Genomic DNA, 72089 nt, shown 5'->3' on the forward strand with positions numbered 1-72089 from the left:
AGAAAAGCTGATCACCAGCTTGGAGAGATTTACCTTGAAACTAGATCAGGTGCTCAACGGAGAAGATACATGCGGACGAGCTGAGGCCAGCCGGTGACGAGGGCGCAACTAAAGGTGGACAAGCCGTGTCTGAAAGAAGAAACTGCACTGTACTGCAGGAGAAGACGGCAAAAGAAAGCCGGCAGTAGCCTAGTATCATAACTAAATAGACAGCTTCCACAAACTATTTGCCTCGATTCCTCAGCTTGCCACGTCATCTGAGTTAACCGTAAGACTAGTCATAGTGGGGAGTAACATAGAGTAGTAACATGCACATGTTACTACTCTATGTTACTACCTTCATAGTGGAGAGTAACATATGTGTGGTGTCATGCAAACTAATATTTATTATGTTGTAGACTCATGTTGCCTTGAAAAGTGTGATGTTATGGTAACATAGCTAGTTACCACCTCACTCTCTTTCATCATTTATTATCATGCCATGTCACCAAAATGTCTTGAAATATGTGATGTTACTACCTATGTTACTCCCACTATGAGTAGTCTAATGCCTTGGCAATAGCCGGCCATGGCCTGCCATCATCGCACTGCGATGACTATAAGCTAATTGATTATTTTTAAAGATCCTAGGTTACAGTTAGACTTGGTATTAGCGGAGATTTTTAACAGGATTGACACCTAGATCACGCTAAGACCAACAACTGACTGTCTGGGGAAGATTGTAAAGGGGCTTCTCATCTTACCTCTTGGCATTTTGTTAATTAACTTTGGCTGTCCTCTGGATTAACGGCACCTATTGTTAAAAGAGGTTGCAGTGCACATTCATTTTTGCTAATAAACTCGGGTGAATCGTCCAAATCCTCGCTTACACCAATAAACAATCATCGGAAAGCCAGACAGCATCGTGCATCACCATCGTACATTGATTGAGCAGGTAGAGGGCTTCGAATCGATTCAACGCGCTGGAGCTGTTTGTCGATGCGAACCAATGACAATAATTATTATACAAAGCCCAAATGCATACTGATGGCCTTCGTGCTGAGCAGTGCTCACCTTGGCGCCGTCGCCACTCGTAGCGTCCGTGGCTGCTCAGAAACCGCCGCTGGATCTGAGATCGCCACACCAGCCGCCGATGTAGCCTCTTGAACCGCCGCCACCCGCCACCGCTCGCTGCGGGCCGCAGGTTGGGCGTTGCTCGCCGCCGCGGGAACGTCACTGACGAATTTTGCGGGTGCCATGAGAGAAAGGGGAAATTCGGGAAGGTGGAAGAGAACGAGGACGATTTCTTCGGTCATACACTGTACCACGTTTGGATTTCTGAACCCCGGGCTCTGCTCCTTTTACTTTTAAATTCAAAAAATATTTTTATGAGTTCTACAAAATTGCAACAGAATAATTTTAGATGTACCCAATGATGCGTCGAACAAACACCTAAAATCTAATTTTAAAATACTTTACATTTTAAGCTACACAAAATCAAATGTATTCATTTAAAAATAGTGAAAGGTGTTTATTTTTAAAACTCCAAATTTATCAGATTTAATATAAATGTATTGACTTAAATATAGTGAAAGGTGTATATTTTAAAAACTCCGAAATTTATCATATTTTTTTATTTTGTGTAGTTAAAAGAAATTTAAAAAATCAGCATTGCAAGTTTACATGCTGTTAGGATACACAGAAAAAAGTGATTTTTTAAGGATCTAAACATGACTTTTGAAATTTTAAAGTAAAGGGAATAGTGGAGCTCGGGACCAAAGATAATTTTTCAAATGACGTGGGAGTTTAATTTCTCAAGATATTGATACGTTTTTTGAAGATCACTCTGATTGGGAGTGTCTAAATATTATAATAGGAGTATTTATTTCCTCCATGCCGATTTATTGGGCTCCCAATAATTTTTTAAAAAAATAGGCTTAACTAGCAGTTAATTTATGATTAGTTAGGCGGCATGATGATCTTTCTTCCCTCGAAACTTGTAGATAGTTAGAGCAAGTTTAAATAATATAACCCTCGAAAAAAAAATCTACCCTAAAAAAAGTTTAAATAATATAGCTAAGTGTTATCTATAAGCATGTGTCATGCTATCTTTAGCCAATCTACAGCCAGCACCTACAATACTTACACATGTAGTACTTTATCATCTTTCACGAAAGATTTTGCGCAGCTTCTACGATACTACTTCCGTCCTGGTTCATAGGGCTTACACGTATTTCTAGATCATAAATTTCATTAACATAATATAAAATATATATCATTAGAAAGTTTAGATGTACTATACAATTGATATTATGTTGGTCAATTAGGCAACCTAGGGATACGCGCAAGCCCTGTGAACTGGAACGGAGGGAGTAGCTCCCTTGGATGCCATGATCTTATATGTTTGACGTAATTTTTGATAAAAAAAATACAGAAAAATAAGGACACTTTACTCATTCGAATGTAAGGAATATATATAGGCAGAGGGTCGCCCAATATACTAAATCTTGCGATATGCCAGCCCACAAACTATATATGCAACAAAAAAAACTATATATGTAAAATAAAGATCATAAGAGATCCATCTCCAGTGGTGTTCCTCAAATCCCGTCTGAATTGAGCACCGGATCGAGTGTTTGGGGGACGCTGTACCTTGGTGTCGCGTTTGGGGCGCGTCCGTCTCCAACCGTGTCCCTCCAAACCCGACCCCCATCCAAATTTCTATTTAAAATTAACGCTTTATTCACAATTTTGAAGATGCTTCGTCACTTTTACATGAAGAAAATATTGAAACGAACAACGAAGAACATACATAAACCTTGAAAAACACCAAGATAAGACATAAAACCTAGACTAGAGGCCGGGCGGCTCTAGTCTTGTTCGTCGTTGTCATCGTCGCTCCCGCGGATGCGCCCCCCGCTCTGCCTGCTCCACCAGTTGAAGTCCCTGCCATTTTGAACCTGCCCCAGGATCCATCACCCTTGGATCCAGGCAGAAGGCCGAAGGATCGAGTGCAAGACGACTGATAGTGGATACGGCAAGACTCTTTGTTAAATATCTTGACGCTCATCTCACCGTTGCCTTCGTAGAAGAAGTTCGCCAAGCAGCCAACCTCGATGTTGTGGTCGCGGGCAAACATCTTCTAGCCGATGTGGAGGTACAACTTGCCTTCCCCGTCGAACAAGACCTCCACCGTCCACTGGCATAAGTTGCATCCTGCTTACCGCAGGGTCCCTTGGCCGGATCCCAGCTGTCGAGAAATTCGACGAACGCGTCCGAGAGCTTCTTGCCAAAAGGGTCATCGTTGATGACGACGACTAACTTGAAAAGTAGTTGTTGCAAGAGCAGTCCTTCCTCAGGCGACGACGAGCATGCAACATGACCGCGTCCAGTTGAAGGACCTGCCATGGAGAGCATGTAGAGAAAGTAGGGTGGCGGTGGCTAGGGTTGTGGATGTGTTGTAGCGATGGTGAGCGGGGGCTGCCTTTTATAGCCAGTGGCGGCGCGGGGAGAGGTAGGGAGCAAGCGCGGGAAGAGGTGGAGAAGGCGCGTGAACACGTGCGGGAATGCGAACGGTGGCGATGCCTGGAGGTGGCGCAACACCGACGGGACATCTCGCCTATATCGCCGACGGGACGTCTCGCCTACATCGCCCTAGAAACAGTCATCACCATTAAGGCAAAGTTTCATGCCTCTATGCCGCTAATGAATTGGACCCGGCACTCCCGATGCGGGTTTTCGTTATGTCCGGCGTTCTCGAAGCGTCCCATGTGTAGCGGGGATGGGATCGGGACACCGTATTTGGCCGCGCCGAACTGAAAAGGTCTTTGGGACGCGCGGCTGGGGAGGTCAAACGTTCGGCGCGCCCCAAATTTCTATGGGAGACGGTTTGGGGAACGTGGCTAGATATGCTCTTATACCTACTACATTGGTGTAGAGTTTATTAAGATCTTTAGTACGGATCGGGCCTATTAAGGCCCCCATGGCACATGGAGAGCCGTTTCCGTCTGTGGTGAGGAATAACGCTGAATCCACAAAACATGAATCGTGTGCTTGGTCTCCATGTGGGCCGATACAAAGGCATAAAGTACATGGAAGTCATTTCTGGGCCGTTAGGAAAGTTCACAAACGGCGGAAATTCAATTCGGCTCTCGGATGCGTATGCTCCCTATACCAAAAAATTATATTTTGAGTTGTCGAAAAATTTTGACAAAAAATTCTACATCTACATCTTCATAATATATGTGCATTCATCAAGTTTAACGAAAAATCAATAATTTTTGTAGTCTATGTAAAAAAGAGAAAATTTATCTTGTAAAAAGCATTATTTTTAGAACTGAGTTTTCTCTTTTTTACACACGTCACATGACAAGTCCATTTTTTATGAAACAACTTTGTGAGCGCGTAGCACGTGAAGATGTACGTGCGAATTTTTCGTTTAAATTTTTTTGAAATTCAAAATATGTGTAAGATGAAATTCAAAATAGATGGAGCATATGCTCCCATGTTCCAAAACACCACTCCCCACAAACGGGTTGTTTAGAAATAAGGGTCAGTGTATATAGCCTTCATCGCACACGACTATGACTAACGTTATCATGTCTGGATATTTTTAAACGAGATTTTAATCTTGCTCGTCTCTTCGCCTCTAAGGCACTCAAACGGTACAATATGTAAAAGTCGTGTGTCTAACTTTTGGTCAACGCATGGCCGGCCTCTACGCCTCCTCTGGCGTGCCCCGCGCCGCCGCAATTTTTGGCACACCTCACCATTAATGTACACACGCAATTCACTTTTTCATGGTTCGCACCAAGAAGATCGCTCGCCTTTCGTGTGTTGCGCATTACTCGTAGGCGCACCGTCGATGTTTAGAGCCAGGCCCCTCCGATGGCATTGAAGCCCCCTCCGGTGACGGAGTAGGCCCCACAGATGGAGGAGGCGTCTCACGTGGCGGAGAAGGGGCCTTCGGTTGCCGAGGAGAAGCAGTCCGTCCAACTTACTAACAACCAAGACAACGAAAAAGGCGAAATTAATTCGGAGGACATGGAAAGTGGATGGAGCTGGACAACAATGGTGCGGCCAAATACGTGCACGAAAAAATATCGCAAACAGTTTGTTCAAAGAGAATCGTATGCAGGGGAAGATATCGTAAACGGTGTCAGCTATACTGTGCAAACGGTTTTTGTCTGCAAAATCGTTAGCGAATAATTTGATCGCAAGTTCACCGATTTCATTCGAAATGCGAAATCAAAATCTTCGCGCCGTTTACCTCCTCATCTATAAAATGCATCGCTCACTCTTTCCTCTAGTGGCCTACGCACCTCTGCATCATGCCTCCATGTGAATCAATGATGCATGTAAAACGCATGCATGAACTTTCTTGTTTGTTGACACATAGTCGCATATATTTACCACATATATGATGTTATATCTATGTTTTATATTTATTTTTAAGGATTTAAGAAAGATTTTTTTATTTGATTCATAACTTTGCAAGACAGGAAAACTTTATTTTGTGTTTTTTTAACTTTCAGGACCCAGATGAAATCAAATTGAGCTAGTATTTCGGAGATATCAATATTTCGTTAAGAGAAGTATCTGAAGTGCTTAGATCTCACCAGATGAGTCAAGAGGGATGTTGTCCAGGAACAGATTGAAAACGGGCAGGAAATCAGAAGAAGATGCTAGGTCAAAGAAAGTGGGGACATTGATATTTTTAAATAGGTTCGGCCTTGCTGAAACCCGCATCTCTGTATCATGTTAGTAGAGCGTCAGGTTCTAACTATGGACCCCAGGCCTAACAAGGCCTTCCCGGGGGCTAGGTCGAGATCTCTCACGACGTCAGTCCAAATTAACCAAAGCTCCTTAGGGACCAACAAAAATTGAAGGCATTGGACTAGTGAAACCAACAACCTCATCGGGCGTTCGTGTATTTGATAACCAATAGGCAATGGATCTGGTGTTTATCTACAAAAAAATTGTAAAGAAGATCATAAAAACTTGAAAGGGAGTCTATAAATATACAAAGCAAAAAAACAGTCGAGGAGTAGTGGATTCAGCTACGGTGGGGACTAAATCTTGCCTAGACAAAACGATCCAAGTGCAAGCTGCAAAGACCAATATTTTGCGCGATTTTATCTAGTTTCCATAGTGACGTTCATGTCTCTGTGTGGGGGTCGTAGACTCGAAGTTCACATCCTTGTTTGTTCGTGCAATAGAAAAAACAATTTACCACCATCAAGTGTACCACTACGGGAAAGCCACAAGGTGCCAACGGCTAGTTCTGTGCCGTTAGCTTTTTATCGGAGCCGTCGGCATAAGTACCGAGCCTAGCAGCCCAGAAGCTTGGTCGTCGGAATAGGATTGTCGTCGGCATAGGGGCCGTCTGTGCCGACGGTTGACCAAACCCGTTGGTACAACCAATACCAACCGTCGGCATAGGTGGGGCTGTCGGCGTTGGAAGGGACGCGTGGCCTCAGAGGATTTCGCCGTGACGGTGGCGGCATTAGCCCTATGCCGACGGTTTTTCCATCGGCACTAGTTCTTTTTTCTTTTTTTTTCTCTCCAGCCCAAAGCACTCGGTACATCTTTTTTTAAATTTTTTTGCTACACGCACTCCCTAGCAAATCACCTTTTTAGTTTTTTCTAAAAAAGAAAATGTTAGAAATTTAAAAAAATAAAATTCTTTGAGATTACCATGTATTATGTGTTCTAGTTGCTAGGAAAGTTAACAAACATGAATTTCAATATATTATGCAAAAATGACGTCATGTTTCGGTAAAACGGCTTTTCTGCTTACATATGACCTCCGATGAAAACATTTTTTATATGAAAATATATCTACATGAATTTATGTATCTACATGAATTTTTACATCAAATTTCAACCTTCTATGGCCGTTTACCGATTTTTTTACTCTCCTCAAAATCATAAAGGAAACATGAGTTTTTTTAGCTTTTAGATTTCTTATTGTTATTTGAATTTAAGATTATTATTATTACTTATTCATTGTTGTTTAGTCAAATAGTTTATGTGAAATTCAAAGTGGGATGTCATGGCTCAAGGGTTAATAGGATTGATAGGATACTATTGTTAGCAAAGTATATTTTCTCTGCAGGAAGCTCATATGGAAGGAATAAATAATTTAATTGTGCTGGGATGGTAGCAGTTTGAGGATGGGTGACTGAGTGGGAAGTTTTACTATTAATAAGTAATTAAAATTGATATTACTCGTGCTTAGAGATTAAACTGTTAAACATTTAGAAAAATGATATTCTTTTAAAAAACTTTTTTTTGGAAAACTGACAAACTACCGCTAACCTCTGATGGCTGTCGTGGGCACAACCTACGCCAACGACCATGGCATGTGCCGACTGCTAAAATAGCCTGTGTTGAGAGCTTGTAGTGCCGACGGTAAGATTCCGATGGTGGCCGTCGACACAGCCTATGTCGACGGCCAAAATAGCCTATGCTGATGGTTTCTGGCCGTAGGCACCTTGACTACTTCGTGTAGTGTAGCCTTAAAGGCCAATAATTATAGGTGTACGCGGCCACCGGAATAGCATACCCCTTGATCACCGGAATAGCATACCCCTTGATCGCTTGATCCTAGCTAAATCTCTTGAGAGCCATATGTTGAAATGTTCATTTTTTTTCCTACGAGTGGCAGTAGTCTATCGCCGATTGGACAATGCACAAGGCGCCTTTTGTTCTCTTTGACGCATTGTGGGTTATCTCTGGGCCTTTTATTGTCTTCTTCCACTCTTTGCTCTCAAGGTCGAAGCGATGTAAGGTGTAATTGTGCACATCTGGCATCTCTGAGAAGTACGTGATGTTATATTGTGATCCAAATTCATATACTAAAGGGAGGCTAACTTCTGACGAGCGGAGCGAGGCCCGTCGCCGTACAGGGACGCCTGCGGGGGATGCGGGGGGCGGCAACCCCCCGCGGTACGGATCGTTGCCACCGTCTATATATATTCCCTGTAAGCCGCCGCTAGGGTTTCATCGCATCATTGTACACCCACGGCGTTTGTAAACACCACCGAAATAGTGAAGTTTTGCTGGCTGGCGCCCGTGGTTTTTCCCTTGTGTGTTGCAAGGGTTTTCCACGTTAAAATCTCGTGTCCCCTGCAGTGTTTTACTTTTCGTTCTTCGTTTATTGTGCATCTCGATTGTAACAAGTGGTATCAGAGCCCGTGTTCTTTGGATCTAGGGTTTACGAGATGTCGTCACTGAAGTTCGATCTACCACAGCTGGACTACACCACGAGATTTGCTTTGTGGCAAGTGAAGATGAGGGCGATTCTCGCCCAATCTTCAGCTCTGGATGAAGCGATCGATGCTTTCGGCGAGAAAGCGAAGGATACCTGGACCGATGCGGAGAAGCGGAAAGACCGTAAGGCTTTATCGTTGATTCAACTCCATCTGTCCAATAATATTCTGCAGGAAGTGCTGCAGGAGAAAACCACCGCCGAGTTATGGGTCAAACTAGAGGAGATCTGTTTGTCCAAGGATCTCACGGGCAGATTGCACGTGAAGATGAAGCTGTTCTCGCATAAGTTGCAAGAGGGAGGTTCGGTAATGAATCACCTATCTTCCTGGAAAGAGATTATTTCTGATTTGCAGTCTATAGAAGTTAATTATGAGGATGAGGATTTAGGTCTTCTTCTTTTATGCTCGCTGCCTAATTCTTTCAGTAATTTTCGTGACACCATATTATTGAGCCGCGACAAACTAACTCTCGCGGAAGTTTATGATGCTCTCCAACAAAAGGAGAAAATGAAATCTATGGTGCAGGCTGAAAGTTCGTCCTCCAAGGCGGAGGCATTAGAGGTCCGTGGCAGGCCTGAGCAGCGAGACAACTACTACCACAACAACAGAGATAAGAGCAAGGGCGACAGAGGTCGCTCAAAGTCCAAAGGACGTGACAAGTTCTGCAGGTATTGTAAGAAATCTAACCACAATATTGATGATTGTTGGAAGCTGCAGAACAAGGAGAAAAGGAACGGAACTTACCAACCGAAAAATAATGATGGTAATGGTAAGGCTGCCGTTGTCACCGGTAAGGGTGAGGCTGCTGTTGTTGCTGGTAATGATGGTAGTGATAATTCTGATGGAGATTGCTTAGCTGTCTTGGCTGCATGTGTTTCACGTGATGATGAATGGATTCTTGATACTGCATGTTCGTTTCATATTTGCTGTAACAAAGATTGGTTCAGTTCTTATGAGTCTGTGCAGAGTGGAGATTTTGTGCGTGTGGGGAATGACAACCAGTGCAGCATTGTTGGCATTGGTTCTGTTCAGATCAAGACCCATGATGGGATGACACGCAAGTTGACAGGAGTGAAACACATACCCTCCATGGCGAGGAATTTGATCTCTTTGAGTACCCTTGATTGTGACGGGTACAAGTACAAAGGTGGGAACAAACTTTTGAAGGTATCATCAGGTTCTCTCATTATTATGATTGGTGATATGAATTCTGCGAAATTATATGTCCTTAGAGGTAGCACTTTGCCTGGTATTGCTGCTGCTGTTAGTTCTGATGAATCTAGTAAGACTAACCTTTGGCATAAGCGTCTTGGACATATGAGTGAGCTTGGCATGGCAGAATTGGCAAAGAGAGAGCTAATTGATGGCTGCGATTTTGGTAAGTTTGAGTTCTGTGAGCACTGCATCTTTGGTAAGCATAAAAGAGTAAAATTTAATGCTTTCGTTCATACCACCAAAGGCATTTTAGATTATGTACACGCTGATGTTTGGGGTCTGTCCCGTAGAACTTCTAATGGTGGTGCTAATTACATGCTTACTATTATTGATGATTACTCAAGTAAAGTGTGGCCATATTTCCTGAAACATAAATCTGATGTTTTTAATGCTTTTAAGAAGTGAAAAGTTATGGTAGAAACCTAAACTGAAAAGAAGGTTAAGATACTCCGTACTGACAATGGTATGGAATTTTGTTCAAATGAATTTGATGAGTTTTGCAGCAATGATGGGATGGTAAGACATCATACCATTCCGTACACCCCTCAACAGAATGGCGTGGCTGAACGCATGAACATGACCATTATTTCGAGGGCTCGCTGCATGTTGTCTAATGCACAGATGCATAGAAGTTTTTGGGCTGAAGCAGCCTCCACCGCATGTTATCTCATCAACATGTCACCTTCTGTTCCACTTGATAAGAAAACTCCAATTGAGGTATGGTCTGGTTCGCCTGCTGATTATTCAGATTTGAGAGTTTTTGGTTGCACTGCTTACGCTCATGTTGATAATGGAAAGTTGGAGCCAAGGGCTGTTAAGTGCATCTTCCTTGGTTATGGTTTAGGAGTTAAGGCATATAGATTATGGAATCCTGAAACTAAGAAAATTGTGTTGAGCAGGAATGTCGTTTTTAATGAGGCGGTTATGTTTAATGATAGTCCGTCTACTGATATTTCTGATGCTATTGATTCTCCTGATGTTTCTGATGATGAGCAGCACAGAATTGGCGTGCAGGTGGAGCACGCAAATGAGAATGAAAATGTGGTTCCTGAAACCAACAATGATGATAATGATGTTCCACCTTCACCACTTTTTGTTCAGCGACAAGGACGGTCTATTGCTGCTGACCGTCCTAAGAGAAATATTACACCTCCTACCCGATTAATTCAAGAATGTGATATTGTTGATTATGCTTTGAGTTGTGCTGAACAGGTGGAGCATGAGATTGAACCAGCTACATATACGGAAGCTATTGCTTCGGTTGATAAAGAGAAGTGGGTAGGTGCGATGCAAGAAGAGATGCAATCGCTTGAGAAGAATGGCATATGGGATGTTGTGCACTTGCCTAAACAAAAGAAGGCTGTCCGCTGCAAGTGGATATTTAAAAGAAAGGAAGGTTTATCTCCTAATGAGCCTCCACGGTTTAAGGCAAGGTTAGTAGCAAAAGGTTTCAGTCAAATTCCAGGTGTTGATTATAATGATGTATTCTCCCCGGTTGTGAAGCATAGTTCTATTCGTGTTTTCTTTGGTATTGTTGCTATGCATGATCTTGAGCTTGAGCAGCTAGATGTAAAGACTGCTTTTCTGCATGGTGAGTTGGAGGAGGAGATATATATGGACCAACCTGAAGGTTATGTTGTGCCTGGTAAGGAGGATCTTGTTTGCAAATTAAAGAGGTCCCTTTATGGTCTGAAACAATCGCCACGACGTGCTGGTATAAAAGGTTTGATTCATTTATGCTTACACATGGTTTTGAGAGATCTCAGTATGATAGTTGTGTGTATATCAAGTTTGTTAATGGATCACCTATTTATTTGCTGCTATATGTTGATGATATGTTGATTGCTGCCAAGAGCATGAAAGAGATCACTACTTTAAAGAATCAATTAAGTAGTGAGTTTGAGATGAAGGATCTTGGTCCTGCTAAGAAAATACTAGGCATGGAAATTAAAAGGGACAGAAAGTCTAGTTTGTTGTTTCTTAGTCAGGAAAAGTACATTGAGAAAGTTCTTCATCGTTTTAATATGCATGATGCAAAGTCAGTTACTACTCCTATTGCTTCTCATTTCAAGTTGTCAGCTTTGCAATGTCCTAGCTCTGAAGATGATATTGAGTACATGTCTCGAGTTTTCTATTCTAGTGTTGTTGGTTCCTTGATGTATGTCATGGTTTGTTCACGTCCTGATCTGTCATATGCTATGAGTTTGGTCAGTCGATACATGGCTAATCCTGGTAAAGAACATTGGAAAGTTGTTCAGTGGATTTTCAGGTACCTTCGCGGCACATCAAAAGCTTGCTTGAGGTTTGGCAGGATTGGTGAGGGGCTCGCCGGATATGTGGATTCAGATTATGCTGGCGATTTGGATAAGAGAAGGTCCCTCACAGGTTATATGTTTACTGTTGGTGGATGTGGATGTGCTGTTAGCTGGAAGGCTACTTTGCAGGATGCTGTTGCACAATCTACTACTGAGGCTGAGTACATAGCTATTGCTGAGGCAGGTAAAGTGGATGTTTGGCTGAAAGGTTTATATGCTGAGCTTTGTGGAGATAATTCTTGCATTAAGTTGTTCAGTGACAGTCAAAGTGCTATTTATCTTACTAAAGATCAGATGTTCCATGAGAGGACAAAGCACATTGATATTAAGTACCACGCAATCAGAGATGTGGTTGCAAAAGGTAAAGTGAAGGTATGCAAGATAAGTACTCATGATAATCCTGCTGATATGATGACTAAGCCTGTTCCAGTGTCCAAGTTTGAGCTTTGCTCAAGCTTGGTTGGTATAACTGTTTAGCCCAAGTGGCTATTGGCGCCAGCAAGTGTTTTCTTTGTTGATTCAGGTGATTGTTGAAGTTCATGCTACATGGAATTTGTCTCAAGGTGGAGTTTGTTATATTGTGATCCAAATTCATATACTAAAGGGAGGCTAACTTCTGACGAGCGGAGCGAGGCCACCGTCTATATATATTCCCTGTAAGCCGCCGCTAGGGTTTCATCGCATCATTGTACACCCACGGCGTTTGTAAACACCACCGAAATAGTGAAGTTTTGTTGGCTGGCGCCCGTGGTTTTTCCCTTGTGTGTTGCAAGGGTTTTCCACGTTAAAATCTCGTGTCCCCTGCAGTGTTTTACTTTTCGTTCTTCGTTTATTGTGCATCTCGATTGTAACACGTGACACCATTAATAACGACCGGAGATCTTCCAGTAGAGTAGACACTGGTAGGTGGCGACCGCGACCGCCATTCTTTGCTCCGCCTGTGCCGATGACTCCCTCACCCAGCTGGATAGCGAAAGTAGGTTACAAATTCCCCAATTTCAGCATTTATGGTTTCATCTAAGCCAGATTTTTTACAGTTGCGCCGGTCAAGTTTGCATAGGACTCCAAAACCCTCCAACATCCTGCCCTTCTTCTCCGACGACAGCGCCGACAACGCGCAGGCAACAGCGTGGGATTTCTAAATGCTGGTCTAGGCTTCCTCCATGGGCGTGTGGACCTGGCCGCCCATCGTCCTGGGAACGCCTCCCCTGCCATTTTTGCATGCTCATCCAACCTGAAAATGTCGGTGGCACCATAATGGTGTGGAAGTGGAACGAAGCTTTATTAGAGCTGCCACTTGCAGCTCCCTCTTCTTCTCTCTAATCTCTCTTGTATCTCTCTCACACAAACCCAAGTACCCAACACACGCACACACTAGCCAAGGAAGAGCACAGGCGCTTTGCCGTGAAACTCATTTGGCTCTCACAAGTGCTACATTTTCACTCCCACTTCTGTTCTGGTGCTCCTTCCCTCGAAGGGCGCGTCAAACACAACAACGGTGAATATATTTTCATACATGTTCGTAAGCGGGGGCACGATCGTAATTTTAGTGTAGGTCCACCGTCCGTACAACCTTGTACATGCCCGTGGGGCGGTACTTAGGCGGATGAGATCATTAACTGGTCACGTGACTTTTTTTTTTCTTACGCGAGGTACACATACCATATCAATACAGACGGATATACATGGGCTAGCTATAGATTTCGGCGGACCCTACACCAGAAAAAAATCCAACTATGATCCTTCAACTTCATTTAGGGGGAGCACCGGAGCAGGGCTCTTTCACTCTGCCCGCAGGCCTCTTTTCTCATTCACTTTCTGGGACTTAAATTGAGTAACAGCAAAACGCACCTACCTAGATCTTCTCACAGCGATTTCGCTGCCTAAACCGCCCGATCGGGTCGTCGAACGCTCTCGATCAATCCATTAGAGCAACTCTAATAGAGCCCCTATTTATCGGAACTGAAAAAATCGAGTTCAGTCTCCTGAAAAACACTTTGGTTGCGGATTTAGCGATGGCGCAGAACAGAAACCGAAAAGGGGAACCGAACTCGAAGAAATCAAACGTCGCGGGAAACCAAAATTTGCGATCGCACACGATTTCATCGATTGAAGCTAAATTTATTCATAATTTGTACAATACTAGGCAAAATACATGCATATTACACGTACATTACGATCTAGGCACCTAAATTCAACTAGAATTAGTCCACGGAGTGACTATACTGTCACCGGGGAGCTAATGTCGCCGGTGGAGGATTTTTGCTCGCCGGTCTTCCTAGGCGAGGACGACCGCCGCCACTTCGACGACCGGCGCCTCGGAGGTGCTCCCGCACGCTTGAGGCGTCCCGGCGGCGTCTGCTGTCGTTGCCGCCGTGCGGGGGCGCGCCGGCAGAGGAGGGCTGCACGCCGCGGCAACGGGGGCGCTCGGGTTTTGCTTCCGCCGCCTCCTCCGCGTGCGCAGCGAGGTACGCCATCATCTCTGGCCACTTCCGGCCGGCCCTCCTCCATGCGCCGACGGAGCGCCGACGCCTGCCGAGCTCCGGCGACGCCCGTGCACCCGGCGGACGCCGAGTGCACCTTCCGGCACCGGCTTGGCCACCTCCCCTACCCACGCGTCTAGCACGCGTCATTCCGGACGGAGGGGAGCTGGCCGAAGCGGCGGCGCGGGCTCGGAGCGGCCGAAATCGCTCGTCGGAGCGGGGACCGGGCGGCGGCGGAGGGAGAGGAGACGGCGGAGGGGAGTAGGGTTTGCGAACCGAACTCCCCTCCGTGATCCCTTTTAATAGGGGCCGTGCGGGAAAAAGTTCGGGCCCCTGAACTCCGTATTCGGGCCGGCCCACTTTTTCGGGCGCTGTTCTGCGCCAGATTCGGCCCGAACCCGTAAATCCGCCGGAAAAGTTCGGTCCCGGCGGGATTTACGGGCTCTGTTAGAGTTGCTCTTACTCCCGCAGCTTCGGTGTAATCTATTGCTTCGTCGAATCAGAGTAAATGGGCTTCCAACCGTTACCGGGCTGCTACTCCACGTATCAAGTTAGCCCGCTTCTGGCTAAGAGCATCTCCAACAGGCGCTCTATCCCGCGCTGTATCCAAAAAAGCGGCTGGTTTAGCGCGCGGGCGTAAAATTATGCTCCAACAGACGCTCTATCCCGCGCTGTAAAATACAGCTTGGGGCAAAAGCGCTATGTCGTGCACTATATCTACCGCGCCGGAAAGAGCGCGATGTATCCGTCGCGCGCAGAAACAGGTACAAATTTTTACAGCTCCAAGGTTTAGAGCTTCTGCTGGAGGTGAATATGCCTTCACGCACCAAACATGGATAGAGCGCGCTCTAAAGCGCTTTTACAGCGCCAAGATTTAGCGCGCCTGTTGGAGATGCTCTAATCAGGCTACAAAGCGGTCATATGGGTCTTACGGTTGAAGCCCGTTCCTTCCCCATCATCTTTATCGTATGATGTAAACAAAGAAGAAGCGAACGCACCCGGATTCCTTTCCCCTCTCCTCTGGTCGCACCGCCGTTTCCCCTCCCGCCCGCCCGTTTCCTCATCTGTGCATAGCTCCGCAACTGATTTGCGCCGGCGAAGAACCAGCGACGCGGCAATGATGCCTATTGGTTGACGATCTCGCTCCAGTTTGCGTCGATTTAGAGCAAGTACAATAAGTCCTAGTCAGCTGGCTATAAGGTTTAAAATAATATATTGTTGCCTAGTTGGAGGAGAGAGAGGAGGAGAGAGAAGAGGAGTGGGCTCTTATGCAAGAGCCAGCTCTAGTACGTGCTCCTAGGCACTATGTGAGAGTGAATGGTGGGGCATACACTTATAAAGTAGCACAATTTTATAGCTCACTATTGTATATGTTGGCTCTAAGATGATTATAGATGATATGGCACTTGGCTTATAGCCAACAATTGGCTCTACTATTGAACTTGCTCTTAGAGGCCGCCCCGTCTGTGCGCTTTAGGCAACGGCAGACTAATGGTGACAATGCTTGGCCGTTTGTTTTCCAGGAGATGTGAACGGGGGCCTCTCCCTCTCCAATACCAGCATCGACATGCCTCCAACGCACACCTGGTGCGCCGCCGCGGCGAAGTTTGTGGAGGTAACCCTAGCTGCGGCGGTAGCAGCTGGGCTCGGTCATTCACGGCAACACGAGGAACTAAGGATATGGAGTGGGAGGATGTAGCGTCACCGACACCTCTTATGATGCCAAGTCTTGTTGCTTTTCTGCACCTCCAATCTCTATCCTTAGCGATGTGCCGAATCGAAAGGTATTCATTTGAATTTCCATCCTCTTCATATGGTCTCCCATTCACCACCATTGTAACAGATACACTATACTGCAACGTAGCTGCAGTCTCTGATGTACATTTTAAATTATTGATTATTTGTATTAATGGGTAGGATAACATCTGGGTGAATATTATTGTTGTTTTTTCTATCGATTACTACTACTGTTGGGAATCTTAGCCAAGTGGAGTCAAAACAACTGGTGCACTGATGGAAAAAAAAAAGTTTAGTTTTATGTATTCTGCATTGCCGGTGACTGTATCTGAGAAACCTGATCTGCAACCAGCACCCTAACATCTTAATGATAGATAAAAAAAAATTAATTATGTCGAATGCATTTGTTCAAATTACTTACTTCAAATTTAATAATCTTAGTATCTCTTTGTATTTTTTTTTTTCCTTCCTTTGTACAGGTAAAAAAAATTCAAAAAAGCCTACCAACTAGCCTTTGAGGGCAAACATCTAGAATCCTTGAGAAGCATGTGGAGTCATGGAGTATAGTCAAGATGGTGATGCATTATTGTTGAGTTCCAAGCAACATAGGGTAGAGCTTATTATTGCTGTCTTTGCTGTAAACTCATGCTCCGAAAGCAGCACGCAGAACCTTGAGAATAGAGCTGTGCTATTTCTGTTGGATGTGTCGCTGAAAGATAGGGAAGAAAACCGTTTTATTTTACATATGTCAAGCATTATAAATAGACGTCTGTGGGTAAAGGATAACACGTGAACAGATTATTCTCAGTTCTGAAAGATTTTTAATGAGAATATTTATACTTGAACAATTTTTGGACTTGAATGTAAAATTTTGACAAAATTCACATACATTTCCGAACACTCTTTTTCATCATGAACATTCTTTTTTATTATGAACGATTTCAAGCTGCATGAACATATATTTAATATGAAAGAAACATTTTTAAAAAAATTCATGAATGTATTTCTTTGAATCCACGAACAAATTTTTTGACCCCGTGAACATTTATTTGAAGTCATGAACCTATTTTTGAATACATAAACATTTGTTAGACCTCAAAATAAAATTTCAAATACATAAGCATATATTTTTTAAAACCAAGAACATTTTTTGAACTTGTGCATTTTCTTTTGAATTGGTGAACATATTTTTAAAAACCATATGACCAAATTATTCAAACATTGTGAACAAATTTAAAGCAACGTGAACAACTTTTAAATTTGATAAATCCGTTTTTAAGCCTTTAAAGAAAATTTTCAAACCTCGTGACTAGTTTTCCAATGTCTAAACCTATTTTTGGAATCTGTGTAATTTTTTAATTGCATGAACTGATTTCACGAAGCCGTGAGCAATTTTTTGAACCTCATGAACATATTAGAATCAATAGATGTATTTTTTTGAAACCGCGTGAACAGTTTCTAAATACGTGAACATTTTTGAAACTTCGGACTATTTTTCCAAAGAAAAAACATTTTGTAACATATGAACTTTTTTCAATACATGAACATTTTATGATATAAAAATAAACCAAATGATGAAAAATAAATATAATTTTGTGAGCACGAGCGTTTTCTTAAAAAGAGAAAAAAATATAAAGGAAAAATGAAATTAATTATAGAAAAAAGAAACTAGAAAGAAAGAATAAAAAATGAAAATATATAATAAAATAATTTAAAACATAAAAGAAATAAGAAATAAGGAAAATGAAGCAGAAAAATCGATGAAAAAAAAAGAATGTTAACTAGCCAGCAAACGGGAGCACTGCAGCAGACCAACAGGCAAAAGCAAAGAATGTACAGGAGAGCAAAATAGGAAAAGACAGCGAATCCCGAACCACACTTAGTGAGCCGAAAGAAATGGGCCAGGCCCATAACGTGGCGCGGATAGTTCGCAACATAACATGGGTACGCGGCGCGGAAGTTGGCACCGCAGTAGGCGATGTATAGAATTTTCGGACAAACTCGACCGTACGGGTGGTTGACTAGATTTCACTGCAATTTTTTTTCTTTCTGCGAGGGGTCCTAGCAGGGCAAAAACCTTTTCTTTTTGGAGATACGTTGCGGGGTAAATCTGTTTATCTGTTAACCTTTTTTTCGAAGGTTTGCTTCATCATATTAATAGAAAAGATTTCCCGATTAACAAAATAAAACTAAGTGAAAACTGAGAATACAATCCATCCGCATGATTGTACTAGTCAGTTGTCAATGTCATCAACCATCGCTCGCGATCGGATGACTTCTAATTCAAAATCAACATGCCATAAGTGCAGAGGTCCTACTGAAATAGCTTCAGCTCTGCCAAACAATCGGCCTAAACGTATCAAGGACGAGGCAATACCAACTCCGATGACAAGCCTGAGAGCACGAAGTTGAGCGTCTTGCACTGCAAATCACCAAATAGCAAAAAAAAATCTTTTATAAGCATTGTCGCCGCATGTCGCACAAAACGGCGGATCCATCTTCGTTGTTACACCACAAAATGTTGTACATAAAAACCCATCAGATCAATGAAAGGTCAAAGACAAAGGTCGTGGCCACATTGACACTAGAGTAACAAACCCTACAAAACAGGAACAATCGTCTCAACATCCACACGAACAAGTCACCAGACCACGTGTCCCTGTAGGCCCGACTTACTTTAAGAAGACATCTCCAAGACAAGGTCAAATCGTCGCCATCATTTGATACAGGGGGCATGGATTTAAGTTTCCTCCCAAAACACACACCGTGATGAGGATGCCGATATAGAACCATAGAAACGCCTCGAAGAAGGTAAGGACACAAGCAGGTTTTGAAAAGTTAGTTTTCATCTGAGGTTGTCCAAACTCCTGGAACCCAAATTAGGCAATCTTATCACCAAACGCTAGTATCAAACCAAATATAAAAGTCAAATGATTATGTCAAGCGGGTTAGATTCAGAAGTGCTTGTGTCTTAGAAGATGGGGTGCCTTGGGGTTTATAAGGAGGCTCATCAGGGGTAGCAAACCAATGGTGGGTGAAGGCAAGGTGATCCGGTGCACAAGCAACGACAAAGGGAAAGGCAGGTATGGCGGTGATATAGTGCCCGAGGGTTATCATCATGGCGCTGTGAGGCCAGAGCGATGACTAAGATGATTGAGAGGCTCTAATTAGGGCGACGTTGCATAGGCTCAATGTTGTCCAGATGGACTTCATGGAAACTTCGCCCCACTGATCGTGGGCTATGAATCCGAATATTTAGGGTTTAGAACATCTCCAGTCGCATCCCCCAAACGATGTTCGGCAAAAGCGTCGGATTGGTCGTTTGGGGGACGTCCGGACCAAATTTCAAATTTCTGTTTGGAGGAGGTCCCTTTCCTAGCCACGTCCCCCAAACGAGACCTCCAAATAAAAAGCAAGTGTAAAAGTCGTGTCCGGCGTCCCTGATGGAGCCTCTTTACACAGGGGATGAGCTAGGGACGCCAGACAATATTTGAGACACGTCCAGAGCGAAACGGCCTTTAGGGCATGCGACTAGGACATTTTTTTGGCCAGCGTCCCCCAAATCCCTTTGGGGAACGCTTTGGGGGACGCGGCTAGAGATGCTCTTATAGTTGAATCTTTAAGAGTGACAGATCCATAGTGGGTGTTGTTGATGCGGGCAAGGTGAGGCTAGCAACAACGGCCACAACGAAGGCATGTATGGCGGTGGTTCAGTGCCCGACGGTAGTTAGGAGACAGCAACCCGAATATGTGATTAAAAATCTAATGATTTAGAATCCTCAAAAATATGTAACAATTTAAAAAAAATAAAGAATAAAAACTTGTTTAACCCACACAACTTGCTCGTGCTGGTTCACTTGAGAGCGTTCCTGCAAGAATTCTCCAACCACGGCAGTAGTCCGGTGAGTGTTGACGACTGGGTGTGATTATTCGTCATTTTTAACCGGTATATCTTGACATTGTTGCTTGATTGAGGAATCAACACACTAAACCACCAATATACGCCATAATGCAGACATAATGATAGAGCATATCGGCGAAATAATACTCTATTTTGTAATAATATATTGAAATTGTTGTTGGCTAATTGCCAACAGATGAGTACAGCTTAGCTGGAATACCACCACTATACTAGTATACTATACTACTACTGCTGCTGCTCTTTCTGTTGCTAACTTTGCTACCTCGCGCAGCTCGTCCATGGAAAACTCAGCTCGCAAAACTCCAACACAACCAAAACCATCTTGTCGCAGTCTCGATCTAGTAACTAGCACGCCTCAACGAGAAATGGAAAAAATCTCGACTTTGCGTGCGCTGGCCATTGTGGCCCAGCCGCCCTATCCTTATCCTGGCCGCCGCGTCCTGCTCGCCCCGGAGCCGGAGGCCTTGGCGCGCCGGATCTCCCGCCGCCGCCGCCGCGCGGCCGCAGTCAGCGCCGCCTTCTGCTGCACAAGCTGCTGGTGCTCACGGTAGAACCATTGCGCCGCCACGGCCTCCGGCTTGGCGTCCTCGGCGTCCGCCTCCGCCGGCTCGTTCAGGTCCAGCGCCGGGCGGTCGGCGACGATGCGCGCCTGCAGATTCGGCCTCCTCCGCTCCTCGTCTTCTTCCTCGGAAGATGGCTGCCGGTGCCGCTTCTTGTGCTGCAAAACAGTGACACGTGGCGCCCGCGTTAGCCTCGCTTTCTTTCCAAGTTCGCGCAGGCAGTTAGCGAGACACGAGGCCCCAATCCAGGAAAGGAAAATAGAGCAAGAACACGGCAGGGTCAATGGCGGATCGAATCGAGCGTAACAGGAAAGAAATACCCAGTCTTTCCAGCTCAACGAAAGATTGCCGCGCAAGAAAATTCACTGTACTACTGTAACAGCCAAATTAACCGGATCGATTGACCGATCGACTGGAGCAGAGAGATTCAGAGGAGGGGAAACAGGGGAATTGGTGGTCACCTTGCTCTGCTGCTGCATCTGGCTGAGGCTCTCGTTGGTGCTCCGCGAGGTCTCCAGCCGGGCTCTGAACTCCTCGATCTGCTGTTCGGTTCCAGGAAATTAAATCGAGGAGCAGTGTTAGTTAGGAGTAGAACAGTAGCACGAGTACAATTTTCGGATCAAGATTGGCTAAACCGGGAACTGCTTTCGCTGGCCAATCCAGGAAGGAAGCAGTGCAAGGGAGAAGATGAGACGTCACGGGATTGCTGACGACAAAGGAACAAAAACAGCTCGAAAGGAAGGAAGAGGCCGGCCACGCACGAACCTTTAGCAGATGTGCGTTTTCGTGGGACAAGCTCGCGACCACGCCGCGCTGCTGCTGCGCCCACTGATGAACAGAGGAGCACGTCAACGACCAGCGGAAATCGAAATCGAAGAGAACGGAATTGGCCAAGGGGCGGCAGATCTCACCTCGTCGTGCGCCGCCGCCTTGTCGTCGGCGTCGTGGTGGTCGTCGGGGAAGGCGAGCGGGGTGTCCGGGCTGGCGGCGCCGTCCCTCCTGCCACGGTCGTCTTCGGCAGCGGCCGCCGCGGGCTTGTCCGCCGGCTGAACCGCCGGAGGAGCCTTCCTCGGGCGGCGCCGGCCCCAGGTGGGGATCTCTGGCCGTTGCTGCTGCTGCTGCTTCTCGAGGCGGCGGTGGCGGCGGCGCTGCGCCCGCACGATGGACGGCAGGTCAGCGAGAATGGCGGCCACCTCCAGCTCGCGCTCGCTGAACTCCTCCTCCGCCGCCACGACCCCGTGTCCGCTCGCAGCCGCCATGGATCTTGGCGAGGGAGATTGGTGTGCGCGTGCGTGCGATGGCGAGAGCAGGGGAGAGGAGACGGATTGGTTTGGGTTTGTTTTGGTTTAATAGCGAGGCGAGACGAGAGCAAGGAAGCGGAGCGGGGAGGGGAGGCTGCGTCCGGTGCTGCCACGTGGCGGGCCGCGCGTGGGGATGAGGCGACCGGTACGCTGGATGACAGGTGGGCCCGGAGATGCAGGGCTGTCCCGATGACAGGTGGGGCTGGAGGTTTGGCGTGCGGGAAGAGAGGAATGTGGTGGTGGTTTGTTTCCGGCTACCCCTGATTTTTAGGCCCTCTTGCCTCCCAAACTCCCTTTCCTATTTCTCCTTTTTTTTCATCTTCTTCATCATCCTCTAAAATCTGTCTCACATTCTTCACGCCCAACGTATTTTGACGGTTCTTGTGTTCTATTTTTTTGCATGATATTGTGATATGTAACTAGGAAAAAAGCCTTGCATTTTATCTAGCTAGATAATCGAGCCATGTGTGACACTAACTTGTTTTGTTGTTGTGCCTTCTACCCAAACGGCGCCTAGACTAAAAGATTTTTCGTCTCGGTTATGAGGTGGCTCCATTAGCTATGTTCATTCTATACTTTATGTGTCACAGGGTGCCTTTTTCTGGTTGTCTTTCCTCATCCGATTACTAATCCAACGTGGGATGCCCCTGCACCCGAATAACAACTTCATTTGCCCCACCCGAAACTCTCGACCGAATTCATCTTTTAGGAACTCTTCGCCTGCAAACTTTTGTCTAGATAAATAGTCGAGCCACATGTGACACAAACTTGTTTTATTGTTTTGGCCTCGACCCAACAGCTCGCGGCGTCTTGACTCTCTACAAGATTTGTTGTCTCGGTTATGAGGTGGACCAATAGCTCTATTCATTCTCTGCTTTCTATGTTGTATAGGGTGTGTTTTTTCGGTTGTCTTTCCTCGTCTGATCGCTAATACAATGCGGATGCTCCTTGACGGGGATAACAACATCATTTGCCCCATATTCAGCGGAAACTCTCGACCGCTTCATCTTTCAGGGCATCTTTGCCTACGGATTGCGGTCTGTTGTCCGCTGATTTTTATGGCCTGGCACGACCTTTAACAAGCAACAACACATCGGGGCCGCACGATTTAATCCACCTATATAGCTCTCACCATGATTATGCACTCCTCGAGGCTGCACCCTCATGCTCCTTTGTTCTAGGAACTTGTTGGGAGCACCAACGCCTTGTCCAATCTGGTGATATATCTTCACCTCTTCGGGATGATGTGCCACAACAATGCATGTCTATGGAAATAGTGCTTCACACACGGGCTCGTGGCGATGCTGATAGTTGGAAGAGTTTTTTCGGTTGGAGGTGTAATTTGCAATTTTGGCATCCCTCTTTTGATCTCCTTGGTGTAAAACATTTTGCGCATGCCCCCTTTTGACAAAAAGTTTCAGACAAAGAGACTCTTCCCTTTCTCGTGCATGACAGGTGGGAGAGGCAACCGCAGGGTAGTACATATGGTCTATGATGGGTGGGGTCAAAGTCGCATGTCATCTGGATGATGGGTGGGGCATGTGGATTGGGGAGCAAAGGAAGAGCTTTACATTGGTTGTTTCTTTCAAACTACCATGGAATTCTAGGCTCTCTCATAGAAAGGATGAGAATGAGAGAGGGATACAAATATCCAAGGTTGTGATTTGCGGCTAAAATTTTGGAGTGAAACCCTAGATGTCAAGAGTTTACCACACAAGCAAGATCTAGATTTACTTTCTGAAAGTACACAGATGCCGCCTAGAGGGGGCGTGAATAGGCAGTTTAATTTTTTTTACCATATGGGATTAACAAATGCGGAATAAAACTAGAGTTTATTTTGCCAAGCCCAAAACATACATACTATGGTTCACCTATGTGCACCAATAATTTATGCTAAGCAATAGAAGCAACTATGTTATAGCAAGATATATAACTTCAAGCACAAAGGCTATCAAAAAGTAAAGTTCATAAGTATTTAAAGAGCTCGGGTATAGAGATAACCGAGGCACGCGGATGCACCCAAATTCACACTGTTGTGAGTGCTAATACCCGCTGGAGAGGTGCGGCGACTTAGTGCTTCCCGATCACCTCAAGAGGCCTCACCTTGAGGTGTGGTTGCACGATGCACACCAACACCACAAAGGCCTCACCCCAAAATATGGTAGCATACCGAACGCCACAAAGGGCTCACCTTATTCTCCGGTGACCCTCGCTACAAAGGTCTAGGTCACGGTTCCACTAAGGTATTTCCTTCGAGACGGAAACCACCTTACACAAAGCTTTGGACACACTTCCACAACTTAATTGGAGGCTCCCAAGAAATCTTCATAGAGGCCTCAAATGCATCTAGGGTTCCAAGAACCTAAGAGTAACAAGCTCCTCACTTTCACTTCTATAAATCTTAGTGGAAATATCAAACTAATGCACCAAACGCAATGGCAAGTCCATCACTCTCAAATTTCACCAAAGCTACAAAAATTATTGGAGGAATAAGAGAGGAACAAACAAAGTAGAAGAACACCAAATTCTCCAAAATATAGATCTAGAGGGTTCTCCTCGCAAAGAGAGGGATTTGATTGACGGAAATGTAGATCTAGATCTCCTCTCTCCTTTTCCTCAAGAATATGCAAAAAAATCATGGGAGGAAACAAGAATTAGGGCAAACTATGAAGGTCAACAATGGAGGAGGGAGATGGAAAAAATCCACTAGCCCAAGGAGGAAGAAGGGGGCCTTATATACCCACTCCCAACAGAATATGACCGTTAGAGTCCTCACAGGCCGGATTATCTGTGGCACCCCCGGGATCATGGTTAGACAAATACCAGATCTTCATCTGACATAAGGCTAACCTAGAGCTCGAGAGACTACAGTGAGAGAATCGGTAACACAATAGTGACTCTACGACTCCAAGAAGTAATATAAGCTCATAACTGAGCGAAGAACCAAAGTATTACAAGCAGAGGTCACTGACCTGACATACATCAATCAACAGAAGCGAAGTTATGCTATTAGACATAGCAAGATAGCAAAAGGCCTAAGAGGCCAGGAGCATAACGGCGACGTCCCAGCCCATAGATTCGTGTGCCACTGGGAACCCCAAGCTACTCGTCGATGTCGACTAGAAACCACCATCTGTTGGAGCGACTTCTTCTGAAACAAAAGCATGCAAAGCTGAGTACAGGGACTCAGCAAGACTTAGTACAACCTTTTAGCAAAGCGGGTATGCGGGCTTTCTGTGGAGCTTCTTTTGCGTAAAGCCAGTTTTCCTTTATAAGACAAGGGAGAGGAGAAGCTCGACTACTCAGAACCTTTAAAAGGAGATAAGAGAGCGACATATCTATCTCTATTGATCATCCTATTGTATCCACCAAACTTCATCAGCTCGAACCACCATCCTCGGATCACCCCCTCAATACCCGGAGAAGGTATCCGTAAACACACATTGTTTGCCAAGTTTTACGATTAGGTTCATGTTCTCTATGATCACAGAATCCATTCCCAAGTCGTCCGTAACCGTGGACACGGCTTTTCGAAAAGATTTAACCCTGCAGGGGTGCACAACTTTACCCACACGTGCCAACCGATTCTTAGTGCCAGAACATTAGCTCTCTTCCTTGCAAAGCCGGCAGAGGGTGGTTGACCACGACCTTTACCTTGCTGTCGCCGAGACCATGAGTCACGCGCTAAGGATTGTTCCGCCGTAACGGGTCAAGTCCCAAAGTCGGTCCTTAACGATGTGAGCCGAGGTGGGTTTCCCCAGAGGCCGCAACCTCCAGCCACCACGACCACGCTTACCTGCCTGTTATGTACCTTTAACCCCCAAGCAAAATGCAATGCATATGACCAGGTAACGCGCAAACTATGTGACTCATGGAATCTACTAGGCAAGTTAGTGAGTCGAGAGGGTACCATAATAGGGCCTCGTGTGGTTGTACGCTCGGTCTTGGTTCAAGAGGCGAGAACTCCGTTCCTAGGGTCGGCAGAAACGAAACAACCCACCACATCCCAATGTGGCCTCTCGTCTGAGCCTTTAATCATGTTTATCATCATCTCTATACTTACCACGTCAACCTGTCATGCTAGATTCATTTCATTGTGAGGCTCCAGTCCGAAGACCGGAGTAGTAGCGTAACAAACTAAGCATGGCTAAGCATAAAGAGATAAAGGCTCTCGCGACGCACACATGCCCAACCTAGTTATGCTAGAAGCAGTGGATCAGGTATTTGAGGCTACAAGGGTGGAACATGCAATAGATAGGGTAACTCTACCTATCGATAAAAGACAGTTGAATCGTATGCAATATGTAGGGACCAGAGTAAAAGCATTTCGAAATCATATATGAACCAGGCTAGGGCTTGCCTTTGTCCCTGACAAAGAAATATGGAATCTTCGAAGATCCCATGCTTGACTTGTTCGCTGATGGACAATTATTGATCTCCGTCATTGTCGATCTTCATCGTCTCGGGCACGTGCTTTATCGATCGCGAAGAAGCAAATACCGGAAAGGTAGATCAACAATCAACACATGGCATCGATGTAATGCGCATACAAGGATGATGATATGACATGTTAATAGTAACGAAAGTGATCCTATAACATGCTCATCAATTTAAATAGGGTTGGAATGCATAATACTTTGCAGTTCCATAAACCCCGCATATTAAAGAAAAGGGTTCATTTGTTCTTCTATTAAGGACAGGGTTCAAAGTTGTTTAACAATGCATGCTTTTGATACTAAAGTGTAGATCTCATTTTTCTGAAGATTTTGATATATTATACACCTTTTTCTGAATTAAAATGAAATAGTTATTGAATTAAACAAGTTTTATCCATTTTAATCAATTTCTGGAAAATAAGAAAATGAGTTACTGCGTCACGCTGACGTCATGGTGATGTCAGCGCGAGCATCTGCGGCCATGTCGGGCACGGCCTCGACGATGCCGGCCTCGAGGGGTCTCGCGCGTGGGTGCGTTGGACGCGCACGACCGAGGGGAACCCAACGGTGGTGGATCCGCCACTTATTGGATGCCGGAGCGTGGCCGGCGGCGAGCATCTGCGGCGGCGCGGCCCGGTTGCATGTGGAGGCGGCGATACAGGGGGAAAGAGGAGGGGATGCGGGCACGAGGAGAACGAGGACCTCACCCTGAGCGCGTTGCGGTGGTCGCCAGCGCTTGGGGTGGCCGGAGACGGCGTGAATCGACGGCGGCGACCGGCAGCACCTTCGGGTACGGTTAGGGTTTCTCGCGGAAAGGCGCAGGAGAGGGGGAAACTGTGGGGGTCTAGGGTTTGGAGGGGCGGCGGAGCGATTTATGTAGTCGTCGGCGGGCGGCGGCGACGATCCTGGCCGCCGGCGCCATCGGGCGGCCGCAGCGCTTGTGCACGCTTGAGCCGCGGGGAAGACGGCGATTTTGTGGAAAACCCCCTGGGGTTTCTGCTGGGCTGGTTTGTTGCTGCTGGGCCAAGGTGGGCTGCTGTCTGGGCTGCGCATGAGAGGTAAGGGAGGGAAGGAGATGGGTTGTTGGCCCAGGGAAGAGATAGAGGGTTTCTCCCTCTATTTATTTTTCTGGATTTAAATTCATGTTTTCCATTTCAAATTTCAAACCCTGGTTTTGAATAGAATTTGACAAACTATTTTAAGAGAATTTCAAAGAACCCATGTCTCTTCAACATAGCATAAATGCCATGGGAGTTTATCTTGATTTATTGAAAGATTTTGAGGGCATTTCAAAAGAGAGAGAAATGGCACACCTTAGGGTTTCCATTTTATATAAATTTATTTGGAAATTTTTCTTAATGCAAATTACATGATGCTCATGATGCACAAAACAACTCCTAATTATGTTTAGCAAAATAGGGATGTTACAACTCTATCCCCCTTACAAGAATCTCGTCCCCGAGATTCCTAAGGTAAGAAAAGAGAAGGTAACAAGAACTACACCGGTCTTCAACGAACTTGTCGATACCACGACGATCTTCTGTGTTGGAGAAGTTGTTACATGACACCATGAAGAAGTTGATCCCCAACACCATGAAGAACTCTTCACTTAGCTTTCTTTACCCTGAAGGAAAGAGGGAATGACACTAGACGGTGGATCTTTAAAAGATCGAGTATCTCATGGTCAACTCATGGAAGGAGTGTTTAAAAACAACTCTTGAGCTTAACAAACATGAAACACGTCAAGTTAAAGGAGGAGACTGAAGAAGTTTCAAATTTGATAGGCAATTGCTCCACGATTGAGAAGAATACAAAGGAACAAGGTAACGAAGAGTTAAACTGCCTTTGATACCATGACATGGCACTCTTAGAAAGGGTGACTCGTAGAAGCACGAATGATTTTCAAACCAGAGAAACTTTGGATTTAAGAATCGTAGTCATTCTTTTCTGACATGGGTACATGAAATGATTGTTGTCTACTAAAAAGGCTGGGGCCTAAATGACTGACGAATTCACATAATGTGCGAATTGATTGGAACTTCAGGTATAAGCCAGAGTAAGGGGAAAAGCATCGTCGAAAGACATAGCAAGGATCACCGGGGAGTGAATTTTTCTCCTTACGAAGTTGTTGTCACCGGAGAAATGATTTCGAGGGATTGACCGGGAGACATTTAGCAACTCTGCTTATAATGTTCTCCTTGATGTTCTAGACACCAATATTAGGCTATTGACCAGCCTTCAATAGGTCATCAAGTGAAGGTCATACTTCGGAATTGAAAAGACATCATAAGGGCAACTCCTAGAATAAGTCGCACAAGATCCTTATGGAGAGTGGTTATTCTTGTTACTTCAAGAATCTTGGCATTAGGTATTCCAACTAATTGTGTTAACCACGACATCAATCTTGTCGGGATTACAAAGATACCTATGTCATAAATCCTTGAGAAACACTAACCATCATTGCCGCTTGAGATTCAGCTTAGGTTAGGTGTAATGATATTTCAGACTCAGAATGTCCGAATAGAAGACTTGCAAAAATTACCACCAAGGTAAAGTTGCTAGATTCTCAAGATATGGACCACAATGTCAAGCTCCAAAGGATTTGAGCTAGATTGCGCAATACATGTGGTTACAACTGCGATGGCAATTGCGTCCATATGAACTTGCAATGTAACACACAAGTGAGTCCTGGTGGGGACATCATAGAAGATATTGAAGCTCTTAAGATACTTCTCTTTCTTGAACAAACCAGTCAGTGGCTTAGTGTGAACAAGAAACTTTTCAAGCAAATGGAGGTAACAACCTGCCATCTCAAGAATATTCCGCACATGCATAACTGACTTGCGATTATTCCCGAGAGAAATAAATGGAACTCGTCTCGTACTCACGGAGACATCTTTCAGCAAGTGCACGTGAATCTGAGAAGGTCACTTCCAACATCCAGAACACATACTTCATGATGACACAAAGATGGTTCTCAAAAGTTTCCAACATTAGTGCCAAACATCCAATATGGATCTCTTTCAAATATGGAGGAAATAAGAATGCCATCGATGGGCTCAACAGCAAACTTATCATGATACTCCAATGATGGACTCATATTCTATATGACTCGACAGCAATATTGCTCAGACCAAAGGACATGAAGGTATACTCAAACGAGACACCATGAGTATAAACATCATGATGATAGTCCTTGAAACTGAGTTTGATTTGACGATAGCCCAAACTCAAATCAAATATGGGAAAGATAGCATAACCATAAGGAGATACTTTCTGACTTCAACACAGACAACACTAGACATCCCTTTATGAAGGAACAAAGTTGGATAGACCTTTTGTCTTTCAACTCTCAAAGTTGTCGATTAAGCTCAACCAACTAGTCTAGGGTTATCCATCACGGTTCTTGGAGAAGGAGTAGTTCAACGAACCAACATATTCATGAACTCGACAACACGGTCATGTGACAACATGTCGATACTTCTAGAAAGACAACTAGAATATCACGAACCATCGGTATATCACTGAATTCAATAGGGGAACTTGCTTTACAAAGCAAACGATATGGTCTTGAGAGCTTAAGCATAAACCTAACTCTTTGACCGAAGATGTGCCTGAATAAATGGACTTGGCATCATAGTCAAACTTTGCTTAGTGATTGGTTAACCAATCGTGCTAGGGATGACATAATTGTCCTTGGATTTCAAAGCAATGAGAATTGCTAAGAATCTCAGATGTCCACATCAATACGCAAAGCCCAACATTCCCAAGCATAGACAGCTCGGAAAAAGGGTGAGTAAAGACGTGCAAGAGAATCACTTCGTCAATAAGGCCATGATACACAGCACGACCTCATGACATGGAAGAGGGTGATACTCCAAGGTAGAACAGAACAGAAGCTAACGAGGCCTCTTAATCTGCGGATTACAACACTTTGACCAAGTCTTTGAAATGGACAAGGTACTGGAGTTTGTTTCTCCTGACATACCGAAGTAGAATGTCTTTATGAACCACAAGAGTAATATACACTGGAGAATGATGGCGTGTAACTCACACGTTCGTTGGGAACCCCAAGAGGAAGGTATGATGCGCACAGCAGCAAGTTTTCCCTCAGAAAGAAACCAAGGTTTATCGAACCAGGAGGAGCCAAGAAGCACGTTGAAGGTTGATGGCGGCGGGATGTAGTGCGGCGCAACACCAGGGATTCCGGCGCCAACGTGGAACCTGCACAACACAACCAAAGTACTTTGCCCCAACGAAACAGTGAGGTTGTCAATCTCACCGGCTTGCTGTAACAAAGGATTAGATGTATAGTGTGGATGATGATTGTTTGCAGAAAACAGTAGAACAAGTATTGCAGTAGATTGTATTTCAAGAAAGAGAATTGGACCGGGGTCCACAGTTCACTAGAGGTGTCTCTCCCATAAGACAAACAGCATGTTGGGTGAACAAATTACAGTTGGGCAATTGACAAATAAAGAGGGCATGACCATGCACATACATATCATGATGAGTATAGTGAGATTTAATTGGGCATTACGACAAAGTACATAGACCGCCATCCAAAGATGCATCTATGCCTAAAAAGTCCACCTTCAAAGTTATCATCCGAACCCCTCCAGTATTAAGTTGCAAAGCAACAGACAATTGCATTAAGTATGGTGCGTAATGTAATCAACAACTACATCCTTAGACATAGCATCAATGTTTTATCCCTAGTGGCAACAAGACAACACAACCTTAGAACTTTTCTCACATCGTCCCTGTGTCAATGCGGGCATGAACCCACTATCGAGCATAAATACTCCCTCTTGGAGTTACAAGCATCTACTTGGCCAGAGCATCTACTAGTAAAGGAGAGCATGCAAGATCATAAACAACACATAGATATAACTTTGATAATCAACATAACAAGTATTCTCTATTCATCGGATCCCAACAAACGCAACATATAGAATTACGAGATAGATGATCTTGATCATGTTAGGCAGCTCACAAGATCCGACAATGAAGCACAATGGGGAGAAGACAACCATCTAGCTACTTGCTATGGACCCATAGTCCAGGGGTAGACTACTCACACATCACTCGGAGGCGACCATGGCGGCGTAGAGTCCTCCTGGGAGATGATTCCCCTCTCCGGCAGGGTGCCGGAGGCGATCTCCGGATCCCCCGAGATGGGATCGGCGTTGGCGGCGTCTCCGGGAAGGTTTTCCGTATCGTGGCTCTCTGTGACCGGGGTTTCGTCACGGAGGCTTTAAGTAGGTGGAAGGGTAAGTCAAGAGGCGGCACGGGGGCCCAAACCACGTGCCGGCGCGGCCGTGGGTGGGGCCGCGCCGCCTAGGGTTTGGCCACCCCGTGGCCCCTCTTCGTTTCATCTTCGGACTTCGGAAGCTTCGTGGAAAAATAGGCCCCCGGGCGTTGATTTCGTCCAATTCCGAGAATATTTCCTTACTAGGATTTCTGAAACCAAAAATAGCAGAAAACAAAGAATCGGCACTTCGGCATCTTGTTAATAGGTTAGTTCCGTAAAATGCACGAATATGACATAAAGTGTGCATAAAACATGTAGATAACATCAATAATGTGGCATGGAACATAAGAAATTATCGATACGTCGGAGACGTATCAAGCATCCCCAAGCTTAGTTCTGCTCGTCCCGAGCAGGTAAAACGATAACACGTATAATTTCGAGTGACATGCCATCATAATCTTGATCATACTATTTGTAAAGCATATGTAGTGAATGCAGCGATCAAAACAATGTATATGACATGAGTAAACAAGTGAATCATAAAGCAAAGACTTTTCATGAATAGCACTTCAAGACAAGCATCAATTAAGTCTTGCATAAGAGTTAACTCATAAAGCAATAATTCAAAGTAAAAGCATTGAAGCAACACAAAAGAAGATTAAGTTTCAGCGGTTGCTTTCAACTCATAACATGTATATCTCATAGATATTGTCAACATAGAGTAATATAATAAGTGCAATAAGCAAGTATGTAGGAATCAATGCACAGTTCACACAAGTGTTTGCTTCTTGAGGTGGAGAGAAATAGGTGAACTGACTCAACATTGAAAGTAAAAGAATAGTCCTCCATAGAGGAAAAGCATCGATTGCTATATTTGTGCTAGAGCTTTGATTTTGAAAACATGAAACAATTTTGTCAACGGTAGTAATAAAGCATATGCATCATGTAAATTATATCTTATAAGTTGCAAGCCTCATGCATAGTGTACTAATAGTGCCCGCACCTTGTCCTAATTAGCTTGGACTACCGGATCATCACAATGCACTGTTTTAACCAAGTGTCACAAAGGGGTACCTCTATGCCGCCTGTACAAAGGTCTAAGGAGAAAGCTCGCATTGGATTTCTCGCTATTGATTATTCTTCAACTTAGACATCCATACCGGGACAACATAGACAACAGATAATGGACTCCTCTTTTATGCATAAGCATGTAACAACAATTAATAATTTTCTCACTTGAGATTGAGGATATATGTCCAAAACTGAAACTTCCACCATGGATCATGGCTTTAGTTAGCGGCCCAATGTTCTTCTCTAACATATGCATGCTTAACCATAAGGTGGTAGATCTCTCTTACTTCAGACAAGACGGACATGCATAGCAACTCACATGAAATTCAACAATGAATAGTTGATGGCGTCCCCAGTGAACATAGTTATCGCACAACAAGCAACTTATTAAGAGATAAAGTGCATAATTACATATTCAATACCACAATAGTTTTTAAGCTATTTGTCCCATGAGCTATATATTGCAAAGGTGAATGATGGAATTTTAAAGGTAGCACTCAAGCAATATACTTTGGAATGGCGGAAAATACCATGTAGTAGGTAGGTATGGTGGACACAAATGGCATAGTGGTTGGCTCAAGTATTTTGGATGCATGAGAAGTATTCCCTCTCGATACAAGGTTTAGGCTAGCAAGGCTTATTTGAAACAAACACAAGGATGAACCGGTGCAGCAAAACTCACATAAAAGACATATTGAAAACATTATAAGACTCTACACCGTCTTCCTTGTTGTTCAAACTCAATACTAGAAATTATCTAGACCTTAGAGAAACCAAATATGCAAACCAAATTTTAGCATGCTCTATGTATTTCTTCATTAATGGGTGCAAAGCATATGATGCAAGAGCTTAATCATGAGCACAACAATTGCCAAGTATCACATTACCCAAGACATTAATAGCAATTACTACATGTATCATTTTCCAATTCCAACCATATAACAATTTAACGAAGGAGAACTTCGCCATGAATACTATGAGTAGAAACCAAGGACATACTTGTCCATATGCTACAGCGGAGCGTGTCTCTCTCCCATAAAGTGAATGCTAGGATCCATTTTATTCAAACAAAACAAAAACAAAAAAAAACCGACGCTCCAAGCAAAGCACATAAGATGTGATGGAATAAAAATATAGTTTCAGGGGAGGAACCTGATAATGTTGTTGATGAAGAAGGGGATGCCTTGGGCATCCCCAAGCTTAGACGCTTGAGTCTTCTTGATATATGCAGGGGTGAACCCGCTGGGCATCCCCAAGCTTAGAGCTTTCACTCTCCTTGATCATGTTGCATCATACTCCTCTCTTGATCCTTGAAAACTTCCTCCACACCAAACTCGAAACAACTCATTAGAGGGTTAGTGCACAATAAAAATTAACATATTCAGAGGTGACACAATCATTCTTAACACTTCTGGACATTGCATAATGCTACTGGACATTAGTGGATCAAAGAAATTCATCCAACATAGCAAAAGAGGCAATGCGAAATAAAAGGCAGAATCTGTCAAAACAGAACAGTTCGTATTGACGAATTTTAAAATGGCACCAGACTTGCTCAAATGAAAATGCTCAAATTGAATGAAAGTTGCGTACATATCTGAGGATCATGCACGTAAATTGGCTTAATTTTCTGAGCTACCTACAGGGAGGTGGACCCAGATTCGTGACAGCAAAGAAATCTGGAACTGCGCAGTAATCCAAATCTAGTACTTACTTTTCTATCAACGGCTTAACTTGGCACAACAAAACACAAAACTAAGATAAGGAGAGGTTGCTACAGTAGTAAACAACTTCCAAGACACAAAATAAAAATAAAGTACTGTAGGTAAAAACATGGGTTGTCTCCCATAAGCGCTTTTCTTTAACGCCTTTCAGCTAGGCGCAGAAAGTGTGTATCAAGTATTATCAAGAGACGGTGTGTTCTCAGCGGGGTGCGGAGTTTTCTCAACCAGGCATAATATATTAGATACATAAGTTTTAGCATCTCCTTTTTCATTAGTCTTAGGCGTGCTACTCTCATCAAACAAGTTTTCAGGAACAAGCCAAGTATAGTTATTTTCTAGTGCATCATTCATAGCTAAGAGTTTACATGGTATTGGTGCTTTGATCTCCCCACCATCATCAATATTATTAGTGTATCTTATTCTATCCATGTCCATCTTCTCAAGGAGACTAACAAAATTAGTGTAAGAACCAAGCATATTAAATTTAGCAAAGACCTTTCTAGCCTCTCTCGCTATCCCACCAAATTCTCTAAGAAGGGTTTCCAAAACAAAATCTTTCTTTTCTCCTTCTTCCATATCACCAAGTGTGAGAAACATGTGTTGGATTATAGGATTGAGATTAACAAATTTAGTTTCCATCATGCGAACTAAAGCAGCAGCAGCAATTTCATAGGTAGGGGCAAGGTCTACCAAGTGTCTATCCTCAAAATCGTCAACAGTACTGACATGGTTGAAAAATTCCTCTATATTATTTCTCCCAATTATAGACCCACGTCCTACCGGTATGTCTTTTGTGGTAAAATTAAAAGGAAACATGATGAATCAAGTAAAGTAAATGCAAGTAACTAATTTTTTTGTGTTTTTGATATAGCAAACTAGATAGCAAATAAAGTAAAACTAGCAACTAAATTTTTTTGTATTTTGATTTAGTGCAGCAAACAAAATAGTAAATAAAACTAAGCAAGACAAAAACAAAGTAAAGAGATTGAGAAGTGGAGACTCCCCTTGCAGCGTGTCTTGATCTCCCCGGCAACGGCGCCAGAAAATATGCTTGATGGCGTGTAACTCACACGTTCGTTGGGAACCCCAAGAGGAAGGTATGATGCGCACAGCAGCAAGTTTTTCCTCAGAAAGAAACCAAGGTTTATCGAACCAGGAGGAGCCAAGAAGCATGTTGAAGGTTGATGGCGGCGGGATGTAGTGCGGCGCAACACCAGGGATTCCGGCGCCAACGTGGAACCTGCACAACACAACCAAAGTACTTTGCCCCAACGAAACAGTGAGGTTGTCAATCTCACCGGCTTGCTGTAACAAAGGATTAGATGTATAGTGTGGATGATGATTATTTGCAGAAAACAGTAGAACAAGTATTGCAGTAGATTGTATTTCAGTAAAGAGAATTGGACCGGGGTCCACAGTTCACTAGAGGTGTCTCTCCCATAAGACAAACAGCATGTTGGGTGAACAAATTACAGTTGGGCAATTGACAAATAAAGAGGGCATGACCATGCACATACATATCATGATGAGTATAGTGAGATTTAATTGGGCATTACGACAAAGTACATAGACCGCCATCCAGCATGCATCTATGCCTAAAAAGTCCACCTTCAGGTTATCATCCGAACCCCCTCCAGTATTAAGTTGCAAAGCAACAGACAATTGCATTAAGTATGGTGCGTAATGTAATCAACAACTACATCCTTAGACATAGCATCAATGTTTTATCCCTAGTGGCAACAGCACAACACAACCTTAGAACTTTCTCACATCGTCCTGTGTCAATGCAGGCATGAACCCACTATCGAGCATAAATACTCCCTCTTGGAGTTACAAGCATCTACTTGGCCAGAGCATCTACTAGTAACGGAGAGCATGCAAGATCATAAACAACACATAGATATAACTTTGATAATCAACATAACAAGTATTCTCTATTCATCGGATCCCAACAAACGCAACATATAGAATTACAGATAGATGATCTTGATCATGTTAGGCAGCTCACAAGATCCGACAATGAAGCACAATGGGGAGAAGACAACCATCTAGCTACTGCTATGGACCCATAGTCCAGGGGTAGACTACTCACACATCACTCCGGAGGCGACCATGGCGGCGTAGAGTCCTCCGGAGATGATTCCCCTCCGCAGGGTGCCGGTGGCGATCTCCTGCATCCCCCGAGATGGGATCGGCGTTGGCGGCGTCTCCGGAAGGTTTTCCGTATCGTGGCTCTCGATGACCGGGGTTTCGTCACGGAGGCTTTAAGTAGGCGGAAGGGTAAGTCAAGAGGCGGCACGGGGGGCCCAAACCACAGGCCGGCGCGGCCAGGGGTGGGGCTGCGCCGCCCTAGGGTTTGGCCACCCCGTGGCCCCTCTTCGTTTCATCTTCGGACTTCTGGAAGCTTCGTGGAAAAATAGGCCCCTGGGCGTTGATTTCGTCCAATTCCGAGAATATTTCCTTACTAGGATTTCTGAAACCAAAAACAGCAGTAAAACAAAGAATCGGCACTTCGGCATCTTGTTAATAGGTTAGTTCCAGAAAATGCACGAATATGACATAAAGTGTGCATAAAACATGTAGATAACATCAATAATGTGGCATGGAACATAAGAAATTATCGATACGTCGGAGACGTATCAGAGAACACCAATGCACATTTACAACTTGGCTGCTAACTAGCAGACAAAGGTCGGAGAGCAACTAAAGAGGAGGAACATGATCAGGATCAGAATTCCTGAGATGTAGATACATAAGATAACACTTTCATGAAACTCATGCTAAAAAGGGAGGTGTGGCAGAGTCACAGACATAGATGCGAGACTCACAAAGAGAATTCTTGTCGTGATCCATTTGATTCTATAAAAGAACTTCTGCGATAGCTAGTGGATGGAAAAGATATTTATTGCCGCAGTTCAACACTATAATATCCACAAGCTTGGAAATAGCTTGATGTGGATTTAGCCATCCCGATGTAATGTATGAACATTAACACCGGTGATTTATGGAATGGATCTTGGGTTAAAGGCCAGCTTCATGTACTGAGATTCATATACTAGAATGCAGCACAATCGGGGACCTTCGGTTCAAATCCAAGGGTTAAAACTCGAGAAAGGAGTAACTACTACCAAGTGACACAAAGGACACTACGATATAGTAATCACGGTGTAGCATCTAGAAGCAATGCATAGCCTCCAAACTACCCAAACAAATAAGAAGGAGACAAACAAGGTGAAAGGAAACCTCGAAGCCTAGAACAGAATGATGTGGAACCCACAAATTAGAAGATCATGATGGAAGGAGATCTCTCTATTAAAACAAAACAAAACAAAGAGGAAGCAAAGAACACACACAACTCTAGAGAACTCTACACTAGGTCAACTGGTTTAGAAATGACTTGCCCTTGAGGGACCTAAGTTTGAAAGACCAGAAGAGACAGAAAAACTTTCAAATCAACACAAGGTAAGGCACCTTAGAATTAGAGCGATACCAGATAAGGAGTAAAAAGATGCCTAATCATATTTTCGCAAATATTTTTAGCTTTCAAATAGTTTTCACAAACACTAGACTCAACATCGACCAGTAGAAAGGGTTTCCTACAGGCAGTCCTGCTCTGATACCAAAACCTGTGGCACCCCCGGGATCATGGTTAGACAAATACCAGATCTTCATCTGACATAAGGCTAACCTAGAGCTCGAGAGACTACAATGAGAGAATCGGTAACACAATAGTGACTCTACGACTCCAAGAAGTAATATAAGCTCATAACTGAGCGAAGAACCAAAGTATTACAAGCAGAGGTCACTGACCTGACATACATCAATCAACAGAAGCGAAGTTATGCTATTAGACATAGCAAGATAGCAAAAGGCCTAAGAGGCCAGGAGCATAACGGCGACGTCCTAGCCCATAGATTCCAGGCTGCCACCTGGGAACCCCAAGCTACTCGTCGATGTCGACTAGAAACCACCATCTGTTGGAGCGACTTCTTCTGAAACAAAAGCATGCAAAGCTGAGTACAGGGACTCAGCAAGACTTAGTACAACCTTTTAGCAAAGCGGGTATGCGGGCTTTCTGTGGAGCTTCTTTTGCGTAAAGCCAGTTTTCCTTTATAAGACAAGGGAGAGGAGAAGCTCGACTACTCAGAACCTTTAAAAGGAGATAAGAGAGCGACATATCTATCTCTATTGATCATCATATTGTATCCACCAAACTTCATCAGCTCGAACCACTATCCTCGGATCACCCCCTCAACACCCGGAGAAGGTATCCGTAAACACACATTGTTTGCCAAGTTTTACGATTAGGTTCATGTTCTCTATGATCACAGAATCAATTCCCAAGTCGTCCGTAACCGTGGACACGGCTTTTCGAAAAGATTTAACCCTGCAGGGGTGCACAACTTTACCCACACGTGCCAACCGATTCTTAGTGCCAGAACATTAGCTCTCTTCCTTGGAAAGCCGGCAGAGGGTGGTTGACCACGACCTTTACCTTGCTGTCGCCGAGACCATGAGTCACGCGCTAAGGATTGTTCCGCCGTAACGGGTCAAGTCCCGAAGTCGGTCCTTAACGATGTGAGCCGAGGTGGGTTTCCCCAGAGGCCGCAACCTCCAGCCACCACGACCACGCTTACCTGCCTGTTATGTACCTTTAACCCCCAAGCAAAATGCAATGCATATGACCAGGTAACGCGCAAACTATGTGACTCATGGAATCTACTAGGCAATAGATAGGGTAACTCTACCTATCGATAAAAGACAGTTGAATCGTATGCAATATGTAGGAACCAGAGTAAAAGCATTTCGAAATCATATATGAACCAGGCTAGGGCTTGCCTTTGTCCCTGACAAAGAAATATGGAATCTTCGAAGATCCCATGCTTGACTTGTTCGCTGATGGACAATTATTGATCTCCGTCGTTGTCGATCTTCATCGTCTCGGGCACGTGCTTTATCGATCGCGAAGAAGCAAATACCGGAAAGGTAGATCAACAATCAACACATGGCATTGATGTAATGCGCATACAAGGATGATGATATGACATGTTAATAGTAATGAAAGTGATCCTATAACATGCTCATCAATTTAAATAGGGTTGGAATGCATAATACTTTGCAATTCCATAAACCCCGCATATTAAAGAAAAGGGTTCATTTGTTCTTCTATTAAGGACAGGGTTCAAAGTTGTTTAACAATGCATGCTTTTGATACTACAGTGTAGATCTCATTTTTCTGAAGATTTTGATATATTATACACCTTTTTCTGAATTAAAATGAAATAGTTATTGAATTAAACAAGTTTTATCCATTTTAATCAATTTCTGGAAAATAAGAAAATGAGTTACTGCGTCACGCTGACGTCATGGTGACGTCAGCGCGAGCATCTGCGGCCATGTCGGGCACGGCCTCGACGATGCCGGCCTCGAGGGGTCTCGCGCGTGGGTGCGTTGGACGCGCACGACCGAGGGGAAACCAACGGTGGTGGATCCGCCACTTATTGGATGCCGGAGCGTGGCCGGCGGCGAGCATCTGCGGCGGCGCGGCCCGGTTGCATGTGGAGGCGGCGATACAGGGGGAAAGAGGAGGGGATGCGGGCACGAGGAGAACGAGGACCTCACCCTGAGCGCGTTGCGGTGGTCGCCAGCGCTTGGGGTGGTCGGAGACGGCGTGAATCGACGGCGGCGACCGGCAGCACCTTCGGGTACGGTTAGGGTTTCTCGCGGAAAGGCGCATGAGAGGGGGAAACTGTGGGGGTCTAGGGTTTGGAGGGGCGGGGAGCGATTTATGTAGTCGTCGGCGGGCGGCGGCGACGATCCTGGCCGCCGGCGCCATCGGGCGGCCGCAGCGCTGCCAGGCAGCTGCTTGGAGCCGCGGGGAAGACGGCGATTTTGTGGAAAACCCCCTGGGTTTCTGCTGGGCTGGTTTGTTGCTGCTGGGCCAAGGTGGGCTGCTGTCTGGGCTGCGCATGAGACGTAAGGGAGGGAAGGAGATGGGTTGTTGGCCCAGGGAAGAGAGAGAGAGGGTTTCTCCCTCTATTTATTTTTCTGGATTTAAATTCATGTTTTCCATTTCAAATTTCAAACCCTGGTTTTGAATAGAATTTGACAAACTATTTTAAGAGAATTTCAAAGAACCCATGTCTCTTCAACATAGCATAAATGCCATGGGAGTTTATCTTGATTTATTGAAAGATTTTGAGGGCATTTCAAAAGAGAGAGAAATGGCACACCTTAGGGTTTCCATTTTATATAAATTTATTTGGAAATTTTTCTTAATGCAAATTACATGATGCTCATGATGCACAAAACAACTCCTAATTATGTTTAGCAAAACAGGGATGTTACATTATCCGGGGCCAGATTATTGCAAAAATCCGGCCCCCGAAAAACGGCTAAGGACCTTAAGCGAGACGCCCTAGTAGGGTGGCGGATATTTGGCCTGGTTATTGGACGTATTATTCATTAGGCCGGATAATTTAGGGGCCGGATTATCCGACCCCTAAAAACGGTCAGCCAGTAAAACGAGAATGACCATAACTTAAGCATCTGGGTTTCGATTTTATACACAAATATACCACATTGTCCAAAATCTTTTTGAAACTTTAAGCAGTACAAGGGAGACACATATTCACAATAATGCATGTTCTAATGTCCGCAACAACGACTATGAGGGGCATGTGATACATATGTGGATCTATAATGCATGGCTCGTAGCGTATTATGTTTATTTTTGTTAAAAATAAGATAGCAAAATTGTAGAACATTATCCAAAACATCCTGTCTTCACCTTTGCCCTTCCCAATCCTTTGATCGTCTCGTGTGCTACTCCTACTCGTTGTCTTGACCTTGCCCATCTTAGGCCTACATCTTATGCTTTAAGCCCACTTTAGATTGTAAGAATTTCATAGTTTGTTTTAGGATTCAAATCATTATGATTTTTTCCTATGGCCTATGAATTGACTTTGGATCAAAGCAATGGCTTAAATCCCCAAGGATCGGATTCTTGTGACCAATTTCATAGGAATTTGAGCATGCACAACAACCTTTTTTGTAGACTCAAGTAGTAGGATATGGTATTTTTCCTATGTTACATACAAACAACTATTATGCAGTTTTCGTGTACAGTATTTTACAATCCTCTGTTTTGCACATGCACGTGTTTTTTGTATCCACGTGGTTCTCCTATTCCTGCGTTTCTTAATCATGCAATCCACATAGGCCATTATACTTCTGTTTGCCTAATTCTAGTTTATATACCTGGGCGTGATTTTCGTGGGCGAAAACATTATGGAATATAAATGATACATATTTACCATCCTACACGGTTTGAAAATGTAATTCGATCCACAACTTGATAAAAAAAAAGACGAAACATGCTGTAAATAATGTCAACTTCAAATCTGATAGTAAAATTCACGATATAATTTATCTTTTTTTTTCCTTGAGTTGTGTTGTCAATTTGAATCTACAATTTTGTGACATTGTAATACATGTTGTATGAGGCTAGTTTTTTTTTAATTCCCTAATTGTCCAAAATACCTAATTGGCCACACTCCCTTACAAAATCATCTCTTCTCCTTTCATCGACGATAGTGTTCTCTCGTAGCCGTGCGCAAGGCGGCCACCGTGGCATTGGTTTTGCCACTACCTGCGGCTCTCTCCAATGGACACTCGGATCTCGGCCTCCTATGAGGGTGTTGCTATTCTCTCCCGATAGGTGTACGGACGTCGTCGGTAGCTCGGTGCAGGTAGAAGCAACTACACAATCTAGCATGCGGTTAATAGCAAGAAATCTGTTCTGGTATTTGCAAAATGGTACCTTTGTGTATATCTATCATCTTTTTTTTTGCTTTTTGTGGGTAAACGCATACCTTTATAAAGTAGGGATTACAGATAGCTCGAGCCGAAGCTCCTAATGACAACATCAAGCCTGAACCGGACCAAACAACATTTAAACATAACAATTTTTATGAAAGTTTGCCTATTTTCATCATTATGCATGTATCAAAACAGTTACATACAGGGAGAAGCTACTATAGGATTTTATTTCTATCTAAAAATTAAAGAAGTATGATAGACCAGAATACCGAAAATTCAGAAAGGCTAATGAATAATGCAGCTGCGCTGCAAATTATACTAATCACACTTTTGTTTGTTCCCTTTACTCCGATAGCCACCCATTCAGTATTAAACGGCTTTAAATTAGCCACCCACTCACTCACTCACCCCTTGTAATATTTTCAGAACCATCCTTTGTCATCAGACGCCAGGAAATTTGGTTTTGTTTCATTTTTCATAGCACTTTTGCCAGTTAATTGCACTAGATCAGCCTGAGCTGCGGCGGTCGTCTGCCACCGCCGCCACCCTGGTATGGTGCGCAGAGGAGCTCCACCTGTGGCGGCGGCATCATGGCTGGGGGAGGACGGGGCGCCAGCATCGGTCGCTGGGAGGAGGATGATATGTCCTGGAGCCTGCTGTTCTGCCACGACACCGGCACGCCACCTTCTGCTGGCCTTGGTTGGTGATACTGGGCGAAATGGAACTGCCACATCTGCTGCTCCTGCTGCGGAGTTGGCGCGAACTGCTGGAGCTTCATGGTAGAAGGGATCGCCTGCTGGCCGGGGTGGGGTGCGTAGCCCGGGTTGCACATGTACTGCTGCATCTGCTGCTCGGCAAAGGTAAAGAAGATCTAGTAAGACTCCTTTTAAGGTATGACAAAAGTTACTGTGATCATGAATTGGATGAGTGCATTTGTCTACATTATAATTGTTAACTAAACAAGTTGGGAAACAGTGTGCAAAGAGGAAGAACCTGCTGAACTGTCAATGTAGGCGCTATGTTCCCTCTGCTACAAGGGAGATGATGTGGATACGGATACGGCGTCGGACCGCGGTGGACGATCATCTGGGGATGATGTAGATACTGAACATACTGTGCCCCTGAGAATCCCGCTGAAGTGGCCATGTTGAGATTATTACTACCAACCTGAAACAAACAAGCCACTTAGACATGTGAAGAAAGAATTACAGAAGAAATATAGGTGGCAGCCAGCTGAAGGGCAGTCATGCTCACCATTTTCTGCCGACCAGCAGCCACATCGCGAAACCCAAGAGATTGCTGAACCGGGTGTCTTGCATCAAAATGCGCCTTGTTCTTATTCATGGTGGAGCTGCTTGACGTCGTCAACATGCAGCTGCGTGAACTTTCTTCGGGTTTTACTAGGTTTTGTGACGCCTTTTCTTTGTCTAAATGCGCTTGGATGAGATGACTCACATAGACATGAGTAATACTTTTTTTCCATGTCTTTGTTGGTTCACCAGTTTTAGAAAGGGAAAGCTGTAGATGAAAGAGCTATATTTGTCAACTCAGTGCTCATAAGGGTAAGTATTCAGTATAAGTTTAGCAGTCGGCTTGGCGATAATTTTCCCATATATCCAATAAGAAAATAAATATAAAAAAATGAGTAAAAGAGGTAAATGCTTTCGAGAAAAGCAGTATAGATAAGATACTGACCTTTGGATTATTTTCACTTGCAATAGCTTTAGAAGTTTCGGTGGCAGGTTTTGATAGTGCCCCTGACGTGCTTGAAGAGAGACTGGAAAAGAGACATACATTAACTATGTTTTTAACAGCTAAGATCAATATGTGAAGTTCAAAGATAGGAAGTTACTTTGTGGAATATGCTTTCGACGTACAAGGTAGCGGAGTCCGGACCGGAGGCATAACTTCTAATGAAGTAACAACAGATTAGCTAAGAAGTAACCACAACACCACCAGCATTTTGGTAGAACGGTGTCTTAAACAAATTGTGATGGCATTCCGAAACTAGGATTACCTTGGACACTGTTATTATCATCTTTTGTCCCATCATGTACCGCAAAACCAGGTTTACTGCATTTCACCTGTACAAAATCATATTGTGAGAACTAATGTTAAATTGGGACTAAATGGAAGTAACAGCAGTGCTCTCAGGGAGCAGCAAAGCAATACCAGCCAGTGAGGAGCCTCAGACTTTGTCGGATTAGCAAGACTTAGACTACCATTAAATTGTAGTTTCGGCTGCTTCCGGGCACTGCAAACAGAAATAAACATGAGATATACTTCAACCATAGGACGAGGGATATACTGAGGACATACAACAGCGATCCCTACCTGTTATTGGAGGAGACTGTAGATGGACTTGACAAAATCGTGTCAAGCCCCAAAGAAAGGTCCTGTATTTGCCCATCTTTTGAAAAATGTAGAATTATGCTGTTGTGGGGAGCATTTAAATCAGGATTTTTTTGTGGAACACTGCCATTTTCTTCCACTTGTTGATCTACGGGGGCAGGCCGAATAATAGCTTCGTCATCATCAGTTGGCGATACTATCAATTTCTTATCCTCCTTCATAGCTCCTGTAGGAGTAACCACACCCAAATTATAGATGCAGCATATGATTGAAAATGTACTATCTTTATGATTAATATGATGCAGCACAAGTAAGACAGGGTGCATATGAACCTTCTGAGCAAGATGTCGAGGCAATATTTACGCTTGAGATATCTTCTCCCGTTCTCATTTCTGCTGCAGTTGCCTCACAAACATGGGGGTTTTGGGACAGTGCAAGCAAAGTATCAGCAAGCACTTCCTCCTCCTGTGTGAAGGAGTTTGATGTCTGCAAGAAAGAACCCATAGTTTACTTCCATGTTTCCACCTTGCGCCATGAAAAAAATGAAGAGAAGTTTTGAAGCATAAAATACATACCGTGGTCTCACTGGTTCTTGTTTCGTGATCCATGAGAAAAATCTGAGCGCTGATAGCTGAAAGATGGCGTCTCTTCTTTGCATGCCGCGGTGATGAAGAAGCATTTCGACCGGTGCGCTTATTTATGGCTGAAAGTAGAAGACCCGGAATACAAAATTCAGATTCAGAGATCTACCAGAGTTTTTAGAAAGAAAGTACAGACCTTATCACTGACCAGCTAAGTTAGATTTGATGTTAAATACTATCCTATATTGAAAATGTAATGTATTACTATTTCTGCATATGAAAACACTAGCATTGTTGATTAGGCATCATATCTGTAAACCATTAGCCGCAGATGGTCCTATGCAATCTACAAATCAATAGGTAAAGATGGAAAGGGAAAAGGACAAAGCTGTCCCTGTTCCCAGCTTTATGAGACAGCAAATGCAGTGATTAGTACCTGATCTTAATTTCCTAGGAACCGGTGGGTCCGCAGCATCACAGCCCTCAGCCACCTTTGAATTCACAAAATGAAAAAATAAATCAAGACGTGCATAAAGAACAGGAAATAAATGATTGAAACTTTTTGTTGTTTAGGAATAAATGATTGAATGAACTTCAGAGAAGGCAAAACAAGGCGTCACCTTTCCGAGGGTCCTCACTGTCTTCCTACTGCTAATCAGACCGCTGAAGCTACTACCAGCTGCAGCCAGCGAGGAGAGGATGGTATCATCTTGGCCACGGTCTCTGTCGGAACGTTCCGTCTCCCCGCCATTGCGGTTGTTCATGTCGCTGTTGGTTGATCTCCACTTCAGGGGCGCCTTAGGCTTTTTCCCCTTCTTACGCCTGAATTCGGCGATGTGATCGCCACCCTCGCTCTCGTTTCTGTTGCTATCTGGAAACAATGTTCAGAGGGAAATCCATATCAGAAAGCTTAGTTGATGAGCATCCGTTGTCAAGCAACATGTGCACTGCCGTACGCCCGTACTTGGAGGAGTGGTTAAAAGAAGTCCACATGGTCGAGAAGAACAGTCAGAGCTGTAATACTTAAATAAAAACAACAGGGGAAAATCATTTTGGAATCGTCACCGGCGAAGGGAGATAGGATGCAAAGTAGGGGAAGATAACAATTTTCTTCAGAGTTTCAGAAAGTAGGAGGAAAACAATAAATCCTGCACATGTTATCTACTTCCATTTATGTTGTGTCACTCCACAAAGGCCATTTCTGTTGTGGAAAGGACGACAGACAGGGAGGCTTAAGGCTTGCGTGCCTACGTGTGCACATATCTATCTACACGTCGGCATGCAGTAGGTGACAAGCGTTACAACCCAAGCCACACAAGCACCACCAGATTTCTTCACGAAAGAGAGCTTCACCTAATCGAACCATCCAAAACCAAAATGCAGAACAGATACCAAACCTTCAGCACAAAATGGCAGAAAAAAAATGTTTCTTGTGGGCTTGTGGCCGGAGGCCTGACGGAAGAAAAATGCTTTTCCTCAAAAACTTTTTGGAAAAGGAGGTTGGACCCCGGACTTTTTTCTCAATATTATTTAGACGCATCTAAAAAAAGAACTATGTAGACTCCATTTATTTCCCATCAGAAAACCCAGATGAAAGGTTAAATTTCCCTCGTATTTGTTGTTACTTTTAGAATGTATAAATTAGAAATATCCACTGTCTGGACAAAACAGAGGAGAATTTGATTACCATTTATTAATCAGTAGTTAGCTGGTACTCCATAGTACTACATGCTGCTATAGTCTCTAGACAATGATTTTCAAGAAAGGCGCTATAGTCTCTATATGCTGCTCACTAAACAAAAAAAAAAGGAGGCTAATTTCCCAAGAAAAGAACCTTAAACCCAATCGCAGAATTCCCCAGTAGTATGACTCTACCACCCCAGGACAGAGCAGAAGAAAGAAACAAAAAAAAAGCACCAGGAGATAGAGAGAGATTGTTCTTTACAGGGTGTATCAGATAAAGATAAGGGGTATTTTGGGGAAGATGAGAGAGAAAGCAGGCAGCAGTTTGTTGGTTCACTGTAACCAATCCTGTGATTCTGGACCCAGTAGAGAGAGGCAGATGCCATTGGAGGAAGCCGGGAACAGCACACACACATACCTAGAGCAGCAGGGGAATCAGCGGCAGGGGACGAAGGTGAGCTCCGTATCACGTGCCTTCTCGTGAGCCCAACCACCAGCGGCTTCCTCTTCTCCTCATCCTCCATCTCCACCATCCGAAAAGGTCACCCAGAAAGTCAGCTCAAATATCCCTCCTCAAACCTAGACAGAGAGCCAATGCATTCATCACAAAACATGAACAGAGGGAGAGGAGCCTGAGGAGGCTTTAAAGGGGGAGGAGAAGGAGAGCAAAGCGAGTGAACAGCAACTTTGTTTTCTTTTTCTTTATGGGAGAGATAGATATAGAGAGATAGAGAGAGAAAGTAGGACTGACTGAGGCAAGGCGACAAGCATCCAGAGGTGAGCAGTACCACCGCAATGGAAGCAAAGGAAAGGAAGGCGCCATCAGAAAAGGTCTGGATAAAAAAAACAGAGCGACCTGCTTGCTCCTATGATGATGGATGCAGAGGAAGGGATCGGATGCGTTGAGGGAAAGGTGGTGGAGCAAGGAATTCTTTCTTTTGCGTTGCCTGAAAACGAAACCATGCTTGGATTGGATTGGGTGGATCTTTGGCTAGCCCCAGGAATCCCAGAAAGAGGAATACGTTTGCATCGGGGAAGAACCTTCACTTTATCCAGATCCCAATTAACGCCAGAAATCTCTGATCAATTCCTCCTCTAGTGAGATTTTGGCCCCGTTTTAGAATTAACTCATTTATTAAGTACTATACTAGAAGAAGAAGAAGAAATGTGATGGGGCCGTTGATGGTGATGATAACTCTCAGGGCCATGGACACCTAATCTACAGTAGTATCCTCCAGAACTAAACGTAAGTTATTTCCAAATTAATGCCGATAAGAGAGAGAAACACCAACCAAAGATATGAACTGGAATCGACAGACAAAAAACACGGACGCAATCAAGTGCAATTAACCTCTCCAGTCAGAAACCCGGAGAAAACAATGGAAACTCCAACCATTATAATCAGGAAAGAAACGAAACACATCAAGAACGCAACAGCCGGACCTCATCAAATCCTCCAAAGTTTAACATGTATATATTCACCTCCCATCGCGCCGACGGCCGCCCTCCCTCCTCGAGCTGAATCCTGAATCCTCCCAGCAGCAGCGGCGGCAGCGGGCGGCGCCGGCGGCAGGAGGAAGAAGATGAAGAGCGACGAGAGCAGAGGCGCAAAGCGGAGGAAGCAGATGTAGAGGAAAGCGACGGGAGTAGAAACCGATCTCCTGTTGGACGGAGGAAGGTGGTTGCTTTGCTCTGCTCGTATCGAGGAGGAAGAGTAGAAGAGGAGAGTGGTAAATGCGAGGGACGGGCGAGACGACGACGACGTCGCTCCCTTTTAGCGGTGGCGTGGGCATAAACGGAAAGCTGCAACCCTGGACTCCTCCACCCTCTCTCTCTCTCTTCACATGTACTGCGTGTGTACAGGGGACGGACGGACGGACGGTGGTGATTGGCGCCTGGTGATCTGCCTCCTTCTGTTCCTATCTTGCGCTTTAAATATTTCCTTTTATTGCTGCAGCTGCAATAATAATACCCCATTAGATCCATAATTTGTACTAAAGTAGCCTTTTTTTTTGCGAAAATCCAACAATCAATTGATAATCATTCTTTCTTTAACAAACCTAAAAGTACGAAGAAGGTGTCCAGTTAACTAGAGCAAAAACGGACAAAAACCATACAACACCGACAACACCATGGGGCCATGCCCACACTCTCCATGGCGCCAATTCCCCTCGAAAACACCACTCCATCGAGACTAGAAGGCAGTTCATCACCGCCAGACCCAAGGTGTTGTGACTACCATGGGAGGAGCAAGCATGAGACTGCGGAACTTAGATGAACAATCCAACCCTTTGAAGAGCCCTAAACATTGACAAAGTTTCTAGGCCGGCCGCTACCACTAACATCCAACTACTTTGGCACGCATAGCGGACCGCCAACACCACCTTCCTGGACCGCCATCTCAACATAGCACCGATGATCAACGAGCCACAACGCCACATGACTCAATCACCCGCAGCCTAAGCTGCAAAGGGCAAACCGGTTGTAGACCACGGCCACAGCACCACCATCCGGGGCCACCACCTCGTCCTTAAAGTCAAACCACCTTCTCTAGGACGCGTCGACCGGGTCGACGACCACGCCACACTAGCGACACAAAGATTGTCACCCAAGCCATGCGAGCAACAAATCCGCCCCATGAATCTATTGCCCACCATGGTTCCCGAGGCCGCCACCTTGGCGTACAAGCACCATCCACTCGGGGTTGATGCCCCGACAACCAGTTTCGAACCACCAGCTACCACATGACCCACAAGGCCACAAACAGTGTCGACTCCAAGAACGAGGCCCCAAGGGGTGAGTGACACGTGACGCAACCCTTGTCCGATCCCGAGTGGGAACTAAGGTTTCTTCTGAAGCTCTTACAAGTGGAGGAGCATGCAACTGCCTCAACGATACCTTCAAGAAGGTAGTAGCGCCAACGAGCAGCGTCGTTGTCTACCCTAGCCATAGGCCAGGAGCAAGGCCTAAGCCTGATGTTGCATCACACTCAGCATCGGAGCTTGGATTAACTATACCACCGCTACTCATCCATGCCCGAAGCTGGACGGCACCAGGCACCCGCCTCCACACCGTCGCTTCAGCCACACTCCTCAACCCGCCATAAGCAAGCAACAATCAGACCTGACCAAAGAGCACCGGATCCATCGCCTCCCAACCCCTTGCCGACCTCTGACGACGAACGCCGCAAAATATACAAGAAGAAAGGGCTATCACTGGACAGGGATGCCGCCCTGGCCTCCACTCATCGGCAAGCCACCACATCAAGCGACCACTACACTAGCCGCAACTAATCTAGGCAGAAGCACCCAACACCGAAGCCACCCTGCCCTGAGCTCGGTCTATGCCCTTGCGATCACACCGCCCTTAATGTTTAATTTGTGATATCATAGTAGTACAAAGAACCCAAGAAATAATAAGAATTATAAATTGTCTTTACTTGTTATACCATCTAGAGGTGACAACCAGAAGCCGAAGACGCATCCTCGCTTCTCCACCACGGAAACCGGATAAAGCTAGTCGTAAAAGAGCTTTCCTAATAAACAAACGAAAAATTATCATACTAAAGCCCCAATTAGCACTAGTAGAAAAAAAGGCTTTGGTTTTTTACTCCAAAGAGCTTTTACACCGGATTTGGCACGAACTGGTGCTAAAGGGGTCATTAGCACCGGTTCGTGCGGTTTGGACGTCCAGGGGACCAGCCGCGGTATTAGTGATGTCTAGACAGTGTTGGGTCTCCAAGAGCAGAGGTTTGTAGAACAGCAGCAAGTTTCCCTTAAGTGAATCACCCAAGGTTTGTCGAACTCAGGGAGGTAGAGGTCAAAGATATCCCTCTCAAGCAACCCTGCAATTACGATACAAGAAGTTTCTTGTGTCCCCAACACACCTAATACACTTGTCAGATGTATATGTGCACTAGTTCGGCGAAGAGATAGTGAAATACAAGTAATATGGATGATTGTAGGTAGTAATTGCAATCTGAAATATAAATGGCAGCAAGCGAACATGTAACAGAACTTGTTGGAAACGGTGTTTCAATGCTTAGAAACAAGGCCTAGGGATCATACTTTCACTAGTGGACACTCTCAACAATGATCACATAACTGAATAAATAAATGCTACTCTTATACACTCTCTTGTTGGATAACAAACATCATTCATTGTGTAGGGCTATAAAAGCACACCTCAAGCCGGAGTAAACAAGCTCCACAACATCCGGAGTTCGTATTAAAGTAACCTCTAGAGTGCATAATAGACCGTTGCAATTTAGACCGAGTACTAACATACCATACACACTGTCAATAATAGCTATGAAAGGGGGAATAGATCGCATCAATACTATCATAGTAATAGTTAACTTCATAATCTACAAGAGATTACAATCATAACCTACGCCAAGTACTACATGATGCACACACTGTCCTCTTTACATCATGGAGGAGGAATAGACTACTTTAATAACATCACTAGAGTAGCACATAGATTAATAGTGATACAAAGCTCATGATCACATAAAGATCACACCATGGGAGAGAGAGATGAACCACATAGCTACCGGTAGAGCCCTCAGCCTCGGGGGAGAACTACTCCCTCCTCATCATGGGAGACAGCAACGGCGATGAAGATGGCGGTGGTGTGGATGGAGATGACTCCGGGGGCAATTCCCCGTCCCGGCGGCGTGCCGGAACAGTGACTTCTGTCCCCGAAACGGAGTTTCGCGATGGCGGCGGCGTCCCTGGAGTCTTTATGGAGTTTCGTCAATTGGTGTCGGGTTTTTAGGTCTCGAGGGATTTTATAGGCGAAGAGGCGGAGTTGGAGGAGCCAGGGGCCCCCCTCCCCATGGGCTGGCGCGGCCAGGGGGCCACCCGCGCCGCCATTTGGTGTGGGTCCCCTGCTGCCCTTCCTCATCTCCCCTTCGGACTTCTGGAACCTTCCGTGAAATATAAGATCGTGGGCTTTTGTTTCGTCCAATTCCGAGAATATTGCCCGAACAGCCTTTCTGGAACCAAAAACAGCAGAAAACAGGAACTAGCACTTCGGCATCTTGTGAATAGGTTAGTTCCGGAAAATGCATAAAATCATTATAAAGTGTATATAAAACATGTGAGTATTGTCATAAAACTAGCATGGAACATTAGAAATTATAGATACGTTTGAGACGTATCAAGCATCCCCAAGCTTAGTTCCTACTCGCCCTCGAGTAGGTAAACGATAACAAGGATAATTTCTTAAGTGACATGCTATTATCATAATCTTGATCAATACTATTGTAAAGCATATGAGATGAATGAAGTGATTCAAAGCAATGGTAAAGATAATGACTAAACAACTGAATCATATAGCAAAGACTTTTCATGAATATTACTTTCAAGACAAGCATCAATAAGTCTTGCATAAGAGTTAACTCATAAAGTAATAAATTCTTAATAGAAGGTTTTGAAGCAACACAAAGGAAGATATAAGTTTCAGCAGTTGCTTTCAACTTCAACATGTATATCTCATGGATAATTGTCAAAACAAAGTAATATGATGAATGCAAATAAGCAAGTATGTAGGAATCAATACACACAGTTGACACAAGTATTTGCTTCTAAGATACAAAGAATTAGGTAAACTGACTCAACATAAAGTAAAAGAAAGGCCCTTCGCAGAGGGAAGCATGGATTACTATTTTTGTGCTAGAGCTTTTATTTTGAAAACATAGAAACAATTTTGTCAACGGTAGTAATAATTCATATATGTTATGCATAAGACATCCTATAAGTTGCAAGCCTCATGCATAGAATACCAATAGTGCTCGCACCTTGTTCTAATTAGCTTGGATTTCCATGGATTATCATTGCATAACATATGTTTCAACCAAGTGTCACAAAGGGGTACCTCTATGCCGCCTGTACAAAGGTCCAAGGAGATAGATCGCATTTGATTTCTCGTTTTTGATAGATCTAAACTAAGGACATCCATACCGGGACAACATAGAAAATAGATAATGGACTCCTCTTTAATGCATAAGCATTCAACAACAGATAATATTCTCATAAGAGATTGAGGATTAATGTCCAAACTGAAACTTCCACCATGATACATGGCTTTAGTTAGCGGCGCAATGTTCTTCTCTAACAATATGCATACTCAAACTATTTGATCATGATAAATCACCCTTACTTCAGACAAGACGAACATGCATAGCAACTCACATGATATTCAACAAAGGTGTAATAGTTGATGGCGTCCCCAGAAACATGGTTACCGCTCAACAAGCAACTTATAAGAAATAAGATACATAAGCTACATATTCTTTACCACAATAGTTTTTAAGGCTATTTTCCCATGAGCTATATATTGCAAAGACAAAGAATGAAATTTTAAAGGTAGCACTCAAGCAATTTACTTTGGAATGGCAGAGAAATACCACATAGTAGGTAGGTATGGTGGACACAAATGGCATAAGTTTTGGATCAAGGTTTTGGATGCATGAGAAGCATTCCCTCTCAGTACAAGGCTTTGGCTAGCAAGGTTGTTTGAAGCAAACACAAGTATGAACCGGTACAACAAAACTTACATAAGAACATATTGCAAGCATTATAAGACTCTACACTGTCTTCCTTGTTGTTCAAACACTTTTACCAGAAAATATCTAGAATTTAGAGAGACCAATCATGCAAACCAAATTTTAACAAGCTCTATGGTAGTTCTTCATTAATAGGTGCAAAGTACATGATGCAAGAGCTTAAACATGATCTATTGAGCAAAAAAAATTGCCAAGTATCAAATTATTCGAGACCATACACCAATTACCACATGAAGCATTTTCTGTTTCCAACCAAATAACAATGAACGAAGCATTTTTCAACCTTCGCCATGAACATTAAAAGTAAAGCTAAGAATACCAGTGTTCACATGAACAAGCGAAGCGTGTCTCTCTCTCCCACACATGGATTGCTAGGATCCGAATTTATTCGGAGAATGAAAATAACAAAACGAAAATAAAACACATAGACGCTCCAAGTAAAGCACATAAGATGTGACGGAATAAAAATATAGTTTCACTAGAGGTGACCTGATAAGTTGTTAATGAAGAAGGGGATGCCTTGGGCATCCCCAAGCTTAGATGCTTGAGTCTTCTTGATATATGCAGGGATGAACCACGGGGGCATCCCCAAGCTTAGACTTTTCACTCTTCTTGATCATATTGTATCATCCTCCTCTCTTGACCCTTGAAAACTTCCTCCACACCAAACTCAAAACAAACTCATTAGAGGGTTAGTGCATAATCAAAAATTCACATATTCAGAAGTGACACAATCATTCTTAACACTTCTGGACATTTCTCAAAGCTACTGAAAGTTAATGGAACAAAGAAATCCATTCAACACAGTAAAAGAGGCAATGTGAAATAAAAGGCAGAATCTGTCAAAACAGAACAGTCCGTAAAAACGAACTTTTTAGAGGCAGCTAACATGCTCAGATGAAAAAGCTCAAATTAAATGAAAGTTGCGTACATATCTGAGGATCACTCATGAATTTTCGCTGATTTTTCTGAGTTACCTACAGAGATACCTACTCAAATTCGTAACAGCAAGAAATCTGTTTCTGTGCAGTAATCCAAATCTAGTATCAACCTTACTATCAAAGACTTTACTTGGCACAACAATGTAATAAAATAAAGATAAGGAGAGGTTGCTACAGTAGTAACAACTTCCAAGACACAACAAAATAGTAGCAAAATAAAAACATGGGTTATCTCCCAAGAAGTGCTTTCTTTATAGCCATTAAGATGAGCTCAGCAATTTTAATGATGCTCACATAAGGATGAGAGTTGAAGCAAAGAGAGCATCAAAAAGCAAGTATGAAACAAATTTAAGCCTAACCCACTTCCTATGAAAAAGAATCTTGTAAATAAACAAGTCATGTAAGCATAACGCAACAAGCATAGTGACATAGGCATCCCCAATGGGCCTGTCGAAGATGGTACCCGGGATTTACTAAAGGCCCACGGCCCGAAGGATAAGAAGGATTCGGAAGCCCAACTTGCTAGTTAAGGAAAGCTAGAGTTGTATTAGGAGAGAACACTTGTAATATTGCGGGAGGAGTTGGAAACCTTCCCGAACTCTGTAACTTGTACATCACGAATCCCTCGGCTCCACCTCCTATATAAGGGGCAGTCGAGGGACAAAGAAAGCATCGATTCATTGTCTCACAAACCCTAGTTTTCATATTGTCGAGTACTTTTCGGCTGAAACCTTCGAGATCTACTTGCCCTCTACTTCTAACTAAACCCTAGTCTACAACCCGTAGGCATTGACAAGTTAATACCTTGTCAATTGGCGCCGTCTGTGGGAATTAGAGGCGTCAAGGATCTGATCTCGATGGCACGTTCAAGATCGTCGACTTCATCAACAGCAAGCAACGCGATGGATCGAGGTAAACAGATCACAACTGGACCTGTCGATTTTGTTCCTCACCCGCCCTCCCGTTTGGATGCATATGCGTATCTGGAGGAGCCTATGGAGATGACGTTCGGAAGGTTCCACTTTCGCGTCGAGAAGGAGGGAGCGTATCGTCTCGAAATTCCGATCTCATCGGGATTGTCGGCGGTCGATTCCGATTCTTCGAACTCAACATCGTCAATCGAGTCAGGCGAGGAGGAGACTTCATCGCCACGCTTCATCAGCACCAGGGCAAGCGAAAAGCTCGCCAAGATCTTCAGCGACATGTCCTTCGAGTCGTCCGCGGACTCAGATATAAGCGACGACTCGAATAGCTTCGACAGCTTCAACTTCATCGACCAATCCACTACCATTGGCAAGGTCTTCACCAATCTCTATGATGGTGTCACCAAACCCAACATGGTTCAGTATCCAAAATATCATCAGATCTATGCAATCGGAGATCCGAGTCGCCCACAAGAGGAGACGTCAGAGAACTTCGACGAGGCAGGAAATCCGTATGTCGATCCCGCAGATCTCACGAGAGGTCTAGGATCAAAATATATTGGACCAGGCACACGAGAGATGGTGCGATTTCCACAAGAAGTGTGGGATCGAGTCGCAAGAGCCATTAATGGTACAGAACCAATGACTGTAACGGCGACACCTGAGGAGTTACAAGCATACCAGTATAGGCTTGCGCGTACCAGGCGGGAGCTCGAGAAGCAGAAAATCGAGTTGGATAGAAGGCAGGAAGCAGCCTCCGCATCAAGCAGGCGAAGGGTGGAGTTAAGTCGACATTCATGAACTTCGGGAGATAGCCACAGGGAAGCTCGGAACAGAGCAAGATCAAGGCTGCAAAACATACCTGAGGGAGAAAGAGAGCACTTGGTTCAAAACCTCGACATGTATTTTATGTCGATAGACACGAGAGGAAACATTATCCCCAAAACACCGGAAGCTGGGTATATGGCGACACAAGCCTTTATCCTCGCGTCTAGGCCACCTACTGGAGATCCAAGGGAAGCATTATACAACATGGCCATGGCAGGTGTTGGGGCTATGGGAATAGCGTTTGCATCAACACCTCCCGAAGGTTCAGCAAGGCAAAATAGTCCACGACCTGCGGCAGCAGCAACAGTTCCCGAAAGAACAGGTGGAGCAAGAGACATAGCAGCGCAAGCAAGGGTGGACAGAGCACGACAAAATAGAAGGGAACATCGGCACTCCCCAGAGATAGATGAAGAGGATATGTGCGAGTTGCCGTGCTTTACAAGGAGGGTCCGAAAAACTCGAGTTCCTGCGGGGTTCAAGTTGCCCGATAACTTCAAAAAATTCGACGGCCTGCAAGATCCAGAGGATTGGCTAGTCGATTATCTCGAGACGGTAAAATTAACAGGAGGAACCAGAGCAACAGCCATGCAGAGTATCCAAGTACATCTGAGTGGAGCTGCGTGATCTTGGATAAAGAAGCTTCCTCCAGGTTCTATCGACAGCTGGGATAGCTTTGAGGATGTGTTCGTCAAGAATTTCCGGTCTACTTGCAAAAAACCTGCATCACTAGAGGAGTTAAGAGCATGTCAAAAAAAGCCGGATGAATCAATGAGAAAGTACATCCAAAGATGGAACATCATCAAAAACTCGGCAGAGAATATATCTGACGAGAGAGCGATAGATGCGTTTGTCGCAGGAATCCGACGAGGAGATTTTGTCGAGGACTTGGGGAGAACCAACCCAAAGACAGTATCTGCATTGATGGAGATAGCAAATAGATGGGCAGATGGAGAGGATGCTGTTCATAACAAACAGCATAGGTCGCCAGAGGAGGACCGTGGTCGAAATTATCAAAATAGACGCCGGTTTTCCCGGAAATATACAAACTACGATGCACCTGGCCAAATCTCGGCTGGGTTTCGAGCAAGCGCTGGAGAAAACAACAGAGATGATTATCAAAGGAGCAACGAGCAGCGAGGCGACAATAGAGATGATTCCCGAAACAGCAGGCCAAATAATGGGCCTAGGTTCCAGAGACCTTTCGTGTCCCCTGAGGAGATGATGAACGGGACGTGCCAGATGCACTTTTATCTCGACAACAATGGAAAGAGACAGTCAGGACACCTGCAGAAGGATTGCCGAAATTTTCAGGCAATGCTAAGGTGGGCAGGGCACGCCAATGCCCAGGCGACAAATAGAAACCCGCAAGGGCCCAGGAGTGAGATTCACTTGCCACCTCCTCCCGCAATTACGGACGATAATCGACATCAGCTCAGAATAGCAGCGGCACCAGCGCCACCGCCATACGTTGATCCCAACTCCAATGGAGCGGTCTCGATGATTCAGAAAGGCAGGCCATCCAATAGAGCTCAGAAAGTAATCTCGCGACAGGTGTTCATGGCAGAGAAGATGCCTCCACCAACGATTGAGTACCTCAATTGGTCAGGGCAAGACATTGGCTTCACAATAGCGGACCATCCGCAGCAAGTTCCTCGACCAGGGCAATCAGCACTTATCTTACCAGAAGTAATCGCAGGATTCGACGTATCGCGAGTATTCATATATGGAGGCAGCAGCCTAAACCTTATGTATGCAGATACACTAAGGAAGAAGAACATATCTCTAGCAAATCTGAAGCCAACTGATACGTGTTTCCATGGAATTACCCCGGAGAAGCCAAGTTATCCGCTGGGAAAGATCAATCTCGACGTTTAGTTCGTGACCCGAGAAAACTACAGGATAGAGAGGCTGGAGTTTGAGGTCGTGGATTTCCCATCACAGTACCACGCTTTGTTGGTACGCCTAGCATATGCCAGGTTTATGGCGGTACCACATTACACATACCTGTTGTGGAGGATGCCTGGACCCAAGGGACCAATCAGGGTTAAAGGAAGCTTCGCGCTAGCCGATAAATGTGACAAGGATTTTCATCGACTCTCAGAAACCTTCGGGATGCAAGCAGAGTACATGGTGTCAAGGCTCACAACGGATTACGATGTGTTGCCAGATGTAGGAAGGCCTAACAAGGAATCAACTTTCAATACTGCGAAAAACTCTAAGGAGGTGCAGATTCACCCGACAGATCCCAAGAAGACGACGTCCATCGCGACAAACATGGACCTCGCATAGGAAAGCGCGCTCGTCGAGTTTCTCCGTGAGCACTGGAAAATCTTCGCATGGTGTCCAGCTGACATGCCAGGAGTACCCAGGGAACTTGCCGAGCACCACCTAAACTTGGATCCACTAGCGAGACCAATCAAACAACCTTTGCGGTGTTTTTCGGAGCCAAACCGCAAAGTTATGCTGTCAGAGATCGATAGACTGAGAGAAGCTGATTTCATCAAGGAGCTTCATACAGAGGCCACGTGGGTCGCAAACCCAGTATTGGTCCCGAAGAAAAACACTAAAGTCCTTCGCATGTGTGTCGACTTTACGTGTCTCAACAAACATTGTCCAAAGGATCACTTTCCCCTCCCAAGGATCGATCAAATTATCGACTCTACGGCAGGATGCGAACGTCTTTCCTTCTTGGATGCTTACTCTGGTTATAACCAGATCAGACTGAAAGAAGAGGACGAGGTCAAAACAGCGTTCATCACACCCTATGGCGTATTTTGCTATCGAACAATGCCTTTTGGTTTGAAAAACGCGGGAGCAACATATCAGAGGATGATGCAGAAGTGCTTAGCAACACAGATTGGGAAAAACGTACAAGTGTACATTGATGATGTCGTAATAACATCAAAAAAGGGAGCAACACTAATCGAGGACTTGAAGGAAACTTTCGACAACCTCGACAAATTCTGCCTCAATCTAAATCCGACGAAGTGTTCTTTCGGCGTCCCTGCAGGAGAACTTCTCGGGTTCCTAGTCTCAGCAAGAGGGATTGAAGCCAACCCCTAAAAAATCCAAGCTATCGTAACAATGCGGAAGCCAACAAAGTTGAAAGAGATACAGCAGCTAACTGGGCGAGTCGCAGCTTTGAGCAGATTCGTCGCCAGGCTGGGAGAAAAGGCGCTGCCGTTCTACGCCTTAATTAAGCAAGGAGAGAAGTTCCAGTGGAACGAAGAGGCAGATAGAGCCTTCGAGGATCTTAAACGCACAATTTCGACACCACCAATCTTGGTGGCGCCGAAAGAGAAGGAACCCCTCTTGTTATACATTGCAGCCACACCTCAGGTGGTCAGCATGGTGCTAGTTGTCGAAAGAGAAGAAGAAGGAAAACTCCATGGAGTGCAAAGGCCAGTATATTTCATTAGTGAAGTTCTATCGCCTTCAAAACAGCGGTACCCGCAGTACCAGAAGCTACCATATGGAGTGTTCACAACCGCAAGGAAATTACGCCACTATTTTTCGGCACACCCGATAGTAGTGGTCAATGAAGCACCTCTATCAAATATACTGAACAATCCAGAAGCTACAGGTCGTGTCTCCCTTTGGGGAATAGAACTTTCTCCTCGGGACATCACGTACGAAAAAAGAAAAGCAATAAAGTCGCAAATTCTGCCAGATTTCAGCGCAGAGTGGATGGAGTTGCAAAATACAGGACCCCCAGATTTATCGAGAACTTGGACTATGAACTTCGACGGGTCCAAGAGGGTAGAAGGAGCCGGAGCAGGCGTGATACTCATATCACCTGAAGGCGACAAACTAAAGTATGTCCTACGGATGACGTTCCCAAACGCATCTAACAATGAAGCAGAATATGAAGCTCTTATACACGGGATGAAGATGGCGAAAGCTTGTGGTGCAACCCGATTAAAAATCTTTGGCGACTCGCAGTTGGTGGCTCAGCAAGTCATGAACCAATGTGACGCAGTCAATGACAGTATGGTGGCATACAAGGAAGTGTACAATGAGCTCGAGAAGTTATTTGATGGATGCGAAGTAAATCACATCAGCAGGTTGAGCAACGATGAAGCCGATGTTCTCGCAAACATCGGGTCGCAGTGCCTCGCAATTCCACCAGGTGTGTTTTGGGAAGAGATAGCCGAGAGATCCACAAAGCCAAAGAAGGCGCAGAAGAAGGAGAAGGAGGAGAAACCTTCGGCGCCTCCCAAGGAAGCACTAGAAGAAGAAGAGGACCAGGAGCTGGTAATGATGGTGCAGGTCCCATGGATGCAAGCGTACATATCATATATCTTAAGGAACGAGATACCCGACGACACAGTTGAAGCAAGGCAAGTTATTCGACGATCCAAAGCCTTTACAGTGGTCAAAGGGGAGTTGTACAAACGCAGTATTTCAGGTGTGCTGCAAAGGTGTGTTACACCCGAAGAAGGGAGGATAATCTTAAAGGATGTACACGAAGGAATATGTGGTCATCACGCAAGCAGTCGAGCTATCGCGGCCAAGTTTTTTCGAGCCGGATGTTACGGGTTGTCTGCAATTGAGGACGCAAGGGTGATAGTCAGAACGTTCGATGCGTGCCAGAGATTTGCAGCAAAACCGCACTCTCCGGCAGCAGAACTGATGCCAATACCATTGTCTTGGCCTTTTGCTCAATGGGGTCTTGATATGGTGGGAAAATTGCACAAGGCCTCGCCAGGAGGATACGAGTATATGCTTGTCGATGTCGACAAGTTCACCAAGTGGATAGAAGCGAAGCCGATAAATTCACCAGATGCAGCGTCAGCAATAAAATTCGTGAAGAGCATTGTTTTTCGATTTGGGGTACCTCATAGCATCGTCACAGACAACGGCAGTAACTTTACGTCCAAGGAATTCAAGGCATACTGCGCAGAGGTAGGCATCAAATTACACTTCGCGTCAGTTGGGCACCCGCAAACCAATGGCCAAGTCGAGAAAGCCAACGGTATCATCTGCAACGGCATCAAGAAGCGCTTACTTGGACCGCTGGAAAAAGCTCGACATACTTGGCCAAAAGATCTGCCAAGTGTTTTATGGAGTATTCAAACAACGCCAAATACAGCGACACAGGAAACTCTGTTCTTTCTGGTCCATGGATCTGAGGCAGTATTACCAATTGAAATAGAGCATGATTCCCCAAGAGTCACAGAGTATGACGAGGAAACTTCAAGAAGAGCATTGGAGGACGATGTCGATGCACTCGATGAAGCTCGAGATGAAGTACTATCATGGGTCACTAAGTACCAGCAAGACTTGAAAAACTACCACAGTCGACGGCTGCGGCCAAGATCTTTTCAGGTCGGAGATTTAGTCCTACGACTCAATCAACAAAGTACTGAAAAACTCGAGTCGCCATGGCTTGGCCCTTACATCGTCACAGAAGTAATCGAAGGAGGAGCATAAGAAGACAGGGATTCCCGAGAAAAACCCCTGGAACGTGGCGCAGCTCAGGCGGTTCTACGCTTAGAGTCGAAATATAGTCCTCCTTTGTAAAAATACAATGTACTGAAGCGCCCGCAAATTTTCAGACGCACTCTTTTCCTTTTCAGGGCACCGAGTGGGGCTGGAAAGGTTTTTAATGAGGCGGGCTTGCGGTGCTGCAATATAGTAAAAGATATTGGTGACATACATCTTTTTCGTCGACAGGCTCGGGGGCTCATAACCCACGACAGCAAAATATATATACTCTCGAAAAATAGTAAATTCATCAAGACGAAAAAATAGTATAAGCTGCGGCTAAAGGCTCGGGGGCTTTGCAATATAGATTACACTTCACAATATAGACAACTTCTTTAACACAAAGAATTCGACAAAAAATATAGACATGATTTTTCGCAATATAGTACAACTCAGTCAAATGCCTAATATACTATCTATGGTTAGACCATTGTTATTTACAGCAGTCGTCTTGTGATTAGCATAGCTCCCTTTGACAAAGAATTCAGAGTCCATCCGAAGAAGTTCGTCCATCATTTCTTCGGCTACAGGAGTCAGAACGTCATTGATTTCATCAACGTTACTTTTTCGCTTCGACTTCTTGGCCAGACATTTGGAAACAATCTTCGTCAGGTCTAATTTTTGATGACAGATCTGTATCATGATCATGGCGAATCTTGCTCCAGCAGTCAATTGAGCTCGTACAAAGTTATGAATACGAGGAGCATCCCGAAATTTTTGCAAACCAAGAAGAGTCTCGGGCGCCTCGTCCCGAGGAAACATTGTTTTGTAAACAAGGGACAATGTTCTAGTGGAGAGATCAAGGAACTAGCGAACCTGACAGGCGCGGTCTTGAAACCTGACAATCTGTCGAGTCCGTTCTGGAGTGGCCCAGAACAGACAACCATGGTCAAGAGAAAGGTTAACGAGAAGATTTGTCCTCGCATTTACCCTTTCGTCTATAGCAGCAGCGTCGAGAAAGGAACCTATTGGGCGACAGCACGAGAAATTCAAAAAAGATACAGCAGAAAGATAGAAGAAGTTCTGGTTTGAAAAGCATACCTGGCATATCGGCACTGGCTTCATTCATCAGTTCAAGCATGGAATTTTCTCGAGTGGTTGCCTTTTGAGCTTCAGAAACGGCGGCTTCCTTGGCAGCTATGGCTTCTCGAGCTTGTTGAAGAGAAATCTTCTCTTTTTCGGATGCCTTGCGAGATTGCTCCATCATCACAAGTGTTTGCTTCTTCGCATACTGAAGTTGTTGACGAAGTTCTTCCAAGTCTTGCGATAAACTCTTACTCGAGTAATCTTCACCATGTTCACTATTTACAAGCGTTTTCTTCGAGCGAGAAGAGGTAGGCAAAACATCGGAAGGAGCAGGAGTTGGAGTATAGTTATTGAACGTCAACTGAAAGAAAAGGCTCGACATCAATCATCAAGCAAGATAGAATTCCATTGATTTTCAGAATATTTATAAGATATTACAAGGGAGAAAGCCCTAATAAACTAGTGGGGTAGGCGTCGCCAAAGCTACTTTGGCGACAGCATCAAAAGAAAAAAAGAAAAGAAAGAAAGGGTGGTCTACTTGACCTCCGGCTTGGATGCGCTTGGAGCAGGAGTTGGTTTAACACCAAGGTAGGCAAGGATTGGCTTCGAGGGAGGTTTGGCAGCTCTAATTAGAGATTGCCACTTCTTCGTTTCCATCTGCCCTATGTCGCCAACCTTGGTCCAGTCGACATTTTGCTGGCTATCAGCAATCAGCGCGATGGTGCCCTCAACGCCAACCTTCAGGCCCTCTTGGCGAAGTTTGAGCCCAAGATCTTTCGGCACATTGAAGCATTTGGCAAGAGCAACAAAAGTGTCGGGCTCCTCTTTCTTCGGGAAGAAGTAGGGGAAGAGCTTCGACAGACCTGCCTCAGCATCAGCAAGGCCGTCGCGTGCTTCATCCCCATGGATTTCAAGAAGGGTTTGCGCGTCGAGAAGCTTGTCACCTACAGGACCATCCACTTCGTACTCTTGATGAGGTCTCCCTGAAAAGAAGCAAAAAATAGCTCGTAAATAAAGAGTGCTCGGAAAATGAGAAGTAATTCGAGGAAATGCACAAAGAGTCGAGTACTTACTAACAAAACGTCGACTTTGTGCCTCCAAGCGACTGAGGATCTTTTCCTCTCGAGCAGCTTGCTCAGCTATTTTGTCGCTCAAAGCAGTTTCTGCGTCGTGAAGCCTCTTCCGAAGATCTTCAACACCAGCAGCGTCTGCCTTGGCCTTTTCAGCATCTACCTTGGCCTTCTTCGCATCTGCTTCAGCCTCCTTACGAGCCTTCTCACTTTGCTCCAATTTTTGAGCAAGTGCATCGGCGCGCTTGTTGGCTTCCGCAAGTTTTTCTGCCAAAATATTCAAAAACAGTCAAAAACACGACAAGAAAGGAGTGAGAAGTTATGGGCCAGGGGAAGCAGAAAAATATTACCTTCAGCCTTGCTAGCATATTCACGGTACCCGACGAATTGGGCACTGAAGCGGATGAATTCCTTAATCAAAGGCTGATAAAGAAAGATAGAGAAAGAAAGCATCAATATAGTCAAAAGCTCGACATCACAAAGTGAAAAGAAGCAAACAATGAAAAAATCGATAGCATCAGAAAGTATTTAGGGACTTACATCATCCAAAAGAGGAGTCGAGGAGCTACCCAATTGCAAGGCAGGCTCCGTGATTGATTCCACCCTCGCCCTTTTTGGCGAAGGGACATGGGGGCTTGCAGGAGGAGTAGGTTGTTCGGTGTTTTGTTGAGGAGGCGAAGATTCTTCTCCTTCAACGTGCACTTCAGAAACAACTAAAGTATGCGACGTACTCGTTCGAGCAGTCACATCAATAGCTTGCACCTCTTCCTCGTCACCACTACAGTAAAATGGCGACAGTATAAGAAGCAAGATAGACACAAAACGTTAAAAGCAAAAACAGTAAGAAGCAAGGGGTAACTTACGAGCTGACGAGGGCATCAAGGTATGGATCGAAAGCTGCCTTCCGATTTGAGGGAGCAGCTTCTTTGGCTTTGGAGGTGCCGGAATCTTTGACATCGTCCCTTTTCCTCTTGTTCCTTGGAGAAACAGCAGGAGGAAGGGAATGTGTCAAGGCAGTGGCCTCAGAATCAGCGTCTTTTTCAGAAGAAGCCGCGGATTTGTGAGAACCCGCGACTTCACTATCGGGGCACGAGGTACCCTGGTTGTCATCATCGACAACGGTACGGTCCTCAACCTCTCCACCCTCAGGAAGAGGAGGAAGAGAAGCAAGAACAGGGTGGTCCTGAGAAAAAACAAAGAAGGAATGTCGATAAAAAACGATGTTGTGGAAAAGGCTAAAAAGATAGCAGTCGACAAATACTAAAATTCGAGGAGACAATATAGCAAACAAGAGGAAAAATTACCTCGGGGAGGGGATTGGCGCCACTATATGGCGTAATGCGGCAAGAAGATGGAATTGGATCCTTCTTGCTGAGCGATGAGATTCTTTGGATAAGATTCTCAAAATCCTTCAGAGGAAGATCTTTTGAGAGCCTGTCGACGTCTTTTTCACCAACATACTTCCAGAGGGGATTTTTGCGAGCCTGGAGAGGCTGCACTCTAATCCTAAGGAAATACGCTGTGATCTCAATACTCGACAGCTCCTTGCCGCGGGTGTTTTGTAGCTCGTGGATGCGAGTCATCAGCGCTTCAGTCGCCAATTTCTCAGCTTCGGTAGCTTCGGCATCCAAAGAACGGCGGTGAAGGATTTTGGCTCCTCCGTCAAAAGGGGCGATGTTGTCCTCCACTGGATTGGAGCTTTCTTCGTGTACATACAACCACCTCTTCCGCCAACCTTGGACAGAGTTGGGGAATTTGACGTCGAAATATTCGACGTCAGAGCGAACACAGATAACAACGCCGCCAATGTTGTAGGCGACGTTGTGGGAGCCATTATGGCGGAGGCAGAAGATACGCTTCCACAGAGCCCAATTAGGTTGGACCTCGAGGAAGCACTCACACAATGTGATAAAAATCAACACGTGGAGGATGGAATTGGGCGTCAACTGATGCAGTTGAAGCCCATAGACAAACAAAAGACCCCGCAGAAACTCGTGGATTGGGGGAGAAAGACCTCGGATAAGGTGGTCAACGAAACTGAACCGATACTCGATTGGAGGCCTTGGATAGCTCTCCTCCTTGGGGAAGCGGAGGGAGTTCTCCTTCTTGTTGAACCCCATCTTCTTCAGCAGGTTCATATCTTGGGCGGAGATCTTGGATCTTTCCCATTCGGCGCTTCCCAGATCCGCCGTCGCCATCTTGGATTCCGGAGTGTTGTGCCTGGTCAAACGGGCGCGCGGTGGCATCAATGAGCCTAGCGGAGAAGCGTGTGAGTGTGGTGGAGCGCTTGAAGCAATGAGAGCAATGGAGGATTTTGCAGAGGAGAAGCAGAGGTGCGGCGCGAGCGAAAGGACTAGAGGAGGAAGACGATGCCTTTTTATAGAGGTGCGGTGAATCGACGCACCGTTGGATTGAGAGATTGCGGGACAGATGGTGTACACGTGGACAAGGGGTAAAAAGGAATTTCATACAGACGAGAAAGCACAGGCGCTACAGTACGTGCGCCAGGAAAAACGGAGGATGTGTGTCCCCCACTTGCGCGACGTGTCAATACGATGCATAATTTGGGCCCGCAAGGCAGTGAGAGAGAACTTCTCGCGTTTTCCAGGAACAGCGGTCGTGGCTATCGTCAGCAGTGATGTCACAAGTTTTTGATCAAATGCTCGGGGGCTACTTTGGAAAAATGAAAAATTCGAGAAAGACAAAATAGAAATGGCGTGAGCCTATGATCAAATACAAGTATTTGCTCATAGCCTCGGGGGCTACTCCCATCGGGAGCGTTGTTCGCGCACCCGAGAGATTTGAAAAATTATGCGACAGGTGAAAAATATAGCGACATAAGGCGTATAATGGGAAAAGGACTAGAGGAGCCGTAATTGCATGGGATTTGGTGGATCTAGCATTGCTGAAATTGATTGGCCATGCCATAAATACCACTGATGATACATGAAATTTGGAGTGACTTATTCATACTCCTGCCTAGGCGTATAATATGCATACTCGTAGTCTTCATAGTCGCCGTTGTTGTACTGGTAGTCGTCGCCTTCTAAGTTGTCGCCGTTGTCGTCGCTGCTGTTGTCGTCGCTGTCGTCGGGCGGAGCTCGTGGTTCGAACTGAGGGTAGCACAGGCGGGAGATATCACCGGTCGTGATGTATTCCATGACGCTCTGTAGAGTCTGGCCGTACCACCATAGCCGACGGCCGGCCTCGTGGAAGTTCCCAGGAGGCAGACCGTCCTCCTCATACCTGGCGAGCGCCCTGTCACGCTGATTGATGAAGAAGGCGTCCCAAGTATGCTGGTTATCGGGATGTCAGCGGGGATTCATCCGCTGCTACGGCGTGAGATCGAGGTAGTAGTGGTTCGTGATGGCCGCCCGGCGCGCAGTACCCTGAGGGACGGGAGGGACCGGCACGCCTCCGGCGCTTAGGCTCCAGCCGGCGGGTGACAAGGGATTAACTTGTCAATGCCTACGGGTTGTAGACTAGGGTTTAGTTAGAAGTAGAGGGCAAGTAGATCTCGAAGGTTTCAGCCGAAAAGTACTCGACGATATGAAAACTAGGGTTTGTGAGACAATGATTCGATGCTTTCTTTGTCCCTCGACTCCCCCTTATATAGGAGGTGGAGCCAAGGGAGTCATAATGTACAAGTTACAGAGTCCGGGAGGGTTTCCAACTCATCCCGCAAGATTACAAATATTATCTTCTAATACAACTCTAGCTTTCCTTAATAATAATTTGGGCTTCCGATTCTTCTTATTCTTCGAGTCGTGGGCCTTTAGTAAACCCCGGGTACTATCTTTGGCAGGCCCAGTGGGGATGCCTATGTCAGTAGCCCCCGAGATTTTGCTTGAATCGTAGAGTCAGGGAAAATCTCCACTGTTATATTTACTCGATAGCTTTGAACTTCTCCATATTTCTTTGCATATGAATTTCTATATTGTACAGGGATAATGGTAGTTGGGGCTAGTTCATCTGACGGATCAGGTACTAGTTAACTGCTCTAGTGGCAATCCGCAAAAACCTACTTCAAGATCACGTCCCTGGACATGATCTCGGGATACTGGTGTAAACTTCAACAGGTGCCGCTTAAGGTCTTACCATTCTGTCGAGTCCCAGTCATATTTATCGGGTACCTAACGCGTCCGTTAGGATTTTTCTTCATATTTGTTGATACGGATAAAAGTAGCAAACCGACGTCAGAGACGGCGCCACGCCACACAGAACGGATCTGGGGTCTTACCTTCGCAAAGTTTTGCGACATTCAGAAATTGTTCGCAACTTTGGCGTTCTGAGAATATATTGTCGAGTGCTTATTCGGCTGTTGGAATAGCACATTTTCTTGAGTCAACAGATGACTTATATTGCTCTCCCGATTTACAAGACCTTGGTTGTAGCCTCGGGGGCTACTCCCATCGGGAACGCTGTTCGCGTGCCCGATGAAATTATAAAAAAGAGAGAGAAAAAGAAGAAGAAAAAGTGAGCATATTTCGAGTTATATACATAACTCTACATATACTCCCATCGGGAGAGAAATATAAGTCATCCGTTGACTCAATAAAATGTGCTATTCAAACAGCCGAAAAAGCACTCGACAATATATTCTCAGAACGCCAAAGTTGCGAACAATTTCTGAATGCCGCAAAACTTTGCGAAGGTAAGACCCCGGATCCGTTCTGTGTGGCGTGGCGCCGTCTCTGACGTCGGTTTGCTACTTTTATCCGTATCAACAGATACAAAGAAAAATCCTAACGGACGCGTTAGGTACCCGATAAATATGACTGGGACTCGACAGAATGGTAAGACCTTAAGCGGCACCTGTCGAAGTTTACACCAGTATCCCGAGATCATGTCCAGGGACGTGATCTTGAAGTAGGTTTTTGCGGATTGCCACTAGAGCAGTTAACTAGTACCTGATCCGTCGGATGAACTAGCCCCAACTACCATTATCCCTGTACAATATAGAAATTTGTATGCAAAAATATGTGATAAAGTTTAGAGTTATCGAATAAATATAAAGGTGGAGATTTTCCCTGACTCTACGATTCAAGCAAAATCTCGGGGGCTACTGACATAGGCATCCCCAATGGGCCTGTCGAAGATGGTACCCGGGATTTACTAAAGGCCCACGGCCCGAAGGATAAGAAGGATTCGGAAGCCCAACTTGCTAGTTAAGGAAAGCTAGAGTTGTATTAGGAGAGAACACTTGTAATATTGCGGGAGGAGTTGGAAACCTTCCCAAACTCTGTAACTTGTACATCACGAATCCCTCGGCTCCACCTCCTATATAAGGGGGAGTCGAGGGACAAAGAAAGCATCGATTCATTGTCTCACAAACCCTAGTTTTCATATCGTCGAGTACTTTTCGGCTGAAACCTTCGAGATCTACTTGCCCTCTACTTCTAACTAAACCCTAGTCTACAACCCGTAGGCATTGACAATTTAATACCTTGTCACATAGAAAGGCAACACAAGCGCGACTTCAAGATTCTCAACATAAAGAGGGGAAACTTAATATTATTAAGATGCATATAACCATGTTTCCCTCTCTCATAATAACTTTCAGTAGGATCATGAACAAACTCAACAATATAACCATCACTTAAAACATTCTTATCATGGTTCATATGCATAAAAGTATCATTAATTTTGGCATAAGAAGAATTCTTCTCATTAATAGTAATTGCAGCAGGATCATTATCAAGAATTTGAACATGATAAACAAGTTGCATACTAAGGGAATGGTTTTTGGCAATCCCATCATAACTATTACAAGTTTCATAAGGATAATTATAACCTTTGTCATAGCATTCTTTATAATAATTGTCAAATATTGAAGGCATAGTGTCATCATAAGAAATAGAATAGTTATCTTCCAGAGTATTGATACGTCTCAAATGTATCTATAATTTTTGATGTTCCATGCTAGTTTTATGACAATACCTACATGTTTTGTTCACACTTTATATCGTTTTGATGCATTTTCCGGAACTAACCTATTAACACGATGCCGAAGTGCCAGTTCCTGTTTTCTGTTGTTTTTGGTTCCAGAAATCTTACACGGGAAATATTCTCGGAATTGGACGAAATCAACGCCCAGGTTCCTATTTTCCACGGAAGGTTCCAGAGCACCGAAGAGGGACCAGAGGGGAGCCAAGGGGGCCCCACCCCACAAGGCGGCGCGGCCAAGGGGGGGCGCGCCCCCCTACTGTGTGGGCCCCCTAGGACCCTTCCGACTCCGCCTCTTCGCCTATTTAAGCCCTGGTGACCTAAAACTTCGACACCGATAAGCCACGATACGAGAAATGTTTCAGAGCCGCCGCCATCGCGAAGCTAAGATTCGGGGGGACAGAAGTCTCTGTTCCGGCACGCCGCCGGGATGGGGAATTGCCCCCGGAAGGCATCTCCATCGACACCGCCGCCATCTTCATCACCGATGCTATCTCCTATGATGAGGAGGGAGTAGTTCTCCCTCGAGGCTAAGGGCTCTATGATACGTCTCCGACGTATCGATAATTTCTTATGTTCCATGCTACATTATTGATGATATCTACATGTTTTATGCATACTTTATGTCATATTTATGCATTTTCCGGCACTAACCTATTAACGAGATGCCGAAGAGCCGATTCTTTGTTTTATTGTTTTTGGTTTCAAATCCTAGTAAGGAAATATTCTCGGAATTGGACGAAATCAACGCCCGGGGGCCTATTTTGCCACGAAGCTTCCTAAGACCGAAGGGAAGACGAAGTGGGGCCACGGGCGCCGCCACACTAGGGCGGTGCGGCCTGTGGGGGCCCGCGCGGCCCTAGCGTGTGGGGCCCCGTGTGGCCCCCGACCTGCCCTTCCGCCTACATATAGTCTTCGTCGCGAAAGCCCCAGTACCGAGAGCCACGATACGGAAAACCTTCCAGAGACGCCGCCGCCGCCAATCCCATCACGGGGGATTCAGGAGATCGCCTCCGGCACCCTGCCGGAGAGGGGAATCATCTCCCAGAGGACTCTTCACCGCCATGGTCACCTCCGGAGTGATGAGTGAGTAGTTCGCCCCTGGACTATGGGTCCATAGCAGTAGCTAGATGGTTGTCTTCTCCTCATTATGCTTCATTGTCGGGTCTTGTGAGCTGCTTAACATGATCAAGATCATCTATCTGTAATGCTATATGTTGTGTTTGTTGGGATCCGATGGATAGAGAATACTATGTTATGTTGATTATCAATCTATTACCTATGTGTTGTTTATGATCTTGCATGCTCTCCGTTATTAGTAGAGGCTCTGGCCAAGTTTTTACTCTTAACTCCAAGAGGGAGTATTTATGCTCGATAGTGGGTTCATGCCTCCATTAACTGGGACAAGTGATGTAAAGTTCTAAGGTTGTGGATGTGCTGTTGCCACTAGGGATAAAACATTGATGCTATGTCCGAGGATGTAGTTATTGATTACATTACACACCATACTTAATGCAATTGTCTGTTGTTTTCAACTTAATACTGGAAGGGGTTCAGATGATAACCTGAAGGTGGACTTTTTAGGCATAGATGCATGCTGGATAGCGGTCTATGTACTTTGTCGTAATGCCCAATTAAATCTCACAATACTCATCATATCATGTATGTGCATTGTCATGCCCTCTCTATTTGTCAATTGCCCAACTGTAATTTGTTCACCCAACATGCTATTTATCTTATGGGAGAGACACCACTAGTGAACAGTGGACCCCGGTCCATTCTTTTACATCGAATACAATCTACTGCAATACTTGTTCTACTGTTCTCTGCAAACAATCATCATCCACACTATACATCTAATCCTTTGTTACAGCAAGCCAGTGAGATTGACAACCTCGCTGTTTCGTTGGGGCAAAGTACTTTGGTTGTGTTGTGCAGGTTCCACGTTGGCGCCGGAATCCCTGGTGTTGCGCTGCACTACATCTCGCCGCCTTCAACCTTCAATGTGCTTCTTGGCTCCTACTGGTTCGATAAACCTTGGTTTCTTACTGAGGGAAAACTTACTGCTGTACGCATCACGCCTTCCTCTTGGGGTTCCCAACGGACGCGTGTTGAACGGAAAAGACATACGTCAACCACGCGCAACAAGAAGATTTTCTGGCGCCGTTGCCGGGGAGATCAAGACACGCTGCAAGGGGAGTCTCCACAATCCAATCTCTTTACTTTGTTTTTGTCTTGCTTTATTTTATTTACTACTTTGTTTGCTGCACTAAATCAAAATACAAAAAAAAATAGTTGCTAGTTTTACTTTATTTGCTATCTTGTTTGCTATATTAAAAACCCAAAAAAATTAGTTACTTGCATTTACTTTATCTAGTTTGCTTTATTTACTGTTGCTAAAATGGGTACTCCTGAAAATACTAAGTTGTGTGACTTCACAACCACAAATAATAATGATTTCTTATGCACACCTATTGCTCCACCTGCTACTACAGCAGAATTCTTTGAAATTAAACCTGCTTTACTGAATCTTGTTATGAGAGAGCAATTTTCTGGTGTTAGTTCTGATGATGCTGCTGCCCATCTCAAT

General features: G+C 44.8%; 3 protein-coding genes across 10 annotated transcripts in view; all 3 read right to left on the reverse strand.

Annotated features, from left to right (window-relative positions):
* LOC127308700 (disease resistance protein RGA5-like) overlaps positions 1-1293 on the reverse strand; it is a 5669-nt gene extending 4376 nt beyond the window's left edge. Inside the window, exons 1-2 of one of the 3 annotated variants that reach the window (XM_051339595.2) lie at positions 1054-1293; positions 744-968 (exon numbers count right to left, since the gene is read on the reverse strand). The gene's annotated coding sequence lies outside the window, so the exon portion shown is untranslated. Of the gene's footprint in view, positions 1-33; positions 969-1053 lie in introns of all 3 variants that reach the window. The other 2 variants (XM_071821452.1, XM_051339596.2) reach the window with 2 other exon arrangements.
* An 18740-nt stretch (positions 1294-20033) lies between these two features.
* Positions 20034-21814, reverse strand: LOC127308701 (uncharacterized). 2 transcript variants are annotated; one of them, XM_051339599.2, is made up of 4 exons: positions 21396-21814; positions 21250-21312; positions 20946-21023; positions 20034-20642 (listed from the first exon to the last, which is right to left on the reverse strand). In XM_051339599.2, exons 1-4 carry the CDS (start codon positions 21741-21743, stop codon positions 20346-20348), a joined length of 786 nt encoding a protein of 261 aa, XP_051195559.1. In that variant the 5' UTR covers positions 21744-21814; the 3' UTR covers positions 20034-20345. The 2 variants fall into 2 exon arrangements, with proteins under 2 accessions (XP_051195559.1, XP_051195558.1); XM_051339598.1 differs by having other exon boundaries at positions 20946-21026.
* Positions 21815-42357: 20543 nt separating this feature from the next.
* LOC127308702 (uncharacterized) lies at positions 42358-48503 on the reverse strand. Of its 5 annotated transcripts, none has more exons than XM_051339601.2 (14): positions 48190-48503; positions 47126-47286; positions 45645-45895; positions 45461-45515; positions 45019-45146; positions 44776-44929; positions 44426-44669; positions 44264-44345; positions 44109-44175; positions 43944-44001; positions 43787-43868; positions 43346-43609; positions 43085-43258; positions 42358-42935 (listed from the first exon to the last, which is right to left on the reverse strand). In XM_051339601.2, exons 2-14 carry the CDS (start codon positions 47238-47240, stop codon positions 42594-42596), a joined length of 2016 nt encoding a protein of 671 aa, XP_051195561.1. In that variant the 5' UTR covers positions 47241-47286; positions 48190-48503; the 3' UTR covers positions 42358-42593. The 5 variants fall into 5 exon arrangements, with proteins under 5 accessions (XP_051195561.1, XP_051195562.1, XP_051195563.1 ...); XM_051339602.2 differs by having other exon boundaries at positions 42358-42938; positions 43944-43998; positions 48190-48502; XM_051339603.2 differs by having other exon boundaries at positions 42358-42938; positions 47126-47231; positions 48190-48501.
* Positions 48504-72089: the final 23586 nt, after the last annotated feature.

Source organism: Lolium perenne, chromosome 6, assembly GCF_019359855.2.
Source record: "Lolium perenne isolate Kyuss_39 chromosome 6, Kyuss_2.0, whole genome shotgun sequence".
NCBI classification, from domain to species: Eukaryota; Viridiplantae; Streptophyta; class Magnoliopsida; order Poales; family Poaceae; genus Lolium; species Lolium perenne.

Excerpts from the sequence above, each read along its gene's own strand:
- LOC127308701 (XM_051339598.1), bottom strand. The coding sequence starts at position 21,743 with ATGGCGGCTGCGAGCGGACACGGGGTCGTGGCGGCGGAGGAGGAGTTC. Across the intron at positions 21,027-21,249 it reads AAAACGCACATCTGCTAAAG|CAGATCGAGGAGTTCAGAGC; the intron begins GTTCGTGCGTGG and ends GGAACCGAACAG. Across the intron at positions 20,643-20,945 it reads AGATGCAGCAGCAGAGCAAG|CACAAGAAGCGGCACCGGCA; the intron begins GTGACCACCAAT and ends ACTGTTTTGCAG.
- LOC127308702 (XM_051339600.2), bottom strand. The coding sequence starts at position 47,240 with ATGGTGGAGATGGAGGATGAGGAGAAGAGGAAGCCGCTGGTGGTTGGG. Across the intron at positions 44,670-44,775 it reads CTCGACATCTTGCTCAGAAG|GAGCTATGAAGGAGGATAAG; the intron begins GTTCATATGCAC and ends TTACTCCTACAG. Across the intron at positions 42,939-43,084 it reads CTACATTGACAGTTCAGCAG|CAGATGCAGCAGTACATGTG; the intron begins GTTCTTCCTCTT and ends TTTGCCGAGCAG.